At 34.9% G+C, this 72,089-nt stretch overlaps 1 protein-coding gene across 6 annotated transcripts; it reads right to left on the reverse strand.

Moving 5' to 3' along the window:
• Positions 1 to 47,886: 47,886 nt before the first annotated feature.
• Positions 47,887 to 55,342, reverse strand: LOC107857581 (pentatricopeptide repeat-containing protein At2g17140). Of its 6 annotated transcripts, none has more exons than XM_016702391.2 (5): positions 52,669 to 55,342; positions 50,845 to 51,177; positions 50,216 to 50,330; positions 48,443 to 48,499; positions 47,887 to 48,328 (listed from the first exon to the last, which is right to left on the reverse strand). In XM_016702391.2, exons 1-2 carry the CDS (start codon positions 55,152 to 55,154, stop codon positions 51,066 to 51,068), a joined length of 2,598 nt encoding a protein of 865 aa, XP_016557877.2. In that variant the 5' UTR covers positions 55,155 to 55,342; the 3' UTR covers positions 47,887 to 48,328; positions 48,443 to 48,499; positions 50,216 to 50,330; positions 50,845 to 51,065. The 6 variants fall into 6 exon arrangements, with proteins under 6 accessions (XP_016557877.2, XP_016557879.2, XP_047261106.1 ...); XM_016702393.2 differs by having other exon boundaries at positions 47,887 to 48,291; positions 52,669 to 55,320; XM_047405150.1 differs by lacking the exon at positions 48,443 to 48,499 and adding an exon at positions 49,836 to 50,004 and having other exon boundaries at positions 47,887 to 48,291; positions 52,669 to 55,320.
• Between the last annotated feature and the right edge of the window lie 16,747 nt (positions 55,343 to 72,089).

The raw sequence follows: 72,089 nt of genomic DNA on the forward strand, positions 1-72,089 counted from the left end.
AACAAGAAATTTCCAAAATTTCAACAACATTCAACGTCAAATATGAGGCTGCCACATCATCAACCTTCAAAATTACCTTAGGCCCAAATTAAGGTTCTTAGTTTCTTTTCTTTGATTCTTAGTCTTTCTTTCTTTATTCTAATGCTAATTAACAACTAGTAATCACCTACTTAGTTGTGAATTAGTCTTTTTGAATTCGTTTTTTCGTGTCTTCGATCTTTGTGAGTTTTTCTCATTTTCAATTCGTTGTAGCTTCTTGATTTAAGTCCATACGTAAAATTTTTTTTAATTGAGTCTTCAAACAAGAATCCACTCCGACCTCAAGTCACAATTGGTATCAAGTAATCTCATTGGAGTACAAACAAGCTATTAACACTTGTGACGCCAATTGAGTGACATTCAAAGGTGTGAACTTTAAGGGCTTGTAAGGGTGATTTTATAACCTTTAATGTGTTTGTTGCCTTTGTTTTTGTTTAGTATTTCTTTTGATAGGTACAATGGCACTAGAAGATGATAACTAAAGTGTTTCGGGAGAGATAAGCATGCAATCTTTGATGGCAGCCATAATGAGCATGAAATACGATATGAATAGCCAAATGAGATCTTTTGAAAGAAGAATGAAAGAGATGGAAAACTCCCTTTCAAAGAAGTTGGATAACTTGATAGAGCATCCAAGCTTTCCTAAATCCACCATTCCCAATCCACCAAATTGTCAAGCTCCCTTGAGTGGACATGCTCCAAATAAACTTCAAGGTAACAAAGCTAACTCTTACACTCTAGTGAATGAGTCTAATAGCCAACTAAAAGTAAATGATAGCTTATCTTTAGGTGAGCCTAATATATCTTTACTTCATGATGATAATGTACAACTTGAGTGTGTGGATACACTACTTGTTCCTAATAATGAAAAAATTGACTCTTCTAGCAAGATCGATTTGTGTCCACCTAGTGCTGAAGCCATTATGACGAGTGGTAGTACATTGTCTTGTGGAAGTCATGAGGAACAACTTGTGTGTAAACCAATCCCAACACTTGGAAATGTTTGTGAGGGGTTTAAAGGACCTCAATTGAATGATGATCTTGAAAAGGTTAGTCGATTGAATGGAGTGACCCTCTAATTGTATTTGTTATTGATCATGCTAGTATAGAGGGAACATATGATTGTATTAGTGGTAATCTTGGAGGAAGAAAGTGTTTTCTAAACCCGTGTACATGGACACTCTATCCATTTATTCCCGATGATCAATAGAAATATGATAGTTCTTCTCCACACCAATCGATGTTTGGGAAAGAAGACAAGAATCATGGGTGAGGTTGTTGAAACTCATCCCTATGACGGAAAGTCTTTCTTGTAGATTCTTAATCTATTTGAGAGGCCAAAGTTATGTAAAGGAAGGGCCTCCAACAAAGTAGAGTACTATAGAGGGGTTATGACCTTATTGAGACTTGGAATCCATGTGAGCCTTCATGAGCGGTTGATTGATTATCATGGTTCCTCTAGTATAACCCTTTGTCCAAATCTCTTGAATGACCAAGTAGTTCTTACTTTTGGGGTTATATACCTTTGATTGATCATTTTGATGCTTGGTTATATCAAAAGTGTGTGCAACCTTGGCATGATGTTTTGAATGATTGTGCTAACTATAACCCTCATGCAATGAGGAAAGTGTGTTTGCTTGTGTCTCCTACTGTTTTGCAAGGTTTGGATTCGAGTTTGAATCCTTTTCAAGAATGGGATGATAATACGATCCAACGGGGCCTTAAAGAGTTAGATTACATCTTTCGAGGCCAATGCCAAGAGGTTCACATCCTGATCAAGCCTAGAGATCAAGGATGTATTCAGTGGGATCCTTAGCCTACAATATCACGTGTGTATTATTGCTTAGAGGGCTTGAAGTATGCTTTGAAGAACCCATGTGGGTTATTTCTGAAATAGCCACATTTGGGCTATTTCTTGTAATAGGCTATCTTAGGCAAAGGCAACACTAGAGATATGTGCCTTAACCATTTCATTTGTAACTTTGATGATATTTTGAATTGAATGCTCTTAGGAGTGAATTGTGAGCGTGGAATCGCTTGTGTTGACAACTTATTTAGAAACGTGGGTTGCTCAAAAATCCGATTCCCTTGAAGTTCACGTAAGAAATTGATGTTCGATTCTACTAGTTTAAGGGTCTTCGAGTTTGATACAACTATTGGCTCTTGATTCTTAGTAGTTTCTAATGTCAATTTATTTATCATTACTTTCTTGCATTGTTTGCGTTTTACTTCTTTAGGTTAGGTTTCATCTTTAGGATCTAGATCTATATCAACTTTTTAAATTAAATATTATTAATTTTCTAATATGTAAATGACATGTAATAATTAATTAAGGTGATATAATAAAATCACAGAGCAAGCAGTGATCGGCAAGCTTGTCGACCATCGAAATAAAAAAATGTAGTTAAAAAATTAAAATTTAATTTTCTTATTTACGTATTTTATGCTTCATTTAGTTGCACCTAATAAAAACTGATATTTTGATTTTTCAGATCTTAGCTCGTAACTATGTATTTAATTTTTTATTTGAATCTAATCATTTAGATCTCAGTAGGTGTTCTACTTTCATAATTTTTTTGACACAGATTTTATTATTGCAAAGTACTTCCTCCAACCTTTTTAAATTTTAACTTTTTATCTATTTAATCCTTGTTATCAAATATTATTTATAATTTAATACTTAAATTACTTATAATAACTATTTATAAGCAATACAATAAAATTACTATAAAAAATACTTTTGAAAAACAATTTATGGGACCCCATATAAGCCGTCAAGTTAATTTAAAATATCAACGATTAACTATTAAAAACGATATAGTAAAATTACTATACAAAGTACCTATAAAAAAAAATTAAGTGGACCCCATATAAATCGTCAAGTTAATATAAAACATCAAAAGTAAACTTATAATTTTGTGTCTATTTTACCTTTTTTTTTTATGAAATATTATCAATTTTCTAATGTTTAGATGATTTGTAGTAATTAATTAGGGGTGATTTAACAAAATCACGATTGAAGCATAAGCAGGCGTGTCATAAATGTTTATTGTACTTTTTTCTAATTAAATATTATTAATTTTTAATACGTAAATGACTTATAATAATTAATTAGGGGTGATATAGTAAAATCACAATTGAAGCAGCTGAAATAGACATGTCATAAATATCTATTTTATTTTTTTAATTAAATATTATTAATTTTATAATACGTAAATGACTTATAATAATTAATTATGGATGATATAGTAAAATCATGATTGCAGTAGTTGAAACAGACATGTCATAAATATCTATTTTACTTTTTTAATTAAATATTATTAATTTTTTAATACGTAAATGACTTATATAATTAATTAGAAATGATATAGTAAAATCATGATTGAAGCAGCTGAAGCAGACAATGTCGTCCACAAGTTGTCTGCTTCAGCAGCTTCATAATTGTATATAGGGGTGGTAAATGGGTGGATAAAATCGGATTGAGATGGATTGAATAGGGATTGAGTTTAAATAGATTGGATTCAATCCACCCATATAATATATGGATAAATATGGATTTGGTTCAAATATAGATTGGGTAAAAATGGTTTGCTAGCCACTTTAACTCTTAAAGATAAAAACATAGAACTTTTATATATATATATCAACTTGACTTTTTTATCCACTACTCCACCCTCCCCGCCCCCTACACCCCTCCTCCCCATACCTCTCCTAAAAAAATATATTTTAAAAAACGTTAACCCCTCCCCTCCAAAGCACCCTCACAGCCCCTACCCCCAACTTTTCACCCGCAAAAACAACATGAACCTACAAAAATAACCTAAGTTTCAACAAAATGAAAGTGTTTTTAGCGTAACTTTCAAAATTACAATTCATATTTTTTCGTTGTCTTTTTTCTTCGTTTTTTTTCCTTTTAGATTATTTTTCTCTCTCCTCTATCTCTAGCCTTTATTTCTCTTTTTTTATTTTTCTCTCTCTCTTCTATCTCTAGCCTCCACTTTTCTTTCCTTTCTCCTATATTTTTTCTTTTTAGTTTCCTCTTTTTTTCGTTTTGCATTTTTTTAATTTATTTTTGTTTTTACTTTTTTTTCTTTCTCATTTTTCTCTTTTTTGATTGCATTTTATACTTTATATTTTTTTATATTTTCGAAGAACATAGCTAAGTCGAGTACAAATCATAGAAGAGGACGGAAATGTCTTAACCACTCATTGTATTTGTATTCGCCATTATTGTTTTCTTTTTCCTTTTCTAATTTTTATTTATTTTTTCTTTTTGATTTTTTTTTGTATTTTTGTTTTCTTTTTTTTTTCTTCAATTCTTTCTTTACACTATTTTTTCTCTCTTCTATCTCTAATTTCTACTTCTTCTTTTTTTTTCAATTTTCGTTTTTCTTCTTTGTTTTTCATTTTTAATTTTTTTTTATGATAACAAAAATACCATAATTTTATATTGATTTATATTGCTCAACATTTATAATTTTGTATTCGTTAATACAATTATATTTGTATTTATTTCTTATATTCAAACTTGTATTTGTATTTTATAGTTTGCACCATCATATATATATATATATATATATATATATATATATATATATATATTATAATTTTCACTTGTATTTAAATAAATATTTTATATTTTTAATTTATCGTTGACTGCACGTTATATTTATATTTTGTTATTTATTTTTCTTGTATTTGTATCTGTATTCTATTTTCATTGATGAACTTATATTTTTAAATAATTATTTTATATTTGTATTCGTAAGTTGACCGTATATTGTATTCGTATTTATAATTTCATTTCTTTCATTTGTTTATATTTGCATTCGTAGTTGACAGTGTTATTTTTTAAAACAATTGAAAAAGAATAATTATTTTTCTTTCAACGAACACTTGTATTTATATATATTTATACAAATTATATTTTATTGATATAAATTGAACAATAAAAATAAAAATGATAAATTATTCAAATACAATTACTAAATTATATAAATATAAATGTAAAATATGTATCAAATAATACATGTTTATACAACTTGAACCATACACATACAATTGATATTTGTTTCTATACAAATATAAATGATAAATTTGACATATAAATGCTAATGATACATTTGCATTTAATGATACATTGTATATTTATACATTTTAGTCTCAAGCAAATATAATTAATCCATATGCTAGTTTGTATATAAATACAAATGATAAATTGTACATATTCACGACTAAACTATTCAAATATAAATAATAAATTTATTTAAAATACATATTATGATACAATTAATATAAAGTATAAAAATATATAAAATATAAGATGCAATGACAACAAAAAAGATGAGAAAAAAATACAAAAAGAAGAAAAATGACAAAAATGACGAAACAAAAAGAAAAAGAAAACAAAATACAAAGAAAAAAGAAATAAAAGGAAAAAGGAAAAAAAATAGATGAAAAAACGAGAAAGAAAAAAAAATATTAGAAACGAGTAAAAATGAAAAAGAAAAAAAATAAAAAAAATGAAAAAGAAAAAAAAGTAAATTAAAAGAATAAATAAAGAGAAAACAAAAAAAGGGAAAATAAAAAAACTGAAAAAAAAAAAGAGAAATAAAAGATAGAAAAAGAAAGAAAATAAAGGAGAGACTATAGATTGTATGTAATTGGTAAAAGATGCGATAAATTATAATTAATTGAAACTTAGGCCAAATGAAATAATTATAAACTTATGTTTACTAACCCAAGTAGGTCTCAAGAAAATATAATTAATTTATATACTTGTTTGTATATAAATACAAATGATAAATTGTATATATTCATGACTAAACTATTCAAATATAAATAATAAACTTATTTGAAATATATAAAATGATACAAATAAATATAAAATATAAAAATATATATAAAATATAAAATGCAATGACAACAAAAAAAAAAGAGAGAAAAATACAAAAAAGAAAAAAAATGATAAAAATGACGAAACATGTATGAAAAGGGGGAAAATGAAAATAAAAAAAAGAATACAAAGAAAAAAGAAATTAAAACAAAAAAATGAGAAATAAAAAAGAAAATATAAGAAACGAGTAAAAAACAAAAAAGGAAAAAAAACGAAAAAAATGAAAAATGAAAAAATTAAATTAAAGAAAAAAAGAAAGAAGAAACAAAAAAGAAAAGAAAAAAATGGAAAAGAAAAAGAACTGAAATTTTAATCATCGATGAGTGATCTATGTGATTAAAGGGATACCCATATTTTTTTTTATTTTATTGATATTTGTATGAACTTTTAAAATGAGTTGATGTCCATATTTACCCATTTGAAATATGAGTGATCCAACTCAATAAATATGGATTAAATGGACTCCTTTCACAAATATGGGCTGAAATTGTCACCCTTACTTATATATTAGTAACAGAGATATAAATGACTTATAATAATTAATAAGGGATGATATAGTAAAATCACGGTTGCGACAACTGAAACGGACATGTCATAAATATCTATTTTTTTTAAATTAAATATTATTAATTTTTAATACGTAAATAACTTATAATAATTAATTAAAAATAATATAATAAAATCACAATTAAAGCAGATAAAACAGACATTTCGTCCATAAATTTCAGTCAGCAGCTTTATTGCCGCTTATATGTTAGTAATAGAAATACAAATAGATATAAGTTAAAAAGTGCTCACGTAAAACTGAACTAATTTAACTTTCATATTTTGAAACCCTTTTTTAAGATGGAAGGACTAAGATTTACAATTTTGATACATTATGAATTTAACAATGTAAGCTATTTGTGTTATTTTATTTTTTTTCAAATTAGAGCCTAACCAAGTGAAATCATTATTATTTACTCTTTCCATTTCAAAAAAAATAATAATTTATTTTAACTTGACATGAAATTTAAGAAATTAAAGAAGACTGTTAAATCTTATTATTTTGAATTAAAATTATATTAAATATATCAAAATATTTTTTAATCTTGTGATCTTAAACGAGTTATACGAGAAATTGAAATCAAAATATTACCAAAAAGATAAAAAATCATTCCTTTGTAATTGGACTACAAAAATATAGGTTATTTTTATAAAACGAAAAGAGTACATGTGTTTGCCAGCATATGATCATTGCGACATTATTGTTAAACACAAAATTCAATCAATTCTTAAATTATGATATAAAATTATAATTAAAAATAAAAGTATCTAATTGTACCCCCAACTTTTCAAATACTTATCACATTTTGCTTTCTCGATAGTTTATTTAACTAATCTTTGAAGTTAAGTTGAATTAAATAAGATTAATAATTTAAAATTAAAATATAAATACTTGAAAACTATATTTAAAAAATTACGATAAGTTACAATTTTGTTTATGTAAAAGTGGATTTCTATATTATTAATAGTAAAGCAAAATTACTTAGTTTACATAAAAATCCATTAAAATATTTATGCTATTAAAAAATCAATTGATGAAGTTTGAAAAATCTTACCATAGGCGTCCACTAAGGACTCATTTGGTGTGAGGTATAAGGGATAAGTAGTCTCGAGATAAAATGAAGGATTATTTTATTTCATATTTGGTTGGGGTATTAGTTAATACCAAAATAATTTATCCCATCATTTATGCCATAGTGATGGAATAAGTTATCCCATATGCATGGTGTGATAAGTTATTCCGAATAATTTTGAAATAACTAATCCCAAAATTAATTATTTGGAATAACTATTTCCCAACCAAAGCACCCCTTAAATGACTTGTTCTCTTTTGTTTTGTCCAACTGAAAGAAAAAAATTATTTACCACAACATCAAAGTACAAAAAATTATTAAATATTAAATATCTCCGTGAGGACTATTAACAAGTTGAGATTCTTCCATATATACTCCCACTATTTTAAAATAGTAGCCCTAGTTTTATACTTATTTGTTTTAATTTAGCTGTACTATTTATAAAAGTAAGTTAATTTTATTATATTCTTTCAATACTATTTCTATCATTAAATTACTTCATTAAGTGTATAAACTCAAATTTATATTTTCAATACATAATTAGTAAGATTAATTTAATAAAATAAATTCCTAATTTTTGTTAAAGAGAATGTCAAGTCAACAAGAATCAAAACAAAGAAAGTATATAGTACTAGTGTTATTTGACATGTGCTAAGCTCGAGCCCAATCTAACATTAAGAATAAAATTTATAGATTTTTTTTTTTTTTTTAAAAGAATGGCTCTTCCTTGTTTTTGTAATATCACTTTGACACTTAAAGAACTTTCAAAATATCAAAATATAAAAAGGCATCTGAAAGTTTAAGGAGAATTGTATGGGGTAAAATAGTTTGTAAAGAAACTGGGTCGGGTCAGGCTGAGTGTAAAACAGGCTGACCCACAAAGGGGTCTTCTCGAAGAGCAAGTCCAACACAACGAATGGCCACTCAGGCGGAATCACGAGATAACAAGCAATGATGACCGCATACGAAGAAACAACAAAGAAGACAATGCGTATTGATGGAACTTTTTTTAATATCCTATTTCTTTTCTACTTTAATTATTAAAGTATAGAGAAAAAGTTAATGTTTTCTGATGGAACACTTTTTAATATTCTATCTCTTTTCTACTTTAACTATTAAAGTATGAAGACAAAGTTAATGTTTTTAAAAGCATAACACTTTTATTCTTCGCAAATGATTTGTCTAAGCAATGATTCAATGGTAGGTACATTATTTTAATGTATGCATGCCTTCCTTTCGCTTCTATAAATTGGAACTTTGGCACGGCATTCTGGGTAAGAAATAGGGAAGCAGAAATAGAGAAGTAGAAGAAAATACTGAGAGTTAACATTATATATTAAGAGAGTTTATTAGTTAAAGGGAGTTGTTAATTGTGTGGAGCTTTGAACTCAATTTTCGTGCAGAGTATTGAGTTATATTGTGTAGGTTGTTGTATCCTAGAGGGGACAAGTTAGAGAGTATTACTGTTGGATCGGAGAAACAATTACCGCAGTGGGCTTGAATCTCCTTAAAGAGAGCGGGATATCCGCACCTCAGCCGTATAAGAAGAAATAATATTTTTCTTTATTCATTTGTAATTTTTAGTTGTAAATCAATTTTAATATCACTGCAATTTATTGAGATTTTCACAAACAATTTTAAGGAGATTCAAAGGATGGCAACAACTGAAAATTCCGCGGATATCAAGCTGGGAGATTTGAACAAGCCATTTCGGTTCAACGGTACCCACTTTAAAAGATGGAAGGGTAAAGTTCTTTTCTACTTAAGTCTTCTCCATGTCTCTTACGTGTTAATGGAGAAGAACCCTAATAAAGTAGATGACTCTACCATGACTTATGAAGAATATCTTTCTCATCAAGAGAAAGTAGAAAGATATAATAATGACTCTTATAAGTGTCGTTACTTTTTACTTAATTGTCTATTAGATAATTTTTATGATTATTATGATAGAACTTACTCTAGTGCAAAGAAAATTTGAAAAGCCTTACAGAGTAAGTATGACACTGAGGAGGCGGGAGCGAAAAAATATGCAGCCAGCAGATTTTTTCGTTTCCAAATGGTGGATAATAAATCAGTGGAAGACCAAGCACAAGATTCTATAATGATTGTTGGCGAGCTCAAGTCTGAGGAAATAAAAATTGGAGATAACCTTATTGTTTGTGGCATAATTGATAAATTTTCACTTTCGTGAAAAGAATTTCAAAAAACTGTGCGCCACAAGCAAAAGGAAACATCTCTTGAAACTTTAATAATGAGAATCCGCATGTAAGAAGAAGCAACGGGCCAAGATGCACTAATGCAAACAGAAGTGAACAACATCACACCAAAGGTAAATTTAACTTCAAGTAATGCTACCCCTGAACCTAACAAAAATAATGTTTTGAAGCCTAAGAAGAAAAATTTTAAAAATAATAATGGTAGACATCCCCAATATAATAATGGTAGAAATAATCAAGCAAAAAATCAACATGAACAACAAAAAGGACCATACTTTGTTTGTGGCAAAAGTGGGCATATTGCTCGATTTTGTAAATACCGAAAATATGGGCCTACACCTCAAGCAAATGTTATCGAAGAACCATTTGTTGTGATGATTACAGACATATTTATGGTGGAGAATGTTGATAGATGGCGGGCTGACTCTGGTGCAAGCTGTCATGTTTGTTATGACAAAGACTAGTTTAAAAATTATAAAAATTTTGAGGAGCCCAAAACCGTCATGCTTGAAAATTCACACACAAGTCAAGTACTTGGAACAGGGGATGTCGAATTGAGATTTACTTCTGGAAGGGTATTAATCTTAAAAGATGTACTTTATACTCCTTTCATGAGAAAAAATTTAATTTAGAGTTTTCTTCTTAATAAAGCAGGCTTCAGACAAATTATTGAATCTGATCAGTATGTAATTTCGAAGAATAATATTTTTGTAGGGAAAGGGTATACATGTGATGGTATGTTCAAATTAAATGTTGAAATAAATAAAGCATCCATTTCTGTTTACATGCTTTCTTCTACTAATTTTTGGCATGCTCGTTTGTGTCATATAAATGAATGTTATGTAGGAATGATGAGTAGTTTAGGATTAATTCTAATGATCAAAAAGAATTTTGAAAAATGTGAAGCTTGTAGTAAAGCTAAAATCACAAAAAGGCCTCACTTCCATGTTGAAAGAAAAACTGATTTATTAGAATTAGTTCATAGTGATATTTGTGAGCTTGGTGAAATTTTAACTCGTGGAAAAAATAGATATTTCATCACTTTCATTGATGATTTTTCTAAGTTTACATATGTTTACTTAATGAAAAATAAAAGTGATGCATTTGAGAATTTTTAAAAATTTTCTCCATGAAGTTGAAAATCAGTTTAATAGAAAAATAAAAAGAATAAGAAGTGATAGAGGCCGTGAATATGAGTCACTTGAATTTAATTCTTTTGTAAGATCATTGGGTATAATTCATGAAACTCCTCCTCCTTATTCTCCTGCATATAACGGTGTAGTGAAAAGCAAGAATAAAACTTTAACTGAGTTGACTAATGCCATGTTAATTGAGTCATTTGCACCTTTAAGTTTTTGGGGTGAAACTCTTTTAACTGCTTGTTATGTGTTAAATCGTGTGCCTCATAAAAAGAAGAAATTAACACCTCTTGAATTGTGGAAAGGTCATAAGCCAAATTTGGGATATCTAAGAGTTTGGGGTTGTCGAGCCTATGTGAGGTTAATGGATCCTAAAATCTCTAAGTTGAGTAAAAAAGTTACTACTCGTACTTTTCTTGGTTATGCTTCAAATAGTACAACCTACAGATTTTTTAATCTTGAAGATAGTGTGATAATAGAATCAGGTGATGATATTTTTCATGAAAATAAATTTCCTTTTGATTCTAAAAATAGTGGGGGCCATGGGACTGAAGAAAATATTTTGATTCTACGTAGTTCTTCTACTTCTACTTTAAATAATAATGAAAATGATGATTTTGAGTTAAGAAAAAGTAAAAGAGTTAGAGTAGAAAAAGGCTTTGGTCCTAATTATTACGTTTTTAACGTTGGAGAAGACCCAATCACTTTAAAAGAAGTTTTATCTACACATGATGCTATTTTCTGGAAAGAGGTTGTAAATGATGAAATAAAATCGCTAATTTCTAATAAAACTTGGAAGTTAGTTGATTTACCACTGGGTTGTAAAACAATTGGATGTAAATGGGTCTTACGTGAAAAATTAAAATCGAATGGATCTGTTGAAAAATATAAAGCTAGGCTTGAGGCAAAAGGTTTTAAACAACTAGAAGGCCTAGAATTTTTTGATACTTTTTCACCGGTAACGAGAATTACATCCATTAGACTTTTAATTGCTATTACGACAATTTTTGATTTACAAATTCATCAAATGGATGTAAAAACTACTTTTTTAAACGGAGACCTAAATGAAGAGATTTACATAGAACAACCCAAAGGTTTTGTTGAGGCTGGTCAAGAAAGCACAGTATGTAAACTTAATAAATTCCTATATGGCTTGAAACAGGCACCGAAACAATGGCATGAAAAGTTTGATTCCTGCATGATTGAAAATGAGTTTAAAATAAATGAGTGTGATAAGTGCATATATCATAAGTCTTGGAATATTTCACATGTTATTATTTGCCTATATGTTGATGATTTATTGATCTTTGGCTCTAACATGAATATTATTTATGAGACTAAAAATATTCTTAGAAGCCATTTTGAAATGAAAGATCTTGGTGAGACAAATTTTATTTTAGGAATAAAAATTGCTAGAACATGTGATGGAATTTTTCTTGACCAGTCACAGTATGTTGAGAAAATATTGAAAAAATATAATTTCTTTGATTGCAAGCATGTTGTAACTCCATTTGATTCTAGTGTTCACCTGTTTCCTGTTGAGAGTGAAACAGAAGTAATAAATCAAAAAAAATATGCGAGCATAATTGGAAGTCTAGATATGTGACTGATTGCACTAGGCCTGATATTACATATGCAGTAGGAGTACTTAGCAGATTTACTAGCAAGCCAGGTAATAAACATTGGCATGCTATAAACAGAGTAATGACATATTTAATTGGACTAAAAAATTGTGGTTTGTCCTATACAAAATATCCTGTTGTACTTGAAGGCTATTGTGATGCGGATTGAAATACTTTATCAGGTGATTCCTTGTCCACTATTGGCTATGTATTTACTTTGGGTGGTGGTGGTATTTGTTGGAAGTCTAAAAAGTAAACAATTATTGCTAACTCTAGCATGGAGGTTGAACTAGTTTCTTTAGCTTCAGCTAGTGAGGAAGCGAATTGGTTGAGAGATTTGTTATTTCAAATACCTTATTTGAAAAACCAATTCCTCCTATATTAATTTATTGTGATAGTACCGCTGCAATTGGTAGAGTTCAAAACCGTTATTACAATGGTAAATCCAAACCTATATGGAGAAAACACAGTAATGTGAGATTATATTTGATAAATGGTATCATTAATGTTGATTATGTAAAATCTTGTGATAATCTTGCAGATCCGTTGACTAAGGCCTTAGCAAGAGAAAAGGTCTAGAGTACATCGAGGGGGATGGGATTGAAGCCTATTAAATCTCAAGTCATATGTGAGGAAACCCAACCTGGGGACTAGAGATCCTATAAGCAGGTTCAATGGGAAAAACGAATCACCTGATGAATTGGTGTGAAAAATGCACTATTTATTTATCCCTCCCTACGATATGAGTGTATTTTCCTGTAATGTTTGTGAGGTTGAGTTTATTAAACTCTTAATGAATATCTATAGCTCTTATGAGTGAGGTGCTAAATTACAGGAGCACTCTAGACATATTTCACCTATGTGAGTGTGAAGGTAGGTCGCTTCCTATTGAGAATTAGGCTCATTCTCTAAAGACACTCATTAAAATCGGGATAGCACAAGGCCGTAGCATGCTGGCTTAAAAAGCTCATTTCAATACCTTGACTATTATGTATAAGCAGTAACTTTTTATTTCCCCAAAGCAGTCATAGTTCAAGTCTGAGACCGCTACGACTCTGGAGTAAAAATTACTGTTTTACTAAGTGGAGGTTCAATGCAGAGCACACCTCCATTATGTATAATAATCTTCCGTCAACTAGTAGACTTTCTTGATAATATTAAAAAATGAGTGGGGGATTGATGGAACACTTTTTAACATCCTATCTCGTTTCTATTTAATTATTAAAGTATAGAGAAAAAGTTAATGCTTTCTGATGGAACACTTTTTAATATTCTATCTCTTTTCTACTTTAATTATTAAAGTATGAAGACAAAGCTAATGCTTTCAAAAGCACAACACTTCTATTCTTCGCAAATGTTTTGTCTAAGCAATGATTCAATGGTTGGTACATTATTTTAATGTATGCATGCCTTCCTTTCTCTTCTATAAATTGGAACTTTGGCACGACATTCTGGGTAAGAAATAGGGAAGCAGAAATAGAGAAGTAGAAGAAAATACTGAGAGTTAACGTTATATATTAAGAGAGTTTATTAGTTGAAGGGAGGTGTTAATTGTTTGGAGCTTTGAACTCAATTCTAGTGTAGAGTATTGAGTTATATTGTGTAGGCTGTTGTATTCTGGAGGGGACAAGTTAGAGAGAATTACTACTGGACCGGAGAAACAATTACCGGAGTGGGCTTGAATCACCTTAAAGAGAGCAGGATATCCGCGAAGAAATAATACTTTTCTTTATTCATTTGTAATTTTCAGTTGTTAATCAATTATAATATCACTGCAATTTATTGAGATTTTTACCAACACATTAGGCCATACAGGTGCACAGGCGACTCTCGATTGCACCGCGTCAGATACGTAATACTGGGTTGAAATCGCCCAACAGTTCAAATACAAGTGCCGAAGGGTCATTGGACACAGTATATGCTCCCAAGGAATAACACCTTCCCATTCGCCAAGAGGCAGCCTTTATATCCTATAAATAGATCCTTCTTCATTGTGAAGGATCTGATTTTTTCTCATCTTTATCCCTTAAGCAATAAAATATCTTAGTAGTCCTTAAGCATTACCTTGTTCCCTATTTGTTCTTCATTATTTTCGATTGTAATTCCGTAAGTTTGATCACTTTCGACCCTCGATTAATAATAACAAACGCTTCTCTATGCTAAGATTTGTTTCAAATCTCTACTAGTTTGATTTATTTAAACTTTTGTTTACATAATTTATTTCTCTGCAAAAGTTTACCACTAATCTTAAGCTAAGACCATAACCCATATTTTTAACTCACGAATAAATTCAACTATAGCGAAAAAATGGTAAATAATTTGATGCCCACTGTGGGGGCAAAGTAACTATGTGGGTTCTCAACGTAACCACAACTCGTAGTCTTCTTTCTGTGTTTGGCTTTGTAAGAAACTAAGCCACAATGAATGAAATTATGACTATATCAAGGATAACGCCACTGAAGGGACTCCAAAGTTTGATTATGTAACAACTGAGGGCTCTAGGGAGAGATCGACTCCTATGGACGACTAGACATGTAATACCCCACAATGTCCTAACTAAGTTTCTAATAGTTTTTCACATGTTTAAAGGCCCAAAGGGATTATTTTAATTATATATAAGTGTCATGATCATTTTCCTAATGTATAAAGTGCTTTTGATGCGAATCATGGTCATACGAAGCATTTATAACAAAGTTAAGTTGAGAACATTTGTTGTCAATTGAGTTTTAGTATCCGATCTTATAAGGGTCAGCTTTAAATGAATATAACTTCTAGAATATATAGAGTTTTGGAGCTCAAGGCCTACCATATGAAATATCTTTGAGTCTTCTTTCCAATGTATCTAATTTCACCTTAATTCAATATCAGAGTAGAAAGTTATGCTCATTTTACCTGAAGGTGTCTGCCTGCAAAGGATTGACGACCTGAGTTGACGAGCTGTCAACTAGTTGATGGGCTATCAACTCCGTTGTCAACCTTAACCAGCAAAGACCTTAAATTACCTAAATATTAATGACCTGAGTTGACGATCTGTCAACTAGTTGACGGGATGTCAACTTGATACACCCAAATTATAGCTTTCCTAATAGAGCTTAAGTGGATATTGTCAAATATATAACCCAACTAAGGTTAGGGTCAAACCCTATAGGGAATAAAGTGTTAACCAAGTCGTATGATTATTAATAGACTGTTAGTCATAAGTTTTCGGTAATAAAAGAGGGTTATGTTGTTAAAAATATTTCTTTAAATATTTGTAGTGCAGTAAAGACCAATGTTTTTGTTGCAACGTGACAACGAATGAGAATTAAAAAACTAAGATTATGATCACCAAGGTGTTTCAATGCTAAGGGTTGTGGGTTTTATAACATCATACATCAATGATTACAATTACAGAGAAACTCACGTAATTATTCTTATATAATTATTTTTCAACCTTCAAAGATGGATTCACCTTAATTCTTTCAAACTTAGGGGTCGTTTGGTAGAGTGTATTGAATAGAATAATACACGCATTAATTAATGTGTATTACTAGTACCTTGTTTGGTACATTTTTTAACCTATGTATAACTAATGTTTGCATTAGTTATACACTCTATTATGTATTGAGGTGTGTATTAATAATACACACCATTTTCAATGTATTAGTAATACCAAGCTTTCAACACATGTATTAACTTGTAAAATGAAATTATTGCCCCTCAAATATTTCATCCCTCTTCTCGTTTTCCAAAAATAATATCAATACAATGAAACTCAAACAATTTGATGAATCCAAAACCGGCGCCAAAGGTCTTGTCGACAAAGGCCTTACTACCATACCTACTTTCTTCGTCCACCTATCAGAAACCAATCCAAAACTTAAAACCCGACCTTGATACAAGCACTCAATCCCCGTTGTGGACTTTTCTGCAACACGTTCAAAAATCATTGAATAAGTTCACAATGCTTCTACAACCCTCGGGTTCTTTCAAATTATCAATTATTTTGTTCAAGTACAAGCTATTAATAAAGTCGTGAATTCGATTGTGGCAATTGAACAAGAGGATGAAGTAAAGATGAAGTATTATAGTGTGGATATGTCACGTGGAGTAAAATTCTCCCTTCGTGTTTGCACCATATCACATTCACAGATTTCAATTTTGGATGAAAATGAAAAAACTTTCTTTATTTTTTACTTTTTTTTTGGAAAAAATAGGAAAAGATCACTGAGTATACAAAAGAGTGGACAGGGAAGGGTATTTTGGTAAATAATTTTTTCTTATAAAAATTATAAAAATATATATTATTTTTAATACATCAAACCAAACGTTCTATAAAAAGTAATGTTTGCATAACTAATACCAACATTACTAATACTTGCATTAATAATACAAGCATTACTAATACACCTTATTCAACATTACTTTTATACACTCTACCAAACGACCCCTTAAAGTGATAGATTAGTCCAACAAACTATTTCCCAAGAAATTAATCCAGTTAAGGCATCAATTTCAAAATTAGAGAGTAAAGGATCTAATCATTGTGCCACCATTCTTTTTTTTTTTTCCAACATTAACTTCTTTGTTTAAGAAAGTTATGTTTATGGGCACATTTCTTAAGTTTGCAACCAAGGGAAATCATAAAACTGAAGAGAAGGTGATGTAATTGCAATTATTGTTAAGAATTCATCAGTCCCACAACTCTAATATTGAACTACACAAGGCTCCCATAATCCTAGTTATGGGAGCTTTAGCCACACATAATTAAGAAAAAGATAAACAAATTATATTTCATAAATAATACAAAATGAACTTACAAATCCAAAGATGTTTCTTAAATCTAAATTCACAAGAAGAAAATGGTGTAAACTGCAACTCTCTACCTATTTTTCAGACACTTTTATGCTACAAAATCAGCAAATGGTCAAAAAATGTCTATTCTAATCCTAAGTTGGGTACTTATAGGCTTCCAAAAAGTTACAATTTGAAATTCAAATTTGGGTTGGCGCGTCACCAACGACGATTTTCTTGATGGGTCGTCGGACTTGTGATGGTCTGTTATCTAGGCCTCGATATTTATCCAGTATAATACTGACCTACAGCTGATTGGGATGGACCATGTGATGTCCTTTCGGGGCCCTAATAGTCCATCGTGACTTTCATCGATAGAACCCAAACCATACTTCATTCTGATTAAGATGCAATGACCAAGTCAATGGCCTATCGCAGGTTTGACAGTCAGTCACTTAATCCATCGCCCATTATTCTGACTTTCTTCATTTTTCTTAAGCTACGACGGCCCATCACAAGTTTGGTGGTCAGTCGCTTGGACTGTCGTAGTTTGTCATAATCCATTTTTTGATTTGTTCTTGCTTCTAAGTTTAATTCCTGAGAACAATTAAAACGAGCATCAAATACATCAATAGTTGCTGGAAAAAAAATAATTATCTCTCATAAGAGGTGCAAAATGTTCCGTCAAATGCTGGAATATCAAGATGCTCAACTTAAGACAATTATTTGTCCTCAAGAAACTCAATCCAACACCACATATGCTTCTATGAAATAAATGAACTATCAGCTGTTGGACCTAGCAATGACTAACCCTTTAGCAAATACACTCCTCTTGTATTCCTAACTCAAGGAATCTATGATTGGTATTACACTCCAGCTAGCTAACATGTATACACTTTAGATACGACATCTAAAAATCAGTATCACAGGTATAGTTCACTTGCTCTCACTTTCAAAGAAGTTTGATGCACACTTAATTATTTATATCATGGACTAAAAATCAAATCTCTCATTCTCACAATGGATTTCAAACAAAGTATACACAAGACCAAAAACTTTCCTTTATTATTCTGCAAAGTCTATAGTTGATTAGCAAGGATCACTATAGGACTTCCTAAGGCTTATAATGGGGCTTTGGGTGCATGTAAGATATAATTTTGGAATAGTGACTTCACCCCCTTGCCATTGTTTCTACTATAAAAACTTTCCTTACTACCTCATGAAGCATCCGTATTTTCCCAAATCCCGTTATTTTTTTCTTCATAATTAAAATTTGAGCAACTTTTCTCTTGTAATTTATCCATCTGCACTAGCCACACCTAACTTATGATAATACCATAAGTGAAGGTACATAATATCCCAAAGGAACAAGGCCAAATGAGAAGAATTCTTACAATCCAAACTTCTTTTTTAAACTATCCTTTAGTTGTTAACTCTCTACAGTAGCCACCCTCAACTTAGGCAATTTGCCTGAGTTAAGGTCTACAATGTCCAAGGAGGGACCATGGCTAAAATAGGGCTTTAACAAAAGGGAGAGGTAGGTTATAGGGGTTGAATAAAAAGCTACATGCTCAAAAAGGGACTAAAAGGGACTATGTATCTATAGTTTTTGTTAGGTTTTTAAGGTTAAGTGGACTTAATTAAAAGACGGTCTATGATCCTTTCCTACTTAATCAACTTTTACCTTACAAAAATAAATCGGACAAGTTCTAGCTGTATACATAGAGTAAGAAATGCAGTAAAACCTTACAAACACTGGTAGTGAATCAATACTCATGTATTGACTTTCAGACTTGTGCTAACATCGAAATATCTGCCCAGTCCAAAGATTCTAATGCCAAGCATAGATTCACAATGGTCAATCATCACAAGGTATGTACATAAGAAAAATTTTGATGATAGTCCTCATTTTACAAAATCCAACACTCTACAGTTCAACAGTTTTTCATTCAATCATTTTCTTTTAACACACATGGTATGTACATATAGAAGCAACACTAAAAACATTATAATGGAATAAAATAGTGCATATTTATAATCACATGGAACAATAAAACATCATAATGAATTTAAAATCCTAAATATGCCATTTCTCCTAGATAGCATACGAAAAAAAAGCATAGGCAACAAACAAAACCCCCCGTGGTGACATATTTCACACAAACACCCAAACCCCACTAAAATATATGTATTTTCCTCAATGCATAATAAATAAAGTATAAGGGAGTAAAATACTTTCCTATACCTTAGGCTTGTGAATCTGCTGAGTCATAAGAAGTCTTCTTGGCCTCAACGCAACAATAGTGACCTCAACAGTGATCGGGGTGCTCAAATCAGTCATTTTCTTAGTCACTATGATAGGAATAGGTAGTGGAGATGGCCTCTATCCACTTATTTGCGCTGAACTGGTAGACATGCCAATTGCTTCATCTTTAACCCACTTTTTTCTCTTTTCTTTATCTCTCTTTGATCTCTTCAGTGCTTTTCTTAATTGCCTTTCTTTTGTTGTCTCATCTCGATGTCTTTTCTTTCTAGATGACTTTTTCTCTTCACTTTCATCTATCAATTTTCCTTTATCCTTTAGTGTCTTAACTATGAGATCCACGAGATCTTCCTCCTCATCAATCTCCACAAAAACTTGATCAAACATGCTTGGGACTGGGTGCCTTTTTAACTTTACAATGTCAGTCTATGCTTACTTTTGCTCGACAGTGATTCTGGATAGGTCTAGAATAGATAGCTCTCTCAGCCTCTTATTCACATGTTCTTCCATATCATTTATCCGCACATGTAGATTCTCAAAAGGCTTCAAAGCCTTAGCTACCACTCTATCCACAAATAATTTAAACTCTTTAGCCCATATATTTAGTTGCCGCTCGAACTTATTTTGAGCTTTGACTTTGTAAAGTTCTCCTTGGTCAACCTATATTACGAGTATCTAAATGACATAGACAAAGTAGTTGTATCTGTTATGGGATGTGTAGGTATGGACCCAGAAGCTGCAAATACCATATGAAATGATAGTAGCTAAAGGCAATGTCATTCCTAAAGGCGCATCTGATGCCTGTGGTGTAGGTTCAGTTGTGTCCCAAATGCTAACTGCCTATGAACTCTTATCTCGAATTATATATCATACTTTGTTCTTTTAATACCTTGCCTTCTTGAAGCTAGAATTTTATTATCTATTCCTTGGATGATTGGTATATTTTATTGCCTACAAAGCTCTATGATTAGGCATAGAAATGGTAATGCACTAGATGACTTATGAGCTCACACAAATATCTCATTGCCAGTTATCTGCCCAAAGTCGATTTTCAGGTCTTCTATCAAATTCGCAACCAACACTGCCCTCTGAGGGCCAAGATTAGTATCTTTTCCTATCGGCATTAGTCTTAGCCTGATTATGGACCACCAAAACTTTTCCCTGAAGCTTAAGGACGATTTTACAATCCATTCTTTATTCTAAAGACACAATGGTTTTTCATCATCTATCAAGACCCAAGATAACCATTGTTGTTGATTATATGTTATAGTATTCAATGCTTAAGATCTGGTGTGATGGTTGAAGCGGTGTACTGGTGACCGAATTAAATTTTATTGATGGTATGATCAAAGATATCAGCTGGCATACCTCTCACTAAAACTCTTGTTCTTTTCTTCATGTCTGCAACTTTAGATCCTTTTGGTCAATCATTCTCCAATATCGCAAAATAATTAGCAAAAAACTCACACAAAAGGTTTGGGTAGTATGATATGAAAAGCTTAATCAAACATGCCAGCTCATATTCATTGAACCTTCTTTCTAGGTCTGGATAATCATGAAGGTCGGTTGTAATGATATGATGTTCTTCTACCATAGGCCTTTTCATGGGTCTACTTTGGGTTGGTTGGATCCCATCATAGAAGTGCTTCTTTGCTCCCTTAACTTTCCATCTGATTTATTCCCAGACCTTTAGGTCCTTGCTCTTTATTACATTACCCTCTTTCTTTTCTAGATCTATTATAGGATCAGTGGTGCCCTCTTTTTATTCTTCAACCTCAAGAGTTAATCTTAAACTGCCATCATTATCACTGCTAGCCTCCACACTTGATGCCTCACTCTTCCCATCAGATTGGAAGAGTGGTTGTTTTTTCTTCTTGCTTTGACAAGTGTGGTATATTGGGGCTTCAGTATCCCCTTTTGGTTCATTTCTAGTCCTTGAGGTGGTGGTTTCTTGGGTTAGCCGAGATCTTCCCTTACCTTTCCTCAAAGGCATCTTTTAAGTAATGTTACTTGCATTAAGATAAGGACATCACACAAAGATATTAATGATATAATGAAATAAAATGATATAGTTTTACTTAAAGTGGATGGTTGAGTCGACTGTCCATCACTCGTGACTGGTCATCACTCAGCTCATCGCTTCTAAGATAGAATTTCAATGAATATGCAATGGTCCATTATTTCATCTGTCACTGGTATACGAAAATAATAAAAAACTACTCCTTGGTCGATGGCTGCATCGATGGTTCATCACATAAGGGATGGTCCATCGATAAGTCCTAGTTTACTTTCTTTCTTTGGGGCATTCCATTAAATACTTGGTGTGCCTACACTTTTAATTTGATGCAATTTTACTCAAAGTTCCCTCAATATACATGCTCTAATAGGGTTACTAAGACATCAAACCATACATGATCCACCATTAAAAAGCAAACATTCATTTTATTTACTCATAAAAACAACTTCAAGCACAAAACCACTCACACCACTCACTTTAGCTATTAAAAGTAACCCTTATGAAGAATCAAGGTTGAGAAACATACATGGGATCACAATACAACTTCACTATTACTTGAATTTTGAAAATTTAACCAAAAGAAACACAAGAATTTCTTTTCCAGTGTAGAGAACTTGAGTAAAGTGAATGATAGCACAATGGGATGGTTTGAAAGTCTTAAATAAGAAAATAAAAAACCTAAAGAGTTTATGGGGGAATGAATATGGAAGTTCAACCATTTTTAGAAGTTGAAGTGGGGAAGACGTGTATTTATACATATAACTGATCTAATTCGTATCAACAAAAACACTTGGATTAGGTCATGGGTCCAATTTGCACCAGAGAGAACCAAAATTGGGACTTGGGTCAGACCTATCCATTAATTAAGCTGCCAACGGTTGACGGGCAAAGCGATTGTCCATTGCAACGATTGTCACGCCTTACCAGAATTAAAGTATATCTGTTAAAGGTTGACAGGAACAACAACAGTCCATCACTAGTCTAACGGTCCATCCCGCTAATCGTTGTACCTTATCCAGTGTGTACAATTGATTTGGCCACTTGCGACGTATGCAGTTATGGTCTGTCACAGGACTGAAGGCCCCTTGAGTGTCCCATCCTTAATTATCCAAAAAACTCCTACTCCCATTTTTTTGCTATTCTAACTCTTGCATACTCAACACATAGATTAATCCTACAAATGAATTAAAAACAACTACCTACATAATTTTACAACACATTGTGGGTTGCCTCCTACTAGCTCATGATTTAATGTCATAACACGACTCGGTTATCTTGATTACTCAGATTTGTCAATATAAACCATAGACAATACTTTTGCTCATCCATTGGACTAATGTATTATTTGATCCTTTATCAGTTGACCTTGAACACAACTCTGTCCTTGTTCTCCAATTCAACCACATTAGATGGAAAGGCTTGGGTTATTTTGAATGGTCCTGACCACTTCGACTTTAATTTCTTAGGAAAAAACTTAAATCTCGAGTTGAACAGCAACACCCAATCTCCCACTTTGAAGTCTCTTCTTTTGATTCTCTGATTATAATACTGTTTTATTCTTTCCTTGTAAAGATTAGCTTTCTCGTAAGCTTGGAGTCAAAACTTATCCATCTTATTTAGTTGATCAAGCCTTATATCATTTGCTTCTTTCTGATTAAAGTTTAACTTCTTGAGTGCCCACAATGCCTTATGTTACTGGAAAGTGATAGGCCATACAAAAAACTAGTTGGTAAGGAGATATTCCAATGGGTGTCTTGAAAGAAGTTTGATATTCCCAAAGCGCATCATCAAGTTTTATCAACCAATAACTTGTATTTGCATTAACGGTCTTGGCCAGGATAGACTTGATCTCCATATTTGAAACTTCCACTTATCCACTAGTTTGCGGGTGATAAGGTGTGGCTACCTTGTGTTGTTTCACCCCATACTTAACCAAAGTAACCCGAAATGTCTTATTGCAAAAGTGTGACCCTCTATTACTTATAATATTTCTTGGAACACCAAAGTGAGAGAAAATGTTCTTTCTCAAGAATGCAACGACTCTCTTGCCTTTAATATCTGCTAGAGCCACAACTTCTACCCACTTGGACACATAGTCCACGATAACCAAGATGTACTTAAGATCATAAGAGCTCCCAAAGGGCCCCATGAAATCTATGCCCATACATCAAACGAATCCATTTCCAATATTTTAGTCATTGGCATCTCAAGTAGAGATGGATCCCTATCACTGACATTAATCACAAGCCCTCACAAATTCATAAACATCTTTCTAAATTGAGGGCCAATAATAACCACTTTGCAAGATATTTTTGAAAGTCTGATCAACTGCATGATGCCCTCCAACTCGGGAAGAATGACATGCCCCCAAAATATTTATCATCTCTATATCTGGTATGCATCTCCTAATAATGTTGTCAGAACAGCGTCTAAATAAATAAGGTTCATTCCAAAAATACCTTTTTACCTTATGTAGAAGCTTCTTCTTTTGATGAAAGCGAGGTTATATTGAATGATGTCACTGTCAACATAATTTTCAAAATATGCATACATGGCACCAAATGAAGAGTAGCTGCAAGAACCTACTTATCCAAAAAAAATAATCAATTTCCACTTTGTCCAAGCTCTTCTATTCATTCTCCAACCGAGAAAGATGGTCTGCTACTTTATTCTCACATACTTTTTTGTGTTTGATCTCAAATTTAAACTCCCAAAGTAGCAACACTCATATTAATCAGTTTGGTATCTTTCTTTGCCAATAAGTACCTCAATGTTGCGTGGTCGGTATGCACTACCACCTTTCTAATAAATACTCCTAAAATTTCTCAAAAGCATAAACCATAACTAAGAGCTCCTACTCCGTAATAGTGTAGTTCCTTTGTGCTCCATTCAAAGCTTTATTGGCATAATAAATGGGATGAAAAAGTTTCTTCTTCTTTTGCCCAAGAATAACCCTGAGTGAAACCCTAATTGTATCACATATTACCTTAAATGGTTTGGACTAATTTGGAGCAATAATGATGGGTGGAACAACTAATTTTTCCTTAAGGCATTGGAAGACCTTCTCGTAAATATCATGAAACACAAACTTTGTTTCCTTTTCCAACAACTTGCAAAGTGGTTTTTCATTTTGGAAAAATCTTTTATAAGCCTCTAGTAGAAACCTACATGGCCAAGGAAACTACGCACCCCTTTCATCGAGTTAGGCGGTGGTAGTTTTTCAATAACTTTAATCTTGGCCTGGTCAACCTCAATTCCTTTAGCTGATATATTATGCCCTAATACTATACCTTCTTTCACTATAAAGTGGCATTTTCCCCAATTAAGTATAAGGTTGAAGTCCTCACAACTCTGTAACGCATTCCCTAAGTTCACCAAGAAGCTATCAAAAAAATCACCAACCAATGAAAAATCATCCATAAAAACTTCCAAAGTATCTTTCACCATGTCTGAGAAAATGGACATCATACATCTTTAGAAGGTGGCCAATGTGTTGCACAACCCGAACGACATTCTCTTAAAAGCTAAGGTTCCATATGGATAAATGAATGTCATTTTCTATTAATCTTCAGGTGCAATCAATATTTGATTGTAACCTGAGTATCCATCGAAAAAACAATACCAACCCTTCGTACCAACTGCATTTGGTCCATGAAGGGCATATGAAAATAATCTTTCAAAGTCCAAGAATTTAATTCTTATAGTCCATACAAACCCTCCACCCCCTCACCGATCTAAGTGGAATTAGCTAATTCTTCTTATTATCTACAATCATCATACCTCCTCTCTTTGGAACACATTGAACTGGGCTTACCCATTTACTATAAAAAATATGGTAAACCACTCCTGCATCTAACCACTTTATTATCTTCTTCTTCTTCTTTTTCATTACTTCTTGCATTGGTGGATTTAGTCAGTGTTGATGCTCAATAGTGAGAGTGCAGTCTTCTTTTAGTTGGATCTTATGAGTACAAATCCCCGGTGGAATCCCTATGATGTTAAAAATCATCCACCCAATGGCCCTCTTGTATCACCTTAGTACTAAAATAAGAGCATCAACTTGATACTCCACCAAAGAAGCCACAATAATCACTGGTAAAGTATTACCATCATGTAGAAAAACATACTAAAGATGTCTCGATAACTCCTTCAACTCCAACGCCGATGGTTTTTTAATAGAAAGCTTTGCGGGTGGTGTTGGTCTATTTTTTAGTCTAAATCTAGCTTCTTAGGAGTATATAAATATGGACCCATTCCAATCAATGCACACACAGTCTCATCATATTCATCAATTCCTTCACTATAAAATTTCATTAAGACTGTAGTTAAGGTTTTCACAACAAACCTTTCTTCAAATGGTACAACTAGATAAACTTCATTAATAACATCAATGATCGAGAATACACGCATCTCCCTCAGTTACTTCATAGATTGATAGACATCAAAACTAACTTCTTCATCATTGAGCTAGAATTTTAACTCATTTCGCCTCATATCAACTAATACTCTCCCAGTTGCTAAAAATGGCCTACCCAATATTATGAAGACTTCAAAGTCCACTTCACAATCAAGGATCATGAAGCCTGCAAGGAATATAAAGTTGGCCACTTTCCTAAGCATATTATAGAGAATACCCATCGATCTTTTTACTGACTAATCTGCCATCAGTAAATACATGGTCGTCGGCTTAGGAGTCGTAAACCCAACTGCTGGAAGATTACTAGTAGCATAAAGTTGATACTTTCTCCTAAGTTACAAATCTAAATAATCTAATGGTACACAAGAAGGTGAATGCTCCTGAGTCAGGTTTCTTCTACACTAGTGATCTAGTAGCGATAGCACTGCAATGATGAATATTGTCATAGGTTCATATATAACCATTCTTTTCTTTATCACTAGGTCCTTCATACATTTAGTGTATCCCTGCATCTTCTCTAATACCTCAACCAAAGGCATATTCACTGATAATTTTTTTAGCATAGCCATAGATTTACTAAACTTGCCCTTATCTACTTTCTTCTTTAATCTATGTGGAAAAGGAGGTGGTGTCCATGTAATTCTTGTTGGGGAAGCCTCTACCTTATTTTCATTGCCCTACTCCACATTACTAACATGTTTTTGATTTAGATGATTGTTCTACTTCTGTACTCTTTTTTTCTAAGTCTCCCAGCTTCTTATACTTATTTGGTGGCTCATCATTCACCGCATCCTCCAACTCAACATTATTAACATGGGAAGGTGTTTTCGAATAAAGGTCTATAATATCTTACCACTCTTAGTGGTAATGGCCATACATGAACTGTTATTTTTTGGGTTCTGAACTATGTCACTAGGTAAAGTTTGACTCTTTTTTTGATTGAATGCTGCTGATAATTGGCTCATCTGCTGCTCCATATGCTTAATAGATGTAGAGTGAGAGTCAACCAACTGACTCATAGCTGACAAGTCACCTTTTATCTCCCTAACTCCTACGTTGGTTGAATCCATCACTTTTAATAATTTGGCCATCATGGCCTCCACATACATCTTCCTAAAATTATTTATCGCATTTTCATGGCTCCCAGGTGGTACATATAATTTGCTTCTATCATTCTTATTCTTCCAGCTTCCTTGGCCACGATCTCTTTAACCAACTTTATCATAATAATTCTCCCGCTGATAGTTCCAACCTTGGGTTTCTTTGCCACTAGCCCAAACCCCCCTTAATGATTCAAATAATTCGTCTCCTCCTCAAAGTTGGATTCATCTCTCTTATTATATGACCCTATAGCTTTAACCTTTTCCACTTTTCCTGAAAGCAAATGCTTAGTAAGAAAATCTATTTGTGTCTTTATATGATCCATATCTTGATCCCTTTTTTTTTTCTACGGTGTCGCTCTACTGACATCCCACTTGAGTAAGTGCTACTTGCTAACTCAGAATCCCTAGTATGCTAAGCTCTACTCGTCTTTAGTAGTCTATCAAATATATCTATAGCCTCTGTAAACGTGTGATCCATGAATGCTCCTCCTGCAGCATTGTCTACAATTGGCTTTATGTTTGAATGCAAAGCCCTATAAAATATCTCAATTAAATGTTCATCAGTCAACTTATGATTCAAACATTGCATCAACTTCTTCTTAAATTTTATCTACATTTCATGAAGATCTTCATTAGGTAGTTTCCTAAAGTTGCTGATTTCATCCCTCAATTGTAACATCCTAGAAGGTGGAAGAACCTTTCTAGGAAAGCTTCTTTCAGTTTCTTCTAATTTGTTATAGAATTGGGTACTCAATCAGCCACAGAGTTGCCTCCCCAGACAAAGACAATAGAAACAGTCTTAGACAAATGGCATTCTGCCCCATTCCAGGATACACAATCTGAAGAAGTTTCTTAGTAAGAGCCCGATAACTTGCAGATGTTAATGAATTTCACTAAATGCATGTTAGGATCATCTCCAAGTAATCTACCAAATAACCCCTTTAAGTTGAGCAGCTGAATCATCATAGTAGTGATGTTAAGTTTCACCCCATGATCCACTGATGGTGGGATGATTACTCTTGTTGCTCTAGCTCCATCCAAATCCACATCATCATTATCTAGGTTAAATTGCGCCACAGGCTATTGGTGCAATCTCCCTCTTGCTTTTCGATTCTGATTTATTAATGTAACATTTTTAGCACGTCGTCTGTTTATTGGATCAAGCAACTCTTTATCTCCTAGATCCTCATCATCCACATTATGAACATGCCCGGGTATGTCAACATTCTGTTGGTTAACCTGTACATTGTCCAAAGCGTCCAGTCTTGCAGCCTCTTGTTGGTTATCTATGTTCCTTCTCAGAGTTCTTTAAGGTTCCAGATTATAACATAATAATGGCTCTCCTGATCTTCGAGTTCATGGAATGCACATTAAATAGCCCGCCAGTACAAAAAGCAACAAATAAAAGTAAAATTAGGAAACTTGACTAAGAGTCAATTAATGCACATAAACTTAATTGACAACCGTATTCTCCGGCAATGATGCCAAAATTTGATATGCACAAATTACAACTCTCCTAAAAGAGCATAAGCGGTCCTTGTCAAATATATAATCCAACTAAGTTTGGGGTTGAATTCCATAGGGAATAAGGTGTTAGCTAAGTTGTATGATTATTAATGGACTGTTATTCATAAGTTTTTGGTAATAAAATGGGGTTATATTTTTAAAAATATTGCTTTAAATATTTGTAGTACAGTAAAGACCAATGTTTTTGTTGCAATGTGTATACAAATGAGAATTAAGAAACTAAGGTTATGATCACTAAGGTATTTTAATGCTAAGGGATGTGGGTTTTATAACATCATACATCAATGATTACAATTACAGAGAAATTTATGTAATTATTCTCATCCAATTATTTTCAACCTTCAAAGATGGATTCACCTTAATTCTTTCAAACATAAAGTGATAGATTAGTCCAAAAAATAATTTACCAAGAAATTGATCAGGTTAAGGAATCAATTGCAAAATTAGAGAGTAAAGTCTCTAATCATATTGTCACCATTCTGTTTTCGCAACATTAACTTCTTTGTTCAAGGAAGTTATGTTTGTGGGCACATTCCTCAAGTTTGCAACCAAGAGAAATCATAAAACTAAAAAGAAGGTGATGTGATTGCAATTGTTGTTAAGAATTCATTAATCCCACAACCCTAATATTGAACTACCCTAAGGCTTCTACAACCTTAGTTATGGGAGCTTTAGCCACACATAATTACGAAGAAGATGAACAAATTATATTTCATAAATAATACAAAATGAACTTACAAATCCAAAGATGTTTATTAAATCTAAATTCACACGAAGATGATGGTGTAAACTTCAGCTCTCTACTTGTTTCTCAGATTTTTTTACATTACAAAATCAGCAAATAGTCAAAGGATGCCTATTCTAACCCTAAACTAGGTATTTATGGGCTCCCAAAAAGTTGAGATTTGAAATTCAAATTCGGGTTGCCGTTTCACCACCGATGGTTCGCCTAATGGGTCGTCTGACTTACGACATCCGTTGTAAGGGTCAGTGGTGTTTTCTAGTGTAAAGCTGACCTATAGCTGATGGCGACAGATTGTGCCACGAGACATCATGACTTCCGTCGATAGAACCCAATCCTTAGTTCATTCTGCTTAAGATATGAAGACTAGGCCGACGACCCATCGCAGGTCCGATAGTTAGTCGCTTGGATCGTGGCCCATTGTTCTAACTTCTTTTATTCTACTTAAAATGCGATGGCCAGGACGATGGACTATAGCAAGTTTGACGGTTAGTTTCTTAAACCATCGTAGTCTGTCATAATCCAATTTTTTGATTTATTCTTGCTTTTGAGTAGATTCTTGATAACAAGTAAAACAAGCATCAAATATATTACTAGTTGCTATAAAATAAATAATTATTTCATAAGATGTGAAAAATTTTTCGTCGAACACCATAACATCACAACTTTGACGTCAACCTTAACCAATAAAGATCTAAATCAGCTAGAGATTAACAACTTGAGTTGACGATCGGGCTGTTAACTCTCTTCATCAACTGAGAATTTTTCCAATTTGTTTTCAGTTTCTTTAGGGTTAGTTTGGTATTTTTCTCACCCCAAACTACTCACCCATGACTTAAATCACCTAATAAATATTTTTTACTCATCATTAATCAGTTTTGAATGCTCATTCTCCTCTCCACTCTTCAGAGAAAATAAATTAGGGTTTCTTCCTAAAGTCCAACTTCTTTGGTTTCAATTCAAGTTTCTCTCGAGAAAATTTATCAAGTTTAGGTATGCGGGCTTTGAATAAGGATATTCTTCCGTCTTTGTTCCAAAAAGATTGATTTTTAATTGAATTTGAATAAATTGATTCACTAGGGTTCATACCCACTTGTCTTATGCTTTAAGATTATTATGTTTCTGCGTGAGTTAAGCCTTATTTAGCACAAGATTTCATGTATACTTATGTTTTTATCCATGAAAGCGATCCTAAGTATGGAGTTTATATTTTGATATGAAGTTTCTATGAGATGATAAATGATTTCAATTTTAAGCATAAGTTACTGAGGTTATAAGAATTTCAAGCTTATCAGTTCAAGTTACAAGTATTACAGCATGACTAAAGTTCAGTTTTGGTCTTATGATCTCAGATAAGACATGAAATCCACAATTTCCTTCATGAGTATGATTTAATAAAGAGAAGCATAGTTGTTTTTAAGTTTATAAGCCCATATGTTATTTTGAGGTGGATTTCATAAGTATGATCAAATAAATATATATATTGGTAGTATTATTTAGCATCGATAGGAGAATGTGAGTTTAGTGCAACTTATTTCCCAAAAAATATGTGCCACCATAGGTTTAAGAGACCTCACCAGAGAGTGTTTCCTCGCCTCGGAAGGACTAAGTTTAGTGATCACTTTAAGTTAAGGTTATATTATGATGAAAGGGTGGAACAACTCTCCTCAACGTAGGTAAGACGTGGTACTCCATGATAGCTCACATGGTTTATGTTGGTTATAAGAATCTCCCATAAAAGTAAAACTTTTAGTAACTAAGTGTAATGACTCACTAAGTTATCAAATTATACTTTAGTATTCATGTTTTTTGATATTTTAGCTTTTAGTTTTATTCATGATCAAGGAGAGTCCTTTAACATTTAGCATGTAAGATTTGAAAGTATGTTCAACTTCAATTTTTCTTAATGCATTCACCCTTTCCCCCCACATACTCAGTACATTCCAGATTACTGACCACATATACGTCTGTGTGGCTACATTGTTTCATAATGTAATTATAGCCAACAACTTCATGGTTAGGCAGTTCGCAGCTCCCAGTTAGCAGGTGTTAGTTCTTTTTATTCAAAGACTCTGGTTAATTTAAATATTCAATATTTTATTTATATTCATTTATATTAATTAGGGATATTTATGGGTCATGTCCCGACTACCTATAGTCTATATTATAGAGGCTTCACAGACAGTCAGTCAGAGTTGATGTATTTAGTTTCAGTTTCCTTTTGTATAACCAGTGTAGTAAATATTTTAAACAATATTGTATTGAATAAGTTCAGCTAATGAAATCTCATCCTCTTATTATTTTAGTTTATATATCTTATTTATTTGCTCGTGAATCATACCAGTATCATGAGTTAGCTTGAGATCACTTGTAGTTGTAAGCACCATATAACGTCTAAAGACTAGTCTCAGAGCATTACACGATGGGTCATTCGTGTTTACATTCCTAGTGTATACATGAAGAGAAATAAAAAAAGGCCTATTGACATGGATATCGATATGGAGAAGCCCTATGCATAGGTTTTATAAGAACTCTTAAGGAGTCTGACTATGACCCACAAAGAGCTGCTAGACAAAATGGAGGTTCTGACAGGCAGATGGAAGAGTTGTAGGCAGGATCCACACAAGGAACTCCTATATCTTCATGGAAGAATGATCGCGGATAGTTGGATGACCATGAGCATGAGGATCGAAGGGGGGAGTGACGATAGTGGGTGAGCGTCATGAACTGTGACTACCTCTAGTCGTAACATGGTGCTTAGAGTCACAAGTGACCCTAATCTAACCCATGGTTTAGTACCTACTGTGAGCACTAAAGAAAATATTAATATAATATATGGAAGGTAAACTGGGGAAATCTAATGATATATATAATACTAAAAACAAAATATGTCTGACCAGCTGATAAAACTAAAAAAAAGTCTGACTGTCTGAAATCCTCTAGTGCATGTAGATTTAATGGGACAAATACCCAACTAACTTCGACTGACTGTAATAAAATAAGTACGGAAAGTAATCATGGATAACTTGTGCTCGAAGGATGAGGACTCACAATAACTACTGCTGAGCGGCACACGAGCTGTCTAAGTACAATCGGGAAACTAAGCGTCTAAACCTATATTATAAAAAACTATAGCACAAAAGAGTATGCGATCAGTACTTTAAATGTATTGAGTATGTAGGATTGGAAAGCTAACTGATGTACTGATCATGAATGCATGAACATGTAACTGAATGTAAGACCATGTATGTATGTGTAATGAATAAAATGGCTAACTGGAATACTGAATACAGGCTATGCATATCTGATTAGAACATGAGTTGAAATATCTACTGAGCCTAAATCTAAATAAGAAACTATGGGAGATAACTACAACCGGCACACCTCAATCTGAATAAAACTGGGGTCCAACTAGTAACCCTAGTTGGATGGGTGTTAGTACCTGGCCAAGGGTACCATAACTGGCTAGTGTGGGTTTACTAAAATTATGTCCTGAAGGACTAGGGTATCATGTCTATACTGATAGGGAACCCCTCATAACTTACGGTGGCAACGTAGTTTAGAACTCAGGGTCTGCTACTAACGGTCTCATGCCTAACTGACGAGGGAGACATCATCTATGCATTTACTCAGTGCCAAGTATTACTCCCAACTGAATTACACGGGTATTGATATTCATTTAAGATGATCATGTACTGATAAGTGCTCATTATGATAATCTTCTGAATTTAATGATACAAGCATAATCTGATTGAGTTGTAACATAAGAACTGTAACATGTATGATATACCTATGTATTAGGTGTTCATAACCCGTCAGCATAGACTAATGCAATTGATGATGATATAATAATCATGAGATGGAAAATCATAACAATACTCAACATGGCATCAACTGAAAATGGTACGAGTGATTGAGATTATCAATATATGAAAGCACATTTCACATGGGGAAACCCATTCTTATGATTCATACTCGAATCAATTGAGAGAAAAATGAATAAATTTATGTTTGAATTGAAATTTCATAAAAGGAGAGAAAGGGTTGGTACTTGTAAAATAAGGAATTCTTGGGACGCAATAGAAAAAAGGGACCCATTGATGAAATCCCACATACTTGGTAGTAAGGGCCTTGGGAAATTTCTTGGAAAATTTTTGGAGCTTGAAGAACCCTAATTGCCCTTTGGAAGAAGAAGAAATCACCTCTCTTGATTTTCTTTGGGTGGAATTAAGGATTATTTCATGAATTGGGGAATTTGCGTCTTTTATACCACCCCTTAGGAAGCCAAAACAACGTGGTTTGGCTTTTAAGGGAGTGGAAAAAAGACACAAAATTCCCTGGAAAACTGTTCAGAAAAACTCGTTCCTAGTCACTACGGCTCACCTCACAACTCATTTGAGTCCTGGTTTGAGTCATAACTTGGGACCCTTGTATTCTGGGTCCATTCTGGTCTTACTACGACTTTCTCCTAATGATTCATTACGACAGACTATGAGTCGTTAGGTAGAGTCATAGCGTGAGACTTGATTCTTGGGTAATTCACTGGTTAGGCTACAAGTACACATAATGACTTGTAAAGTCTGACTATGAGTAGTATGCTGGACTCGTAACCACTAGAATGAATTCTTGGTTACACACTATTATGACTACGAGTCCCTTCTAATGACTCACAACCACTGATTACGGGTCGTAGGATAGAGTCTTAGTCATTAGGCTAAAGTTGATGGTCATTACTGTTTAGACTACGACTACTTGTAACGACTCGTAAAGTCTGGTTATAGGTCTTTACGTGAGTTATAGCCACTGGCAGCTGACTGGAACTTGGGTAAAACTTGCATAATTTTTTCCCACGATGTCGTATTAAGATGCGACTTGATACATTGGAAAGCAAACTTAGTAGCTTGTCTTTTGAAGGATTTAGATCTTGAAAATTCAGGGTATTACAATATCTCTCCCTTGGGATAATTTGTCCTCGAATAAAACTATCTAAATAGGAATACTAGGGAAATGAGATCATGCACTGAACACTTATGAGTTGAATTATGACTAATATCTGGATATGAAACTGATGCATACACTAAATTTTACTCATGAATGCATACTATGACATAAGGATAACTGGATAGCTAAGATAGTCATGAAAGAAATTATAAATTAAGGAAATTATTACCTCAAGCTGAATTTGGGTTTGTAGAGAATAGATAGGGGTACTTAGCTCACATACCAACCTCTGTTTCCCAAGTAGCTCCCTCAACTGATTGGTTCTTCCACAAAACCTTTACTAAGGTGACCTCCTTATTCCTCAATGTACAAATCTGATGATCAAGGATCTCAATTGGGACTTCTTTGCAAGAGAGGATATCTTCCATGCCCACACTTTCTAAAGGGACTACTGATGTTGGGTCACCAATGCACTTCTTCAACAAGGAAACATGGAAAACCAGGTGCAATGATAAAAAATCTGTATGCAAATCCAACTCATATGCTACTTTACCATAACGGCTCAAAATCCAGTATAGGCTAATATAGTAGTGACTAAGCTTCCCTTCTTATAGAACCTCTTCACCCCTTCATAGGAAAAATTTTCAAGTAAACAAAATCTAACTAAAGCTCCTTCCTCCTTACATCTACATAAGATATTTAATGGCTCTGGTTTGTTTTCAGTCTCTGTCTACTCAGCTAAACTTTCTCCATCACCTCATGCACTGAATCTGGTGTTATTAAGGTGGCCTCACCAACCTCGAACCAACCAATAGGATATCTACATCTCCTACCATACAATGCCTCAAATGGAGCCATCTGAATACTAGAGTGATATCCTTGAAATCAAGTGAACACGCCCTCAACATATCCTTTAGAGTCTGAATGGTCCCATCTACCTAACCATCTATCTGTGGGTTATGCTGAGATAAACTTGGGTACCAAGACCCTTCTGAAAAGCCTTTTAAAAATGAGAGGTGAAATAGGTACCTTTATCTAAAATGATGCTAAGAAATACCCTATGTAACTTTACTAACTCCCTGAGATGGAGTGTAGTATAATCTTCGACTGAATAGAAAGTATAGACTGATAGGAATGGGTTGACTTAGTCATTTAGTCTATGATAACGCATATAGAATCATGCTGAGAATGTATACGAGGCAACCCTGTGATGAAATCCATATTCTTCACTTCCCACTACCAGGTGGGGATACTAAATTCCTAAAGCATACACCTAGGCCTTTGGTGCTCAACTATAACTTACTAACAAATTACGTACTTATCCACAAATTTTGAAATATCTTTCTTCATACCATTCCACCAAAAGACTTCTCATAAGTCGTGGTACATCTTAGTGGCTCTTGGGTGAATGGAATATCGGGAACCATGAGCCTGAGCTAATATTTTATTTCTCAAATCATCTATTTTTGGAACACACAACCTGCCCTAACAGCGAAGAACACCATCTCCTCCCTGGGAGAAAACCTCTACCTTTTGATTATGAACTGCCTTCTTCAACTTAAGCAAAATAGGATCCCTATCTTTTTTTCCTTTACTTCGGAAACCAAAGAGGATTCCAAACCATTTTGAACCCATACACTACCTTCTACTAAATTAACCAGCCGGACTCCCAATGTAGCAAGTTGATGAACCTCAGAAAATAACTTTTTCTTACCTTCCTCAACATGAGCAACGCCCGCCATAGACAATCTGCTAAGGGCATCAGCCACTATATTAGCCTTATCCGGGTGATACAAGATGCTCATGTTATAGTTCTTTAATTGTTCCAACTGTCTCCTCTGACAAAGATTTAGGTTCTTCTGAGTGAACAGATACTGCAAGCTTTTATGATCGGTAAACACATCAACATGAACCCCATATAGGTAATGCCTCCAAATATTTAGGAAAAAACAACTGCTGCCAACTAAAGATCACGAGTCAGGTAATTCTTATCATGTGGTTTAAGCTATCTAGAGGCATAGGCTATAACCTTGCCTCATTACATCAAAACATAACCAAGACCAACTTTGAAAGCATCGAAATTACCATGAAACTATCTGAACCCTTTGGTAAAGTCAAAACTAAAGCAAAAGTGAGTCGAGTCTTCAACTCCTGAAAACTCATCTCATAAGAATCAAACCATTAAAATTTGACTTTCTTCTAAGTTAATCTTGACATAGACGAGGCGATAGAAGAAAATCCTTCAACAAACCATCTATAGTAACAAGCTAAACCCAAGAAACTCCTGATATCTGATGGAGAGATGATTCTATGTTAGTTTCTTACTATTTTGGTATTTTAAGGATCAACTCGAGTGCTTTTACCAAAAATAGTATGACCAAGAAAATCTATTGATTTCAACAAGCATTCACACTTGTTGAACTTGGCGAATAACTGGTGATCTTTGAGGGTCTACAAAACAATCCTCAAATGGTCTGCATGCTCATCTTCACTACTGTAATAGACAAAGATGTCATCTATGAAGACTATTATGAACATGTACAAGTACTGCTTGAACACTTTGTTCATCAAGTCCATAAAATCTACAGGAGCATTCGTTAGTCCAAAAGACATAACTACAAATTTGAAGTGACCATACCAAGTTCTGAAGGTTGTCTTCAGAATATCACATTCTCTGACTCTTAGATGATGATAGCTGGATCTGAGATCTATCTTAGATAAATAATATGCACCCTAAAGTTTGTCGAACAAGTCATCAATCCTGTGGAGAAGGTACTTATTCTTGATTGTGACTTTGTTCAACTGACGGCAGTCGATGCACATTCTGAGAGAACCATCTTTCTTACACACGAAGAGAACTGAGGCACCCCATGAAGAAATACTAGACCTGATAAAGCTCTTAGCTAATATATCTTTCAACTGTTTATTTAATTTCTTAAGCTAGGATAGAGCCATTCTGTTAGGTGGAATTGAAATAGGTTGGGTATTTGGGGAGAGATTTATTCTGAAGTCAATTTCTCGCCTAAGAAAAATTCTAGAAAGACCTTCAGGGAACACTTCTGGAAACTCATTCACTACTAGAAGTAACTCAAGACTTAGGATTCTAGAACTTGAGTCCTTGATTTGGACAAGATAATAGATACACCCCTTGAAAATTATTTTCCTCGCCTTGAGGAATAAGACAAATTGACCTATCGGGACTGAGGTACTACCCTTACATTCTAACTTTGGATTATTCAAGAACTGAGACTGAACTATCCTATTTCTACAGTCAATTGAGGCATAGCAAGAGTGGAGCCAATCCATGCCAAGAATAATATCAAAGTCGGTCATCCCTAACTCTACAAGATTGACTGAAGTGACTTTCTAAGATAATATGACCAGAAAATTTCCATATACCTATCTGGCTATGATAAAACTACTAATAGGGTGAGAAACTAAGAAGGGCTTTGCTAGGATTTCGGGACTGACGCAAAAATCAACTGCTATGTAAGGAGTCATAAAAGAAAGTGTGGCTCCAAGATCTAATTATGCATACACATAAAGGTAACAGACTTGTAATGTACTAGTTACCACATCGAGAGAACACTCCTGATCCTGTCGAGTCTGAAGGGCATAAAGTCGATTCAAGCATTGTCCATTGGTTGCACTAGAGTAGGGTGGCCTACTGGTGCTGCTAAAGAATTAGTCCAGCCTTAATGACGATCATTCCTGCCCTTCCACATACCCGATAGGAAATTCCTTAATCTGTGGCCTAACTTGCCACACCCAAAACACGCATCACTACTAGCCATACATTCACCTTTATGGTTCTTCCTACACCTCAGATTATATTTGTGTGACCACTATTCACACTAACCTGGGACTTATAGCCTGGCACTCTATCATGAGTATCTTAACGAACTTAGGCACTGAAGCACTAGTAGAAGATGGGGCTGGGGCTAAAGGTTTCTGGCGGAACTGAGAACAATTTCCACCATCATACCTTTGTTGCGAGAAGTTAAAGCTATTAGTTCTGGTACTCTTATTCTCCTTTTCCTTTTCCTTGAGCTTCTCCTCCTCAATTTGTTGAGCATGAACCATCAACCTGGAAAGGTCCATATCCTTAATTAACATCATTGTCCTATACTCCTTGACTACATCCTCAGAAACTCCAGACACATACTAACTTATTCTAACCCTAATATCACCTACCATAGTCGGAGCATACCTCACCAACTAGGTAAACTTGAGTGAGTACTCTTTCAAAATCATGCTTCATTGCTTGAGGTTAATGACATATTTCACTTTGGCTTTCCTCATACCAACTGGGAAAAACCTATCTACAAAAGGGGTAGCAAATTTATCCTACTCTACAGGCCCTGTATCAGCACCTCTATCCTTCTTCCACTACTTAACCCAGGTGTGAGCCATCCCTTGTAATTGGTAATTAGCTAAGTCAGCACTCTCACTGAAAGTGACCACCATGATATTAATCACCTTCTGTACATAATCAATAAACTCTCAAACTTGGATCCAGAAAACACTAGAGGATTTATCCAAGTAACGTCTCAGATCCTAGCTGTTGCAGTTCACTACTAGATTGGATGGGAAAATAGCCTACTGGTTATTTTAGACAACCATATACTGGGCCAAAGATGTGAAAGCGGCCCTAAATTCATCATGGGAGACATGTTTGTTCAAAGAGTCCTCAACAGGCCACGGTGCAGGCTAGTCCCTGTTCTCCTTTCTGTTATTTCTTCTTGGAGTCATTTTCTTTGAACGAATAAAGTACTAGTTATAAAATCAAATTCAATAGAGATCATGCTTCATCGCACGACATAAAAGGCGAAAGAAGTGAAACTTTTCCTAAAATATCTCATAGCCTCTAGTCCATAAGTGAGGCACACTTCACACCAATGAACAAGATTCTACTTAACGTGGCTTTTAGATAACCTAGGACTCTTTAAACCTTATGCACTGATACCAAGTTTGTCACGACCTGAGACTACTCCTTAGTCATAACACAGTGCTTAAAGTCGCAAGTCACCCCAAGCTAACTCATGGTATGGTACCTTCTGTGAGAACTAAAGAAAATATTAATATAATATATGAAAGATAAACTAGAGAAATCTGATGATATATATAATATTGAAAACAATACTCAATACATCTAAATATCTAATAAAATTGAAAAAACAAGTCTGACTATCTGAAATCCTCTAGAGCATGTGGAGTTGATAAGACAAAACCTCAACTAACTTTGACTGACTGTAATAAAATAAGTACTGAAAGTAACTACGGATAACTTATCCTCGAAGGGTGAGGACTCATGACAACTGTTACTGAGTAACACATGAATTGTCTAAGTACAATTGAGGAACTAAGCGTACGAACCTATATTATAAGAAAATATAGTGTAAAAAAGTATGAGATCAGTAATTTAAATATACTAAGTTTGCAGGATTGGAAAGATAACTAATGTACTGAGCATGAATACATGAACATGTAACTGAATGCAAGACCATGATGTACATGTACTGAACAAACTGAATAATTGAAATATTGAATACAAGGTCATGCATATCTGACTAAAACATGAGATGAAATATGTAGCTAGTCTGAAGCTAAATGAGAGACTGTGGGAGCTAACTACAATCAATATACCCTGTCTGAGCAAAATCGGAGTCCAACTAGTAACCCCAGTTGGATGGGTTTTAGTACCTTGCCAAGGGTACCAACATTAGCTAGTGTAAATCCACTAAACTGATGTCCCGAAGGACTAGGGTGTCATGCCTCTACTATGGAGGACCCCTCATAACCTATAGTGGCAATGTAATTTGGAACTCATGGACAACTATTAATGGTCTCATGCCTAACTGAATAGGAAAACGTCATTCCAGCATTCACTCGATGCTAATATTACTTCCAACTCAATGACACTGGTATTGATATTCATTTGACATGATCAGGTACTAATAAGTGCTCATTATGATAATGGTCTGAATTTAACAATACAAGTATAATCTGATTAAGTTGTAACAGGAGAACTATAACATGCATGATATACCTAGTTATTGAGTGTTCATAACATGCTAGCATAGACTAATGCAACTGGTCATGGTGATAATAAAATAACCATGAAATGGAAAATCATAAACAATACTCAACATGGAATCAAATGAATATGGTATGGATGACTGAGATTATCAACATATGAAAGCATATTTCACACGGAGAAATGCATTCTCATGATTTGTATTCGAAGTAATTGAGAGAAAATTGAATAAATCTATGTTTGACTTGAAATTTCATAAAAGGAGTGAAAGGGTTTGTACTTGTAAAAGAGGGAATTCTTGGGACTCAATGGGCTCAAGATACCTATTGATCCCACATACCTGGTAGTAAGGTCCTTGGGAAATTCCTTGGAAAAATTCTTGATCTAGTAAGGTCCTTGGGAAATTCCTTGGAAAAATTCTTGATCTTGAAGAACCCTAATTACCCTTTAGAAGAAGAAGGAATTGCCTCTCTTGATTTTCTTTTGAGGATTATGTCATGAATTAGGGAATTTGTGTCTTTTATATCACCCCTCAGGAAGCCAAAATGATGTGGGTTTGGTTTTTAAGGGAGTGGAAAAAGACATAAAATTCTCTGGAAAAACATGCAGTAAAACCCGCTCCCAGTCATTATGGTTTACCTCACAACTTGTTACGACTGGTTACGAGTTGTAGTCTGAGTCATAACCTGGGACCCTGGTATCTTGGGTCCATTTTGATCTGACTACAACTTTTTCCTAACGAATCATTATGACAGATTATGAGTCATTAGGTAGAGTCGTAGTCTGAGACTTGATTCTTTGATCATTCACTGGTCAGGCTACGAGTTCACATAATGACTTTAAGGTCTGACTACAAGTCGTATGCTGGACTCGTAAACACTGGGATAAATTCTTAGTCATACATTCTTGTGGCTACGAGTCGTTACTACGAGTCCCACCTAACGACTCGTAGCCACTAATTACAGGTCGTAAGATGGAATCATAGTCACTGGGATAAAGCTAAGGGTCATTTTTGTTCAGACTAGGACTACTCGTAACGTTTGGTAATGGGTCGTCACGTGAGTCGTAGCCACTGGCAGCTGACTGAAACTTGACAAAAACTTGCATAACTTTTTTCCATAGTATCAGATTAATACGAGACTTGATACGTTAGAAAGCTAACTTAGTAGCCTATCTTTTGAAGGTTTTAGAGTTTCAAAATGTAGGGTATTATAGTGAGAAAGTTAGAACCAGATACGCAACCTCTCCAACAAGAATATTGGAATTATTAAGGAAGAAGATGAATGCATAGTACTCCGAGCTCAACAATAGGATGAATTATATCCTTGGGTATCCACTAGTAGTATAAGGCCCAAAATCTAAAAGTTATGCCAAGGTGTATTACACAATCGCAATGGAGACCATGCCAAACCCAAAGAGATTCAAGATGACATATATCCCAAAGTAAGATGGGAACTCGAACCCCTAGGAGCACTTATTTTTTACCACATTAGTTCATGGCAATGCTCTGACTATGAAGGAGGTCGAGTCAGTCATTATGAAGAAGTTCAAAAATTGCTCTCGAAAGGACCCCTATATAGTATTCTTTTCTTCCTAAAAATTTTTCTGACTCATTTAAATTGTTGGTAGATAGATTCATATAGGCCAATGTTGATCCAAGAAGGTGACCCCCTAATGAGGAGATATCTTCAAGTTTGAGCATGGGGACTCGAAGCTGCTTTGGGAGTTTGTGGCCATTTTTGGATGAGACAGGATGTGGCTATTGATAGTGCTTGAGAATGGGTGGCTAAAGCCTTTACCAAAGGGTTGAACCCCAAAATCTCAATCATCCCTTTAAACATCAAAGAGATCTTGACTAAGTTTGAGACAACAACTTGGGCTGAATTGCACAACATGTATGAATCAAAAATCCAAATCAAGGATGATTGCATGCGGGTTACTAGAAAGGCCCTGTGAACTTGGAAGAACCTGTGGCCTCAGAAACACCCATGATATTTCTAGATAGGTCATCCTGGAACCCAATACAATGGAACATCTCAATGGGGATGGCTCAAGTACACTATGCCCCCTATTCGGTTAATTTAAGGGCTAGTGGATTTCGATTGTTGACTCAGCTAGGACATAATTGAAGAATAGAAAAATAATACTCGTAGGGAGAGTTGCAGTCTTAGAAGGCGGAAAAACCCATAGTGTATGCCATTAATGATGCCTCATGCTATATTGCTTTAAAGTCAGCCCCAAGTGGATAGTATTAGAAATTTAAGATATCAAAGTAAAAAAGTTTCCAAAGCCTTTCCAGACAAACCCAAACGCTAGAGACAAGAGTTTCTGGCGTAAATTCCATTAGATAAATAGGAACAACACTAGGGGATGCCACCACCTATGAGAAGCATCCGCTAACCTACTCAAGGGTGGACAGCTCAAAGAATTCCTGAGCAAGCGAGCAAACGGAAATTATGGAACAAGCATTGATGGAAACAAGGTACCCATAGGGAAAGAGCTCCCAAAAAGATAATAAGATGATCTTCAGCCTAAGTGAATCAGGTACGTATCCCACTCTTTTGTTTTTTTTTATCTAATGATTTTTTATTTTTGAGTTCTTTTATTGGTATCTCCAGAGAACAGACGAATGCAACATCGCACGACCTAGAAGGACAAAGGAAATATTTTTTCCTTCGACCAGTTTTTATCGTGAAAAGGTTTTTCTGGCAAGTTTTTTCAATGAGTTAGCAGTAGGGATTTCTGAGGAAGTTAAGGGATGTCTTTGTTGGCTCTTATTTATAAAAATAATGGTTGATAACGGCCAAATAAATGAAAAATCAAAGAAGTTTGGGTTTTTCTATACTTTTGTTTTGAGTTCTACTTCACTTTTAGAAAAAGATTCCTCAGTCGAATCACAAATTTGCCTTAAGCAGCCAAAAGGATAAACCTTTGGCTCTTCATCAGCTATAAGATGGCTCTATGGACGATCTCCTAGTATCCTAAAAGGGAAGTGAGACTACGAATTTAGGATCCACACATAGGATCCCAAAAATTAAAAAAAATGTATGCACAGTCTAAAATTAAGACTTAGGACTGGCTTTCATAAGCAAAGCCGCTCGTATCCAGCCTCGTTCAGAAGCTTACCATGGAACTCACACAGACTGATCATCTGAAATGAAGAAAGCCTGGGACCATCACAAAGGTGGACTAAGGATGTCTCAACATGAGGTGCATGCAAATAATTATCCTTGAAAATCATATTATCACCCAAAGTCTAAAGAAGTCGATATCGCCTATTTGAAATTTGGCACTACTAGACTATGCAATAAACTATCTCAAAAATGTCTGAACTTAGACGTACAACAATATAAAAAATAAAAAGGATCCCTTCTTACTTTGTTGAGGTTAAATCAGGCTAAAAAAACCCATAGGTCAAACTGAAGACCCATCGAAAAATATGTGCAAGACTTGCAAAATAAAAGAAAATTAGTTAGCGAGTAACCTTCGATGTCCAGAACAAACTCGATACTTGTAAACTTAGCATAAAATGCACAAACCCCATATAGGATAAAACCCCCTGAGAGGAAACTCGAGGAGAAAATTTACCATGAAGGATGGTTTTAATAAAATTAGTAAAACAAATAAATGTGCAATGCAAATATAGCTTTAGAGTCAAGTACAATGTTATTACAGGAGGAAAAATCATTACTACAAAGACTTTCTAATAAGCAAGCATCTTATACGACATAAGAAGTGCAAAGCTCCTTTTCCAAGGACATTATATGATTTCCTTCTTATAGGACGAGATCTATCTTAGCGATCCTTATGGACAAAGCTCAAATCTAACCCACTATAAAGAAAGCAAGCTCAAACTAGGCTACCACTCCTTTCTCTACCAACTTAGTAACATTGTCCTCAAGCAGATATCTTGTAGCACTAGAGGTGAATACAGGACCCTTCTATTACAAAAAGGCTGAAAATGAGTGAATCCAAGCAAAGGTCTCGAAAGAGATCTCGTGAGTACAAAGAAATACCTTAACTCATAGAGAGACACCCGCAAAATGACCTTATTTTCTCTCGCCGCTGTATCAAAACTGCTGAAGCAGAAATGAAAAAGTTGAGCTCCCATGCTAAAGAAACTGGAAAGAATGAATCCAGATATATTCCCCACAGTTCTCTTTTGCCTCGGGACTCACCCATAGTCTTTACTTTACCCTTATCAAAAACCTAGGAGAAATCATCTTAGGACGAGCTTCAGGATTAAAAAACAAAGATAAGGTAAAAACTGTAGGGAAAACCTGGGACAAATGATAAATATCTAGGGAAACCTAAGAAAAATGCTATAAAAACTAACGGCTTCTTACGAATAACCCTTACTGAAAGGATAAAAGGTGTGAAAAAGAATGTAATGCTAAAGCCAATAATTTATATTCAAAAGTTCATTAAAAGGGAGAAAGGAAAAAAGTGTGGATAGTTGCCAAATGTTCGACTCGATCAAATGTAATAGGATTCAAAGGGAAAATACTCGGTAATGAATGCATCAGGTTGTCCCATCAGAAGGGTCCGGTGGTTCATACCTCCTTTTTTTATCCAAAGACAAACAAGCCCAAATAGCTGATATAAGGTTCTGGGCAAGAGGTATCAGACGCAGTGCTCTATAAAGATGTGCAAATCATAATGTATCATTTCAAAAATGCCATGATATCACACTCACGCCACCCTGAAGGGCTCGAGGATAGTAGAGCAAAAAGGATAGTAAAAGTCCCCGAGAAGACAAAAACCCGCAGCACCACTTAAAGGCGAGGACTTGGTGGACAAAACAACCCTCGTGAAGAGCGTCAACAAGGTCCCCTTACAAGTTTAAAAAATGTAGGTGTTATCAATAGGGACTCTGGAAACGTTCCCTCTCTTTATAACAATTTAGGGAGACGCCTCGAGCAAAAACACCAAAGGGATGAGGACATCAGCCGGTCCTACTGTCTAACCAAAACACCAATTCAATAAGACTCATGTCCTTTCATTGGTTTAGAGGCGGCATCACCTGACGGGATGTTTACTAGAAAGAAGTAAATGAATGAATATTAAAGAGGCGGTGAGAAAGTTGTAAAAGATGTTATTATTATTATCGAAAGCGGGAAGAAGTTACCTAGTACAAGGCTTTTAAGTCTATTATATAATGAAATTAAAAAAGGAAATAGCATCCAAGTGCACATTTGGCCGAGAAGTATCGCTATGTCTTCGTTCCGATTGACTAGAGAGACTTCCTTCAAGCTGGTCCATTTTTATATAAGCGGAAAGGAGTGCCTCATATCACAATACGAGAAGCATCTTCTGCACCAGTACAACTTGAAAAGGAGCTCTCAAAACCGACTGCATTCCCCCCGCTAGATGGCGACAGTAGCCAACAGGTGACCTCCTGATAAGGAGAAAGAGTTGCTGAATGAAGTGGACCCCCAGGGCGGTCCCTCCGGAATAATGTATCCTCATCAATATGGGGAGGGGCCATTTATCTCTATGCCCTAGGTTTTCTCGTTAAAAGCAGAACAGAGATCTCCAGAGTATGAAGATTATTGAGCATCCTAGAACCTCCAATGAAACTTGCAAGTTCCTGCGTAGAAAGAGGGAGCCATAGCCAGTGCAGAAAAAAGATGGTCGACTATAGAGTTTCTAGCAACCCTCACCCCCAGCTTTTCTTATAATCCTTACCTCATACTCGTCAACGAATTGAAAAGAGCCCCTAAAACAAGATCACCGGGTTCAAAGACAAGAATGAGGCGAGGACTATAGAGGAAACAAGGGGCAAATGTTTCAGACCCGAAATAATTTGATGTTTGCATGATTCAAGAGGATTGAAATGAGAGAGTTGAAGAAAAAAGTGGAAAAAGGATGACATTTATAGACCAAAAATTGCAGAAGAGGGAGCACGGCAAAATGCCATATGGACAGCCATCCACAGAAGGCGTGATAGAACGTATGAGTCAAAGCAGTTAGGAGTCTTTTCGTCCCTTTCCAAGGAATGAAAAGGGATAGGAAAGGAAAGTTGCAAGATGGTGGGAATGCGCCTGTTTAATTGATGTGAAAGAGATCAGGATTACGACATCAGTAGCGCAGCCTCGGCATCAATCGTCACTTTGAGTGTCAAGGGAAGCATCTTTCTTATCTTTTAAGACCCTGTGGAAAAATAAAAGGTTCTCATTTATTGGAAGTATCTCGGTCGGTCATGAAGGAATCTTGAGAGTACCCTCCGTCCAAATTAAGGTTGCGCATGCAGGATGGAGGGAATATCTATACGGGAAAATAGCTCATAAAGTGATTAGGCCAAGTATAACGCGAGTCGACACACAAAGGGGTCTTCTCGAAGATCAAGTTCGGCATAAGGAAAGGTCACTCGATAAAAATCATGACTAACCCGAGATCACCAATGATGGTGACCGCATGCGAAGGACCAACAAAGAGAATAGTGTGTCAGGTTATACAGATGTACATGAGACTCTAGGTTGAATCGTGTCAGAAACGCAATAGTTAGTACTGGGTTAGCATCCCCCAACGGTTCAAGGACAAGTGGCCAAGGGTCATGGACATGGTCTTACGCGCTCAGCGAGTAACACCCTCTTATTGGCCAAGAGGCAACTTTTATATCTTTTAAGTAGAGATCCCATTGTAAAGAATCAGAATTTTGTTCAAGAATATAGCTTCCTTAAGCATTAGCTTTTTCCCTAGCTTTTCTTCATTATTTTCGGTTGTAATCTCTTAACCTCGGATACTCTTGACCCTCAATTAATAAGAACAAACACCCGGCTACGCTATAAGAGTTATTCTATCTCTTCTAGTTTGATTTGATCTTTCATTTACGTAATTTATTTCTTTGCAAATGTCTACCACTAATTTAAAGTTAAGACCGAACTCTCTTGACTCTCAAACAAGTTCAAATGTACCAAAAAGATGGTAAACAAGAATAGTTTTCTTAGTTTATATATTAGATTTTTTTATTTTAAAAAAAAAAAACAAATCCACGCATGAAAACTCTTTTAATTTCTATTTTACTAAATTGTTTTGATGTTTCTACGTAAAAAAAAGTCAAATATATGAGTACGGTTGTGGGGTCACTATCATCATTTCCCATGATATAACTATTTTTATATTTTTTTTTTGATGAAACTATTTTTAGACTTTAGTGACATGTAAAAATCCTGTAAAGTATTTAAAATTTATCAAAATGTGTAAGGACAATAAAGTCATAAAAATTATAATTGAAGATAAACAGAAACAAAAAATTGATGGAGGAATACATAAAGTGGATGTCCTCCCTTGTATATATAGTAAGTAAAATAGTACTATAATAATCACATATAAACTGATCAAACATAACTAAACGTTGAATCTTATTTCTCAAATATAAATAATTACTATTATTGAAACCTAAGGATTCAACTTTTGGGAGATTCTAACCATTATACTTTCTTCCTGCATGATTGTTACAAAAGAGACGTGGGTCTTCCCCCTTAGGCAAATTTTGCGCAGATGGTGCTTACAAATAACTCTAGATCAAAAAGAGTAGGAAGATTGGAGTTCATTGTGATGCTTGAAAAGCAAGTGGATGCAAACAATTAGTTTTGCTAATATCTTCAGTTAATGAACAAGTTGGTCAATATTCTCAAACTCATCACTGCAATGAAACTCAAAGAGGAAGTATTGACTGGACACAATACTAGGGCAGGATATACAACGTAGAGATCTTGCCTCTCGTCGCAGCACAAAAGTGCACCACAATATGATAGTTCATAACGGTACACAAAATGTCAAGTGCACCCAAAAACACGATGTTAAATTAGCTATCTCCAACACTGCCGATTATTCCTCCCAAAGAGTACACCCATGTCCAGGTTCCCTGCTTCTTCCATAGGTTCTCCAATGGTAGACGTTGAGAAGTTCCCATAGTCATCATTGCAGCTGGTTCCCTATGCTTCCAACATTGCATCATAAGTAAACAATTTTCTGTAAGAACGAAGATCAATAATCCCGTTCAATTTTGAGAGCGAAATGAAAATGTACTTTGAGAGCTAAAAAAACATACGGAGAAGATACTTTCCAATTACTATGTTGAAATACCTTCTGAGAGTCGGTGACTCACTCAACTATTGGACAACAGTTCCCAGATCGGCAAATCTAAACAGAATTAAAACGTTTCAGGAATTGTTGAAGTACTCAAGCTTTCTTGAATTAATATTACAATTCAGCTTTTTATAGCTAGTCGAAGTCAAGATTTTAATGAAATCTGAATTTTGAAAACCAAGTGCACTCATTACTCAAACTTGTTATTTGTCAGTGTTGGGTGACCCATCAGGACAAGGGGTAAAAAAACATAGAGGAGACAATCGAGACATTAAATTGACAATTCTTGTTTCGTAATCGTGAGAAATATAGGAGAAAAATATTATTGAATTGTTGTTTCTACATTATATCATTGAGATCCTATTATAGACGCTATACTATAATCCTCTTCCTATTAGGACAGTACATTGCAATTCTTTTCCAAGTAGGTTGCTATATGATATTCCTATTCCTACTCATATTCTAACACTATCCCTCAAGTTGGTACATATCAGGCATATGTACCAAGCATGTTATGAATGTAATTAATATGAGGATTAGAGAGAAAATTGGTGAAGATATCTGGAAGAAAATTGGCAAGGATTGCAACGAACGTCTGGGAGACCTTAGTTTAAAAGGAACAAACTGAAAAAATGGTCGAAAAAGTAGTGAATGCTGCTGGGAAGTCAATTTTTCACTGGATACTGTCAGAAACTGGTACAAAACATATGGGTCATCTCGAAATCAAGAGATGAGTAGATCGTGAACAAGAAAGTCACCGAAAAACGGGTCAAAACATGCTCCCATGCGGATTATTAGATTTGACGAATGAAAAGTGGTCACAATCTGAGAAAAGATTATAAGGGTAGGGTCGGAATGATTATAAGGGTAGGGGCGGAATGATGGCACGATCATAATGGAAAAGAGAAATTATATCAGTAAGATCAGAATGACGACCCTACTAGAAATAAGAAATTATATGGGTAGGATCAGAATGACGGCACGACCCTACTGAAAAATAAAAATTATATGGGTAGGATCAAAATAACACATGACCCTACTGAAAAAGAGAAATTACATGGGTAGGATCGAAATGATGACACAACCCTACTAAACAGAAATTATAAGGATGGGGTTGGAATGATGGCACGACCCTACACAAATCAAACCTGAGGAGTCACTGGAAAGACGCACAAAATTACACAAATCAGATCTGAGGAGTCATCGAAAAGATGCATGATGATATGCAACTCAGATATACGAAAATAGTCAATAAAGAAGCACGGTACTACGCAAATTAAATATGAGAAGTAGTCCGAAAGATACACGGTACTACGCAAATAAGATATGAGAAAGTAGTCACCCAAAAGATGCATGGAGCTATGCTAAGCAGATATGAAAAAGTAGTCACCAGAAAGATGCATAGTGCTACACAAATTAGATATAAGAAGCCACTGGAAAGAAGCATGGTGGCCCAAGTTTTGCTAACACAATCATTGGCCAGAGGGGCGGTAATATATGGGTCATAGCCGCCCGCCGGTAGCAGAAGCTCTCTGATTCTCTACAAGATTGTTGATGCTCTGATACCATGTGAGAAATATAGGAGAAAAATATTATTGAATTGTTGTTTCTACATTATTAGGTAGAGATCTTATTTATAGACACTATACTACAATCATTTTCCAATTAAGATAGTATATTGCAATCCTTTTCCAAGTAGGATTCTATATGATATTCCTATTCCTACTCGTATTCTACCAGTAATTATAGAGGCGGTAACATAAAACTTACAATGGATTAGCACAAGCACGATGACCCAGTCATCAAGAGATTAATGTTCCACAATAAATGTGGGATCAGCCTTATAGACCCGATTTGGGGGTTTCAGCTACTGCAGTTCCTTCAGCTGTTTTAAAAAAGCATCATGTGAATGAAGTGCACAGCAAGAGGGAGAGGAGTGTGAAAATTAATGTTGATGGTGATGTGCAAGACAAAAGGAATCGAATAGAATATTGAAAAAAATGAAATATGTAGAGCAGAAATTCTGTGTAAGATGTTAATTGAGAAAGATGATTTTAGTGCTTCTCAAAATAAAATGGTCAGTTAAAATTGAACCAGGTAGCTCAATATTTGAGTTCAAGTAGCTAAAAATATTAGCTAGCTGGTGAAAGAACTCGTTATTTAAATTTTCATGTATGCATCAGATGTCAAACCAATTTCTGGCTTTTTAGTTGAAAAAAGAAGAAAGAAAAAAGAAAAAACAAAGATAAAGAAATTGAGAGTCTATGCCTTGAATGAATTGGTAACATCAGATTAGTGAAATGAGGGATCAAGAAACAAATGAAACTAAAGTAGGTCCATAATATTATATTAAGGCCAGATCAGAAATGGAGCAGTAGGAAAAGAGTGACAGTGACAACCTTTATAAACTGCAAAAAATGATTCATTATCCTGTATTGGCACAGAGCTCCATTTGCAGGCATCCATGTCAGCCAATAATCATTTATGACCTAGAAATTAGAAATGCTTCTTTCAGCTGGACTCATTGTTTAAATTTTCCAGGGGACCGTGTTTCGCTACCAATTCCCTGAACTCTCACAGTCCATGATCATGAAGAAAGGAACATTCAGTTACTAGGTTCTTAGTCATCCAGAATATCATTTTTAGGAGTTTGAAGAATTGATATACTTCCTTGACCCCACCCTTTCTGCACCCGCTTCAAATTTTTCAAGGCTGCTGCACTTCCATCATCTCTGTCAAAACAGGATAGACAGTTAAGCAGATTTCATGAAACACTATGAAGAAATTTCACGAAACAAACAGAAATATAAAAGAACAATCTACAAAGAGGCAGCTTAGTCACATAATGATGGGAAAGATAAGATTCTTAGAGAGCCTCTCTACTTCATCTGAGGTAGTGGTATGGACTGCGTACACTCTACCCTCCCCAGACCCACACTTTGTGGGAATACACGGGGTATGTTTTTGTTGTTGTAAGATTCTTAGAGAACAATCCTTTTGTGTGTTTTCCACCTTTTGTAGACCAGGGTTCTCCACAATCAGAAAATTATCACTTCATCCGGGAATTAATGAAAAAGTTCAAAAGAAAGAAGGCAAAAAATGAGAGAAAGACAGAATCCAAATTACATTTGGCTTGACCTTAGATAGTTTAGACTAAACAGATAGGAGTAACTCCTACTCACGAACCTATTAACCAGAAGTTTGGCACTTTCTCCTTCTCATATTCTTCTTCCACATGTCTCCCCGATTTCCTATAGATAACTTGACATGTGACATGATTTCTCATAGATCAGAAGTTCTACAACCTAATCACTTTAAGCAATGTTGCTTAAGGTTCATCCGTAGCGCGCTTAAGCTCTGAAATCCAGTTAAAGCTAAGTTATCATTTGTGTCACTTAAGCAGCGGTTCAGCATAGGTACTAAGGCGTGTGACTTATCTCCTGTTGGCTATATCTTTAAGATGACAAATAAAAGACAATAAATATAGTTGGTAAAATGCTACATATGTAATTTAGTGATTATGAATCATGAATGAGAATTTTCTTTTTTCTTTTTTATAACTGTGGTGTCCGGGCAGCTTGCGCGCACCACGACTAATTCCATGGGTTATCTGTAGCAACAGATACCGGGTAACTCCATCCACCAAGACTAGGACAGATGAGAGGAAATCACCTGCTGTTTTGTCTCTACTAGGATTTGAACCTTAGCCCTCATGGTTCTCAACCACTTCATTGACCACTAAGCCACACCCTTGGGTGCTCAATATGAATAAGAAATTAAAACATTTTAGCATAAGCAAACTACCTTGAGGAAAAAAAAACTACATCTTTTCATCTAAATAGAAAATCAAATATGGTTTTTAAACTTGATTGATATGATTTTTACTTCATTATAGTTATTCTAATTCTTTTGTCCAAATAGTTGTTGTTGTGTTTATAGTTACGTTTCCTTGAATTGCATATGTATTTTTCTATTTTTCCATTGGTGGTTACTTCATCTAGGCCCGGTTTAGTTCTGCTTTGAGCTTAAAGCTCCAATAGACTTTAGTCCTTTCTGTGCTATTCATTTTTGGCTACTCAGAGACTATCCCAGGTAGAAACAGCAACCTAGCAAACTTAATGTATTTACTTTTGAGGTAGAAAATACTAAGTTTCTCAAATAGTAGAGGACCACCAGAACAACCGGAAAAAATAAGATAAAGAAGATGAGCTTAAACTCCTTACCTGTGAACAATTGCCTGCCAACCATCTACGTTATATTTACTTCGCTTCATATGATTCAACTCTCTATAGTTTTGGTATGCTTTGTTACCCACTTTACCTTCTGAAACCATCTCTAGCATCCTTTCCGCTAGTTCATCTGCCTCATGCTTATGTCCCAGTTTATGTAACCCATCAATAACAGGCATGAAGGATGCAGGATCAAACCCAAATCCTATGTGAATCAGCTTCTTGAGAATATCATGAGCACCTTCTAAATTCTCCACCTTACATAGCTTGTCTATAAGATCTTTGTATAGGAAGCTTCCTAGATCAAAGCATTTATCTATTGCAGATTCCAGGAATTGCTTAGCTTCCAAAATTTCACCTCCAGCAAGAAATTCATTGAACATTAGAGAGTAGAGCGCTTCGTTGTGACCACATATACTTGAGGCTATATCAAATACCTCTTGAGCTGGTCTGAACTCACCAATCCTGCAATATGATTTAATAAGCAACTCAAAGGTGTGCATGTTTGGAATTATTCCTTTCGGTAGCATTTCATTCAAAAGAGAAATTGCTTCTTCAGTTCTCCCGGCTTGGCATAAAAAGCTAATCATGATATTGTACGTGTAAACATTTGGAGAGATTCCTTCTTCTCTCATTTCATCCATCAGGCCACGCATTTCGAATATTTGATTTTTATTCCTCAATCCAAGTATCAAAGAATTATAAGTCTGTAAGCTCTTTTTACAACCTTTTTTTTCCATGTCCTTTAGAACTTGAAATGCAGATGATACCTTTCCTCTTTTACATAAATGATGCAAAATAGTATTGTAAATAACTGAATCAGGGTACAAATTCTTTCCAGTCATTTCAACAAACTTCTTCTTAGCTTCATCAAGCTTCCCTTCTCTGAATAAACTGTTAATAATGGTTGAATAGGTTATCAAGTCAGGCAGGCATTTTCTCCCATGATCATCTTCGTTAACCAAACTCATAAATGAACTTCCAAGATCACCAAGGGCAGCACTTCCATGACTCCACATTTCACTCACAATTTCAACAGCTTTGTCCACCTCTCCAGTTTGGCAAAGACCACGAATCACAATGTTGCAGCTCACAGTATCCAGGTCATAACCTCTCTCAATCATCTTCTGCAGTAGCTGTTGTGCCTCTGATACTTTACCTTCTTTCCACATGCTATGAAGTAGAGTATTAAAAGTGTATTTATTCGGAATGCAGCCTCTCTTAATCATCTCATGCAGAATATTTTTTGCCTCGGTCACTTTACTTTTTGTGCAGTAGCCATGGAGTAGAGTGCTATAGGTAACTGTATCTGGAGATATACCATCATTTATCATTAAGCTCATCAACATTTTTGCTTCACCAAGCATCCCATTCTTGCAAAGCCCATCAATCACGATGTTATATGAATAAATAGTGGGATCTACACCATTTTCTGACATTTCTTTCAGAACTGTTTGAGCCTCCAACAGCTCTCCATTCCTAACCAGCCCACATAACCAGATATTGTAGCTCTGCGCATTGAAGAAAATATCATCTTTCTTCATAGATTCTATCAGTTTCCTTGCTTCTTCCAGCATCCCTTTCTCACAAAATCCCCGCAACATCAAATTAAAAGTTACAACATTAGGCCTTGGCAAGCCAAAAACCTCGCCTATTTGCATATCTCTGAAAATTCTGGAAGCTTCAAGAATCTTTCCCGATTTGCAAAGAGCTGAGATCCTAGAATTGAAGGTAACTACATTAGGAACAAGCCCGTCCTCCCTCATCCGCTCAACCAACCTCTCAGCCTCATCATCGTCCCCTTTCTTACAGAAACTGCCAACGAGCGTATTGTATATTATCACATTAGGATAAACATCCATCATCTTCATCCTATCGAGGAGCATCAAACCTTCTAAAGGAAGTCCAATTTTGCAGTACCCGCGAATCAAAATCCCGAAAGTGAACTCATTGGGATGACACCCTTTGTCACGCATAACATCAAACAGGTGGCGGGCATCTCCCAAACGATCGGAACGGCAGAGCCCGTCAATGAGGAGATTGAAGGTATAAGTATCAGGGGAAACGGAAGCGGAAATCATATCTTTATATAACCAGGACATGAAATTGGGAAAATCAAATTGGAAAGACTTGTTTATAAGCAAATTGTAGAGTGAGACATTGGGTGGTGGATGATGAGGGAAGTGAGATCGAGTAGATCGGAAGAGAGAAACGGCGTCTTGAATGTGTTCGTGGGTAGCTAGGAGCTTGACGATGGTGTATTGACAAGGAATAGATATATGAGGAGGGGATAGAGAAAGGAGGAAAGAGTGAAGTGTGTGTATTTGAGGAAGCATTTGGTGACGAAGAAGGATGCCGGTAAGGAGAGGGACTGAATGGAATGGAGGATTTGGAGTTGAGAGAGCGCGGCTGAAGAGTTGCCATGCCCGCTTCGGGTTACTACTGTTATTCACTAATGCTTTTGTTAGTTGCTGCTCCATTTCCTTCTTCTTCCTTGTTTTTACTCCTCAATCACTTCAACCATATCTCTATTCCATGTGTTAAAGGTCCATACTAGGAGACAAATGCGTTTTAAAGGCGTTTAGTTTGGGCGGTTCCGCCTACTCGCTGTTTCCCCACACTCCATTTTTCTCAAACTCTTTCAATAATTTATTCCAAACTAAATTTCTAATCATACTTAATATAGTTTAGTAGATTATTTATCTGTATTCTTTTTCAACATTCCCTTTAAAATTGATTATTTTTCTAAATTTTCACTCATTTCTTTCAAAATTGATCAATTCTAATTTAATAACTCCTAAGATTATGGGTGCAGCAAAATTTAAAATCAATTTTCTTAAAAAATCAACAGAAAAAATATAAAAAAATAAATAAATAGAGAACAAGATAATCTTTATTTTTATTGATTTGAGACAAAATATCCCGCCAGATTCTTTTTTATCCATTTTGAATTCTACATAGATAAATTCTTTTTGTTTGTGTATTTTTTGTTGTGGTAATTAACAAATAGAAAAATTGTATACAGTATGTTTGTGAAAATTTTCAAATAAACTTTTTTTGCTAGAACGTTTTGGACTTTCACATCACTTATAAAGCTTTTCATTTTAACTTAAATACTGAAATAGGGTAGCATATTTATCAAATACATTGGGACAAATATCTTACTTCTTCTTTTTTCATGATAGATTCATTGAGACTACATATCCAAATGAAAATAATGATACCTCTAATTCATTTGAGCCAATAAAACTTGAAATAAAATTTGATTCAGATGAGAATGAATTTAATTATAACAATAAATATGTTGCTACAATTGGTTTTAGTGTTAGAAAGAAATATGTCAACAAAAGTAAAGCTAATGGATACATAACTTCAAGAAAAATTAAATGTTTTAAAAAAAATTATAGAGGAAAAGACAAACGGGATGGGTTCATTACGAAACCTAGAAAAGAAATTAGGACGAGTTATTTAGCTCATATGGTCGTAAGTCGTTAATCAGATGAAAAGTTTTCAGTCATTTCATTTGAAGAGAGTACAATCATCCACTTGTTCATCCATCTCTAGCTCACATATTTCCATCACAAAGAAACTATTAAACTTTTTCAAGTATATGAATTGATTTATCAGATGATTAAAGAATATTTCTAAGTCTTCTTTTAATTATGTTGCTCGTCAAGTGGGGGATAAGGTTGTTTTGAATTTTACACAGAGAGATCATAAGAACAATCTCTGTAATAAAAGAAAGAAAATCTACGATATGGAATGGCTCATAGCTTGATAAATTATTTTAAAGAAAAAAGTAAAAACGGATTCATCTTTTTGATTTATTTGCAATTAGATTATGATGATTTGATAACAAATAAGTTTGAGGTAGATGCTAAAATGATAAGGGATTTTCAGATTTATAAAGCGGTTGACACAACATATAAAACATACAAGGACTACTTTCCTTTGTCATTGTTTGTTGGATTAAATAATCACAGGGAGATGGTTGTATTTGGTATTGTCTTTATGTATGAAGAAATAACATAAACATTTGAATGACTTTTTAATGTATTTTTTTAGAGTTATGTCTGCAAATAAGTTACAAACATTCATCACAAATTAAAATTCTGTAAGCAATTTAGCAGTCTCATAAGTGATGCCGCAAATATATCATCGTCTGTATATATGAAATTTGAGACAGAACGCATGTAAACACCTTATCCATATCTTTGAAGCTCATAAATCATGTCAAAGTGATTTTAAAAAATTATTTTTTGATTACGAGTATGAAATAAATTTTCTGATTGTGAAGCATGGTTTGGAAAGGTCCGTTGAAAGATGGTATATATCAACATTCAAACATGTTTCTTTATGGCTGGCCCCAATGCTTAATGTCAGGTTCCCTCCACATACATATGAAAAGTAAGGCAGCTGTATTAGCTCATCAACTCGCCTAAAATGCTTGAAAAGTACGATCTTAAGGATAATAGTTGGTTGAAAAAAATCTTTGCTATAGAAAAAAATGTTCTATGACATATGATAGAGGTATGTTTTCAGTCGGTAGGTGAAGTACATAATTAAGTGAAAGTTTCAACGGATCACTTAAGGCCTACTTAAAATCTGATTTAGATATTGTACAATTCTCTAAGCATTTTAAAAGAGTTGTTGAAGATAAACGTGCTAATAAAACCAAGACAACTTTTGACATGATTAAATGAATTTGTGTTAAAGGTTAAACTTTCTTTATTAATCCACGCGTAAGAGAGAGATATTGCGACTATATTTGATTTGTTTGAGAAACAGTGGAAATATCATTTCTTGTTTTAGTAAAAGACTTTCATGATGAAGGAGATTGTTATAAATACAATATTAGAACACATAAAAGTAGTAGGGAGCATACAGTAGTTGTGAATCAATAAACAAAAATAGTGTTTTGTAATTACAAATTATTTAAATTTTGAGGTGTATTATGTGGTCATACTCTAAAGATTTTGAACACTTTAAATGTGAAGGATAAGCTTTCCGACTACTACATAGTGAAAAGGTGGACAAAAAATGCTACTAACTTAATGAAAATGAAGCTTAAAGATTTCACAGAAGGAAGTGATCCAAAAGTTGAGGTTAGTACAAGGTACAAATATTTGTGAATAATCTTTGTTCAAATTGCGAGTGAAGCTTCAGAATTCAGAGAAGGATATGAAGTGGCTGTGAAGTATGCAATGAGATAATTTTGAAGTTGAAGAAAAAAAAAAGAAATGAGTCTCATGAAAATTCATCAGTAACAAGTGAAGTTACATATGACGGTATAATATTTGTTGATAGTGAAAACATCACAAAAATGGCAGGGTTAAAAGCGAAGCAACCAACTTGTCGCTTCAATAGTCGCCCAAAAAGCTTTTTGAAAAAGGCAAAAAAAAAAAAATCCAATTATCTCCATCACAAACAATCATATATGATGTAAGTCACAATGAAGATCTTCAAGAACCATGTTCACCACTCTCAAATTTTACAATTACCATGATATGTCATAACAATTATATTGAAGGCATTATTGTATTTTCTTAAAAATATGATGCTTCATTGTCCATCTTTTAATCCACTCGTCTATTTTCTTATAGTTGAGGAAACTCCTACACCTGAATGGTAGTCCAATAATGAATTTACATGATTGTTTCAGGGGCACCTTCTCTCCTTTATTTTTTTTAATGTTGATATATAGATTGAATTGGCGAAAAAATTTATTCAGGAAAAATAGAGTTTTATGTAAATAGAAGGGGTTGGATTGGCATCATAGTGGGAAACAAATTATTTGATGACTGTTATTAACATGAAAGGCTTGCAAACTCATTACTGTAACCTCATTTTTATTTTATCTATTTGCATCCATGAATCAAATGCATTATATTTATTTCACTGCATCTGAATTCAGAAATTGAGTTCAGACATAACAATATAATATGCCTGATCCTTGATCCTTCAAACTAATAGGTTCAGGTATACAAGAAATCATTCACAATTATATTTCCTTTTCAGATCTGCTCTAATATGGTTTAATTGCGTCAAAGATTTTTTGGGAAGAATCTCTCTATGTTCACAAAGTTGGTGTAAGATCATCCAAATGAGTTAGGAGTAATACATCAAACAACACCAGAATAGTCTGAAACCATGTTCAGGATGAAAACTGCCACCATAAAGACAAATATACACATGAAAGTCTTGCAACTTTACTCTCTATTTGAGTTGCACTCAGTTTTCAAAGCTGATAAATCACCCTTTTGATCCAGATCACCCTCTAGCTCTTTTTTCGAGATCTAAATACTCCCGTGGCCTTTTGTTCTTTGTGTGGTATTGTGTCGAATCTTATTTTTCTCCCTACATGATAGGTAGTGGAAGAAGAAATTTTTTTGCCATGGTAGTCTTTGAAATTCTCTCAAATATCATCTCGTAAAAGACTATCTCAACTCCTAAGAGTTATTATAATATTTATAAGACATACTTCTCATATAAATTATTTTAGTTGCACTATTAATTGAATTAATTTAAAACTTGTAGGATATTTCATTTCACGACTTAAGAAGTACTCTCAGAGTGGATCGTTAATATCATGAACAACGACAAGCACTCTTAGTGTAGTTATTCTGTTAAGTGGATAGAAAAATGAAGAAGCTCTTTTTAAATGTAATTGCTATGCATTTTCAGTTAGAATGACTAGTAGGGGTGGGCGTTCCATTTGATTTTGTCAAAGTTCTATTCAATTTTGAAACAATAATCAAACTAATTCAATTGAATTTTTGTAAACTTCACTTCAATTTGATTTGATGTTTCTAAATTGATTTTTCGGTGCAAGTGAGAAACAAGACAGCCAAAATGTGAAGGTTGTAAATTTAGCACATTATATATATGGTAGTTACTGCCTACTGCTGATACAAATACGTAAATTTAGCACATTATATATATGGTAGTTACTGCCTACTGCTGATACAAGTACGATCACGTAGATGAACTTATGAGAGTGTGTATTGGACCCGAGACTTGGTGTGTGCAATTGAAATGCAAAATAGGACCTAAATTCACACCAAAATAGTTCACTACATACACTAGAAGGGCGAAAACAGTCTACTACATACATTAGAGGGGCACTCCTTCACTAATGGGCCTTTTGGTTATTTTACCTATTATTTGTAATACACTATAAATAGAATAATTAACGACCCAAAATTGACACCCGGGACATCACACGGTGCTTAAGGCTACAAATAGCCCCAAGCTAACCCTTTGAGCCAGTTTCTACTAATAATACTCTTTTCAAGATGAAATAATTCAAACACTAGAATAGTCATATCATATGAAAGGAAATAGGGGGATAAATACTAGGTCCAAATGACCACAATATAGAAAATCTCCATCACAACCACAATCTGATAGCTATCCTGACAAAGACTCTACTAAACCATAATCTAGAGAGTTATTGGGACAAGTCCCCAACTGACTCGGAATGAACAACAAGTAATAACATAGTCTCTCAAATATGAAAATATCTAAATATAGGTCCTCTAGTCATGAGGACTCACCACTATAGGAATGTAGATAGAGGTACTCAAAAATCACTGATGAGGTATAATACCTGTATCTTTCTTAGCTTGAAAACCATCTTAAGGATGTTATAACTTGCTTTGAATTACAAATATATTTTGTACACGTGGTATTTTTATAATTTTCACTTCCTATCATGTGGGAAATTGAATAATCTTTCCATCAATATATGATTCGCTTAAATCCGATAACCAGGTAAGAAATTATGACTATTTTAAGTTCCCGTCGTAAAACAGTGTCATATTAGTCAATGGCGTGCCGCGCCACAAGAGACAATGAAATTTGGCAATTTCTAGTGGGTGTCCACGATTATGGCGCGTCGCTCCAACGCTCAAATTCAGAATTGTCCTTTTTCCAGTGTCTTAGCGCGATTACCCTACATACGCTAAGGTTCTAGGTCATGAAGGAAGGGGCAACGCGATGGCTCCGCATCGCGCCATCCCTCAATTTCCCAATTATCAATTTCCAGTGACACGGCGTGATAGTGCCGCGTCGCACTAGGGGTCCAGTTCGGGAAAATTTTATTGAAAAATTTATGATGTGTACAAGGTTAAAAGGGTCAACTTCCTACCCCTATTTAAAACCCAATAACACGTGATTCATCCACTTTTCACCCAAATTACACTAGTTTCTCTCAAATTTCTCTCAAGAACAAGTTAGGGTTTCTATTGGGGATTCAAATTCAAGAAGGTTTCACTGTCAATCTTCACGAAATCACAAACTAAGGTATGCATAGTGTTCATTCATGAACCCCTTTCGTCCATGAAGTCCAAGAACCCTTTTTTCTAAACTTAAGTTATGGATTTCCTTCATGTTTTCATGATTTGGCTGTTCCTGTTCATGTTGATAAATGTGAAATTGGAATCTACTCCATGATTGTTGATAATTTCTATGTGAGTTTAATTACTATAGCCATAGATTCATGTAACCCTAAGATTTAAACCCTTGAATGATGAAATTGGAATTGAATAATGGCGTTTACATGTATCATGCCTGCAATATATTTGATTAAATGCCTAAGATGAAGGAATATTGTCTAACCAGCATGATATCATGAAATCCCCATATATGCACAAGTTTCTGTCTATTACATGTTTGATGAAATGCTCCTATGAATATAGTATGTATTATGATGTTAGTTAAGTCTTCAAGTAAATCATGCTATGTCAGTTTCCTTCCATCGAGTCCTGGGGGTACTCGTACCTGAAACATTAGCTGTATGCCTAGAGCCATGTCATGTTTTCACGATACTCTTAGTCAAGCTACGAACTCTTAGACTTCAGATATTCTTATGACTCAGGAAAAATCTCCATGATCTAATGACTCAGTCAGCTGTCAGATATCAGTAGTATTCTCTCAGTCAATGAAACTTAGTAACTCAGCTCATGTTTAGTTCAGTAAATCATGATCAGTTTTTATTCAGATGGGAGTAGGAATTAGCACCGAGTGAAACCAAGGATGGGGACTCACCTGCTATATGAGGGTATGATTCCTAGAAGCAATCCTTGCATTCCAGAACTATGTAACCAGCATAGGTTGAGACATCGTAGCCTGCTATATCAGGTGGCTTAACCTGTTATATGAGGGTTCCCACTATTCTCTCTAGAATTACCTATTATACGAGGGTTACTCATATGTTGTCCTTACCAGTGACGCGGTATTGACACCCTTTCAGTCAGGGCAGAGATTGGACCCTAACTCAGCTATAATAGCATATATGTGTCATGTCGGTTAGATACTACTTCCCACAGTTTCATGTTACAAAATCAGGACTGTCAGATACAGTCAATCAGTCACAGTAATAGAACTCAGATAGTTCTTCAGATTTTAGGACTGTAAGACACAGTCATCTCAGATACAGTACGGGACTCAGATAGTTCCATCAGATTCAGAACTGTCAGTTACAGTCATTCATATTATCAGTTATATTTAGATACAGTCACTCGTGTTATCAGTCATACTAGTTATCAGTCATGTCATGTTAGCATTATTCAGATTTAGTAATCACAATTTCACGTCGTTAGTTATAGTTATGTATTTATGTATGTATTTTCACATTCATGTTAGACAGTCAGTTAGCATTAGTCATGCATGTGAACCCTTGCATATAGCTTACCTCACATGTATACTCAGTATATTCCATCGTACTGACGCATTTGCACTATGGTGATTTCTTTTTATGTTACACCATAGGTTTAAAGACACGAGTTCCAGATCAGCAGTAGATTCCAGTTTTTAGCAGTCAAATTAGAAGTGAGTCCCCATCCTTAGAGGAAATGATTATTTCCTTATTTTCTCATTAGTCATTTTATTAGACGGGGTTAGTTGGGGATATGTCCCATCAACTCCTTATTCAGATTATTCAGACAGTAGAGGCTTTCAGCCTAGATGCAGACTAGATATAGATTATCATGTTCAGACTTTAGTATTTCTATTTTTTTTGGGTATTCTATTACCCCACACAAATGTTATACCATTCATTTTATGTTTATGGTTGAACCTTATGGCCTTTCAGTGCATGTTTCTGCATTATTATGTTTATTATACAGTGTACAGGTACAAATATTAGTCATGGGTTAGCTTATGGTCCCTCGGGGTCTGTGTAGCATTCCAGTTAAGCAAATCAGGGCATTATAAACTTTGTATCAGATCCTAAGGTTCAATAGAGTCCTAGAATATCTGAAAGCCGCATTTAGTAGAGCCTTGTACATGGGTGTGTTGCATGCCACATTTATGTACAGGAGGCTATGACATGTTTTAAGAACAGTTTCTCTTCTTTTAGTATTCATGTCATGCCAATGAGCATAATCATAAGTCAGTCTCTTAGTCTAATCCTTTCCTTCTCTTTATTTCAGAATATGCCTCCTAAGATAATAAATCAGTCAGCCCCTCAGCTCGAAGAACCTTTGGGCAATCATGTTTCCCATGCGGAGTCCAGGACTGCATTTACCACCCTTGCTAAATCAGTCGCTGCTCATAATAAACGGCCAATAGTTATTCCGGCCAACCCAGTGGCCAACTCAGCTGCAGCGAGGATTCAGGACTTCACTCGAATGAATCCTCCAACCTTTCTTGGGTCTAAGGTAGATGAAGACCCGCAGGAATTCATTGATCAGATCTAGAAAGTGACAGACATCATAGGATTGATTACTGTTAAGAGTGTTGAGCGAGCTACATACTAGTTACAAGTTGTGGCTTATGCTTGGTTCAAACAGTGGAAGTCTAAAAGGTCCAATGATGCAGGTCCTATAGAGTGGGAGGAGTTTGTCACTGCTTTCTACAGATTCTTTCCCCAAGATCTTAGAGAAGCCAAGGTGCTAGAATTCATCAACCTCAGGTAGGGCAATATGACAGTGAAAGAGTATTCTTTTAAGTTTACTCAATTAGCCAGATATTTCTCTTATATGGTTGTAGACAGTAGATCCAAGATGAGTAAGTTTGCTTTAGGGGTGAACGACAATGTGGTTAATAAGTGCAGATCCGCCATGGTGAACAGTAATATGACCTTAGCTAGACTTATGAACCATGCTCAGCAGATAGAGGAGAAAAAGATCAAGATAAGGGAGAAGCAGAATAAGAGAGCGAAGACAGGTAGTTTCAACTTCCCTCAGCCTAAGTCAGAAAGATAAAAACGCTCTCAGTTTTATCCTAAGTCATCTGTTCCATCTCCCTCTACAACCAGTGCTCCAGTTCCTAAGTTCAAAGAGGGTAACAAAGATAGAGCGCCAGGCTTTAAGACCCAGGGCAGTGTTAGCAGTGCCCACTTCTAGTGCTACTAGCGGGCAATGCCCAAATCGTCTCTATGCTCTTCAGACTTGACAAGATCAGGAAAGTTCTTCTGATATAGTTACTGGTATGTTACATATTTTTTATATGTATGCTTATGCTTTGCTAGATCCAGGATCTTCTTTGTCTTTTATTACTCCTTATATAGCAGTTGATTTCAGAATCAGTCCTAAAATTCTAGCAGAGCCCTTCTCAGTCTCTACCCCAGTGGGTAAAGCCATCATAGCCCAGCGGGTATACAAAAGCTGCCCCGGTTATGATATTTTAGAAAGTCACTTCAGCAGACTTCGTCGAATTAGAGATGACTGATTTTGATGTCATTCTTGGCATGGATTGGCTTCATTCCTACTATGCCATAGTCGACTACAGAAATAGAATAGTTCAGTTTCAGTTCCTGAATGAACCCATCCTATAGTGGAAGGGTAGTGTATCCACTTTTAGGGATTAGCTTGTTTCCTACCTTCAGGAAAAGAAAATAATATCTAAGGGATGTGTTTATTATCTAGTTCATGTTAGAGATTCCAATTCTGAGACTCCTAGTCTTGAATCAATTCCAATTGTATGTGAATATTCAGATGTCTTTCCCGAAGATCTTCCAGGAATTCCTCCCAAAAGGGAAATAGATTTTGGTATTGATCTTCTTCCAGACACTCATCCTATCTCTATTCCGCCATACAGTGGCACCAGCAGAACTCAAAGAACTAAAAAATCACTTGAAGGATCTCTTAGATAAGGGATTCATCAGACCCAACGTTTCCCCATGGGGTGCACCAGTCTTATTCATGCTCAAGAAAGACGGTTCTCTCAGAATATGTATAGATTACCCGCCAACTCAATAAAGTCATGGTCAAGAACAAGTATCCTCTTCCTAGGACCGATGACTTGTTTGACCAACTTCAGGGTGCCAGTTATTTCTCTAAGATAGACCTTAGATCCGGCTATTATCAGCTCAGAGTTAGAGAATGTAACATCCTGAAGATAACTTTTCGTACTCGGTACAGTCACTTCGAATTGCTAGTCATATCATTTGGTCTTACCAATGCCCCAGCCACTTTCATAGACTTGATGAATCATGTGTTCAAGTAGTACTTGGACATGTTCGTCATAGTCTTTATAGATAATATTTTGGTCTATTTCTGCACTGAGAGCGATCATATAGACCATCTCAGAACAGTACTCCAGACTCTCAGAGATCATTAGTTATTCACCAAATTCATTAAGTTCAAATTTCAGCTAAGGTCAGTAGCATTCCTTGGTCATATCATTTCCGGTGATAGAATTAGAGTAGATCCTCAAAAAATCGAAGCGGTAAGAAACTGGCCCAGAATTGTCTCTCCATCAGACATCAGGAGTTTCTTGGGTCTGGCTGGCTATTACAGATGGTTTATTGAAAGATTTTCATCTATTACATCTTCATGTCCAGATTGACTCAGAAGAAAGTCAAGTTTCAGTGGTCAGACCCATAAGAGAAGAGTTTTCAGGAATTAAAGACTCGACTCACCTCAGCTTTAGTTTTAGCTCTTCTAGATGGTTCAGATGGGTTTGTAGTATATTGTGATACATCCAGAGTGGGTTTAGGTTGCATCCTTATGCAGCATGGTAAGGACATATCCTACGCCTCCAGACAGTTAAAGCCCCATGAGAAGAATTATCCTACCCATGATCTTGAGTTAGCAGCCGTAGGAGATGTAGATCTCTAATTGGTTGGTTAGCACCGTGTGACATATCGGGACCCATTTTCGGGGCGTTACAGTATAAAATCTTGGGTATTTATAGGCAAATCCGGATTTGAATCTAATATATCATGGAAACCAACATTTTGGATAAGACTGAGAAATTCAAATTCAAAAACTGAAAGGGACAAATCCCTTCTCAAATTTGTATGATTCACCGGCTTTGCAGAATTGAAAATGATCTTTGTTGCACTGATTTGGGTCTGTTTCGTTGATAGCGTTTGATTCACGGGCTGCAAGGATGAAAAATAAGGGAATCTTGGCAAAAATGGCAGCACACGGTTGCTATAAAAGTTTAGGGTTTCTTCTTTGGGATAGTGGATGAGAGAGGTGAAGAAGATAGGTCATTTGGCCATGGTGTATTTTGGGAAAGGTGAAAGAGAGAGGTCAATGTCTTTTTGGGGAGAGGAGATACGCGTAAATGACTTTTGGGAAGACAAAAAGATGTTCCCGTACTTGCGCTTTTTTTTTCTTTGACTAAATTCAAGTCACCCGATCAATTTAATATAGAAATAAAAAATATTATATGTATATATATAATAGAAATATGAGTTCGTATTTGTTGGTTGAGTGTCGTGGCGAGATGTGATAAGTTAGAGAGATGTGGCAAAGATTGATGACTTGGATTTAGAATTGAGTGGAGTAGTTTTAATGGACTAGGTTTTGGGTCAATTTTGGGCTCTTGGTTGAAATAAAACAAGAGTTGGATTTGGGTGAAATAAAAAATGAAATTGGATCGTTGCTAGCCCAGATACTCTTTTTCTACTGAATTAATTTTATCTGTACTTCCTGATATCCTAAAAATTATTTTTTAGTTTAACATATATAAATTACAGACATAATTTGTATAAGCATCTAATTTGATATCTTTTTGTGATTTTATATTAACAAGCCATATATATATGTGCGTGTGTAAAATTAAGAATATAATAAAATATATGTAAAAATAAGAATAAAATATAAAATATTTATTTTATAATATATATATATGTATATATATATTTATAGTCACAATATCTCCTAAAAATAAAATTAGAAAAATGCAAGTGCGAGTATCAAATTTTGTGATTTTGATGTTAAAATATTTAATTATATTTAATTAAAATATTTTATAATATGATATAAATTTCCTTTTATTATTTAAAAACTTGTAGGAATAGAGATAAAAATACGAATCTTGTTTCTTATTTAATTTTCAATAATTATTTACGGCCTAGAAGCATCGGAAAAGTAATTAAAGGAAAAATGACGAGCCAAAATTAGGTGTCAACAGTCACGAAGTACATATTCACCATCTCCCACTTCCAAGTGGGTATACCAAACTCTTGCATCACACCAACCGGTCTTTGGTGCTCTACCTTAAACTATTGGCACGTTGCCCACTTTGCTACGAACTCGGCTATATCCTTCTTCATACCATTCCACCAATAGATTTCCCGCAAGTCGCGGTACATCTTGGTAGTGCCGGGATGAATAGAATACCGTACGCCATGCGCTTCAGCCAAAATACTCTCTCTCAAATCATCAGTACATGGAACACACAACCTACCATGCAATCTCAACACACCATCTCCCCCTTGGGAGAAAACCTCGACCTTTTTGTCCTTAATTTCCTCATTCAGTCTGACCAAACTAGGATCCCTATCTTGCTTATCCTTCACTTATGAAACTAAAGAGGATTTGGAACTACTCTGCACCAACGTACTCCCCTCCGCCGAATCAAGCAACCTAACACCCAACCTAGCCAGACAATGGACATCATGAGCTAACTCTGTTTTACCTTCCTCTATATGAGCAACACTACCCATAGACAATCTGCTAAGGGTATCCGCCACTACATTGGCCTTACCCGAGTGATACAACACACTCATATCATAGTCTTTTAACAACTCCAACCACCTCTTCTACATAAGATTTAACTCCCTTTGAGTAAACACATACTATAGGATCTAATGATCAGTAAACACATCAACATGGACACCATAAAGATAGTGTCTCCAAATTTTCAAAGCAAAGACCACAGCAGCTAACTCAAGATAATGAGTCGGGTAGTTCTTTCTATACGGCTTCAACTTTCTAGAGGCATAGGCTATAACCTTACCTCTTTCCATCAACGCACAATCCAAACAAACTCTAGAGGCATCACAATACACCACAGAACCATCGGTACCATCAGGCAAAGTCAACACTGGGGCTGAAGTAAGTCGAGTCTCCACCTCCTGAAAACTCTTCTGACAGGAATATGACATCTGGAACTTAACTTTCTTTTGGGTCAATCGGGTCATGGAAGACGCAATAGAAGATAAACCTTCAACAAAACGATGGTAATAGCCAGCTAAACCTAATAAACTCCTAATGTCAAATGGAGAGATAGGTCTAGGCCAATTTCTCACAACTTCTGTCTTTTGGGGATCAACTCTAATGCCTTCGGCTGAAACAACATGACCCAGAAAGGCTATAGACCTTAGCCAAAATTCTCAGTTACTGAACTTAGCGAAAAATTGGTGATCTCTAATAGTTTGCAAGACAATCCTAAGGTGATTCGCATGGTCATTCTTATTACGAGAGTACACAAGGATGTCATCTATGAAGATAATGACAAACATATCAAAGTATTGCTTGAACACTCGATTCATAAGGTCCATGAAGGCTGCTGGGGCATGCATCATCAACCTAGCCAGATCCATATCCCTATACAACATCACCGTCCTACACTTCTTCATCTCCAGCCCAGAAACACCGGTCACAAACTTACTCATACTAGCCCGGATGTCAGAAATCAAATCAGGAACGTACTTGGCCAACTGATTGAACTTCAAGCAGTACTCCTTAATAGTCATGGAGACTTGCCTCAACTTCATGAACTCCTCAATTTTTGCCTCCCTTATCTCAAGTGGAAATAACTTGTCCAAGAATACATCTTGGAACACTTGCCAAGTCATAGGAGTGGTACTCACATCGCTACCCTTCCTCTACGATACAACCCAATCATAAGAAATATCCTTCAGTCTATAGGATGCCAACTCAACACTTTCTTACTTTGAAACATGCATAACGTCTGTGATCTTTCTTACCTCCTCCAAGTACAACTGTGGGTCCTCATCTGCCTTTGACTAATATAACTTAGGCGAATTCATCTGCATAAAGTCATGAATTCTAGCCGTAGCTATATCACCTCCCTGCTGATTAGAAACTAGGACCTAGTTATTGGCCTAAACATTAGCGGTGACTGCTTGGGCTAACGCCTGAAAGGCCACCCGAAACTCAGCATGAGATACTATCTCATTCAAAGGATCAATAGGTAAGGGTTACTCATCATTATTTATGCGGGAATTCGCTCTTTGGAGAGTCATTTTCTAAAAATAGAAGAGTACGAATCATTAGATGAGAGGGATTACTATAGGTATGATAGAATTTGAAAGAAGAAACAACTTTTTCCTAAAACGTGTCGTAGCCTCTTGCTCATAGATGTGGCACGCTTTACACCGATGATCAAAACTCTACTCAACGCGGCTTGTCAGACTCCCTAGGACTCCTTAGAAACCTTAGGCTCTGATACCAAGTTTGTAATGACCCAAAATCGTTTCCCGGGATATCACATGGTGCTTAAGGATACAAGTAGCCCCAAGCTAACCCTTTGAGCCGGTTTCTACTAATAACACTTATTTTAAGATGAAATAATTCAAAAAATAGCATAGTCATATCATATGAAAGAAAATACAAGGATAAATACTAGGTCCAAATGACCACAATACAAAAAATCTCCATCACAACCACAATCTGATAGCTAGTCTGACAAAGCCTCTACTAATCCATAATCTATAGAGACGTTGGGATAGGTCCCTAACTAACTCAGAATGAACTACAAGTAATAACATAGTCTCTCAAATACGAAAATATCTAAACATAGGTTCTCGAACCATTACGACTCTCCACTGTAGGAATGTAGATAGAGGTACTCAGAAATCACTGACGAGGCTGGCACTGAGCACCTAAACCTACATTATAAGATAATATAGAACATAAACATATATGTGGATCAACACTTAGGAATGTACTGAGTATATGGGGGTGAATGCATTTATATAAAATAGTATCAATCTTCTTCAATCAAATCATGGATGCAATAAGGGACGAATCACATGGCTTGAAAAAGTATAAAATGTAGCTCATAAATCATGTAGAATGGAGCATGTAACATAAATCTCGTGAATCATCATTCTTTAACCTTCAAATCAAAAATGTTCTCTTATTCTCAATGCTCAAATACTAAAGGAACTTTAAACAATACTTTTAGCTCATGCATATGTATCATGGAGAGTAAAATTTCTTTAATGCTCAAGAACACATAACTCTTTTGAACTAAAATACTTGGAATTCAAAATCATATAACTTGGAAACATACTTGAAGGTATTTTATTTACTTTAGAAAAATATCTCACTAGTCCACCAGAACTTCATAAGATCAATAATTGAGCAAAATCATATGGCCTATCTCATTATAATTCATTAACACATCCTCCTTCCACACATCATTACTATTCATCCATCTAAACACTTAAACTCCCTTCATAGCTCTATAAGTTTCAGTTAAACTCCCTTTTTGTGACCTCAAGGAAGCCTAAATTAACAACACTCAACCAACAAGTACTTTCATCAATAACCTATAATTTTCTAGCACAACAAACACCATCAACAACTCTTTTTATACTTCAAGCAAACAACAATTTACCTTAACCAATAACTCCTTCTCTATCTTCTACAAGCCTAACATACAAAGACATATTACTACATTACTAACTCAATCATATGAAAAAAGATTTTGCTATACATATATTTAATAAATCGCCCTTACCACCTTTCTTGTCACTACACCTCTAAAACCACAGTTTCAACCAACACAAGAACAACAAGATAAACAACAAGTTGCTAGTGAATCAAAATTGGCCTCACACGGCTTCACTAGACTTTGATTTTTGTATTTTGGACAAGAAAATGAGATGAATAACAAGGCAACTATGCTAGTGAATTGAAAGATCCCCACACGACTTCACTAGACTTTTAGTTTTAAAAATACAATGATAACAAGATTACAAGAGATAGAAACTTGAAACACAATATTCAATGATCTAAGAATACACATCTCACTCTGTCTTAACTGAACGACTCATAAGAATGAGGGTATAAATTTAAACTTGAGGGGATTATAACTCACTAAAAGGCTCCTCTCAGGCCACTTTACGAGACTTCTAAAACTTCTTACTAGCAAATCTAAGAGCATTATTAAAGGAGAAACTTAGAACTTACCGATCATGTTACCTCAAGAAACATACATAAATAGAGAAGTATAGATTGTCATTATGGATTCTGAGGAGGGATCTAAAAGAACATCTGACTTGGGCTTAGTGCACGATTTTTACAAACATGATAAAGCACTTCTATCTTCTGAACTCAAAAGCACTGATGGGATACTTTCTATCCTTCTTATAATCTCGATACTATCTGTGGAGAATTAATCTTGACTATTTATGGTACCTTAAAAATCAGGCATAGATGGCCTGAATAAAGTAAGATAAGAATCTGTATAAGTTTCTTAAAGAACCGTTCAATAGCATGATCTGAGACTTAAAAGAATGGAGACATTTCCTGAATGCTTTGTAGCCTCTCGAAGAAAACTACAGATGTCTTCGTACCATTCCATAAGAATCTACTAGACACGGCTTCACATACACCCTAGGACTTTTGAACTCTGTGCTCCGGTACCAAGTTTGTAACACCCTAAAATTGGGTCTCGGGATGTCACACGGTGCTTAGGATCACAAGTGACCCCAAGCTAACCCTTCTACTGGCATAACTCATAAGCAACTGAATAGAATTCTTAAATCTGTATAAAATCAGCAAAAACATAAAACTTTTCTGAACTTGATCAATACAAATCTGAACTTTACAAGATTACAACTTTGCTTTTATAAAACAAAATTAAAACTAAATACATTAACTCTACTGACTGACTATGAAGCCTCTACTAATATTGACTATAGATAGTCGGGTCATGACTCCCAACTATCCAAACTCAATATGACTGAATGAATAAAATACAATACTATACAAACTCTGACTGACTTGAGCCCTTGAATCGAAAGGGCTCATTCTCTACTGGTGAGAAGCTACAACCTGTCTGAGTATGATATGTTTGCTATGACTTGTACCTACATTATAAGACAATGTAGCACATAGAAATATATATGGATCAGCACTTTGAGGATGTACTAAGTATATGGGGGTGTATACATATAGTAAGCAATATCATCATTTTCT

This window comes from Capsicum annuum, chromosome 2, assembly GCF_002878395.1.
Source record: "Capsicum annuum cultivar UCD-10X-F1 chromosome 2, UCD10Xv1.1, whole genome shotgun sequence".
Taxonomy (NCBI): Eukaryota; Viridiplantae; Streptophyta; class Magnoliopsida; order Solanales; family Solanaceae; genus Capsicum; species Capsicum annuum.

Bases quoted from the DNA above. Each gene is read 5' to 3' on its own strand.
- LOC107857581 (XM_016702391.2), bottom strand. From the start codon at position 55,154: ATGGAGCAGCAACTAACAAAAGCATTAGTGAATAACAGTAGTAACCCG. The intron at 51,178-52,668 runs GTAAGGAGTTTA...CTGTTTTGACAG, and splicing joins TGGCAGGCAATTGTTCACAG to AGATGATGGAAGTGCAGCAG.